General features: G+C 51.0%; 1 long non-coding RNA gene across 1 annotated transcript; it reads right to left on the bottom strand.

Annotated features, from left to right (window-relative positions):
* Positions 1 to 33,754: 33,754 nt before the first annotated feature.
* On the bottom strand, positions 33,755 to 47,739 carry LOC142257826 (uncharacterized). The gene is made up of 4 exons (XR_012727660.1): positions 47,520 to 47,739; positions 45,909 to 45,998; positions 39,949 to 40,000; positions 33,755 to 34,954 (listed from the first exon to the last, which is right to left on the bottom strand). It is a non-coding gene; the product is annotated as an uncharacterized LOC142257826 (long non-coding RNA).
* Between the last annotated feature and the right edge of the window lie 24,350 nt (positions 47,740 to 72,089).

Genomic DNA, 72,089 nt, shown 5'->3' with positions numbered 1-72,089 from the left:
CCTGTGTCCCCTGACCCTAGTGCTGTATATCCTCCAGAACTGTCTGTCTCCTGACCCCAGTGTTGTATACCCCAGAACTGTCTGCCCCCTACCCTAGTACTGTATACCCCCACAACTGTATGTCCCCCCACCCCAGTGCAGTATACACCCCCGGAGCTGTAGGTCCCCCCACTCCAGTGCTGTATACCCCCAGAGCTGTATGTCCCCCCATCCCAGTACTGTTTACCCACCAGAGCTGAATGTCCCCTCCATCCCAGTGCTGTATACCCCCCAGAGCTGAATGTCCCCCTATTGCTGTATGTCCCCAGCCTCTCCTGTGATGTATATACAGCAGTGTCAGTGTGCACTGTGAACGGCCATGTCTGTAAAGGGTGCTTTACACGCTGTGACATCGCTACCAATATATCGTCGGGGTCACGTCATTAGTGACGCACATCCGGTGCAGTTACCGACATCGCAGCGTGTGACACCAATGAGCGATGATCGCAAAATCGTTCAAAAACGATGATCGTTGACATGTCGCTCATTTCCTTAATGTCGTTGCTGTTGCCGGTACGATGTTGTTCGTCGTTCCTGCGGCAGCACACATTGCTATGTGTGACACAGTGGGAGCAACGAACATCTCCTTACCTGCGTCCTGGAAGCAATGCGGAAGGAAGGAGGTGGGCGGGATGTTATGTCCCGCTCATCTCCGCCCCTCCGCTTCTATTGGCCAGCCGCTTAGTGACGTCGCAGTGACATCGCTATGACGCCGAACGCACCTCCCCCTTGAGGGAGGGATTGTTCGGCGGTCACAGCGACGTCACTGACCAGGTATGTGCGTGTGACGCTGCCATATCGATAATGTTCGCTACGGCAGCGAGCACCAAATGTTGCATGTTTGACGGGAGCGGGTGCTATCGTGCTCGACATTGCTAGCAATCGCTAGTGATGTCGCAGCGTGTAAAGCACCCTTTATTCATGGCCACCAATCATTGCAGCACAGCCACATGCCCAGGAGGAGCTGCATGGGCAACAAGTGGGGGAGGTGAGTGAGGCTGCTGCCGGCTTCCCCATATTAAAAATATCTCCAATGCGTCTGTGTGTGTATCTATGACATATATAGCTATGTATGTTACTATACAGTATATGACTGTGTATTTATGTCTATTTAGATGTATTTTTGTGAATTTCTCTTTAAATATGTATATGTGCATATGCCTGTGTATGTATCTGTGCATGTCTATCTGTAGATGGGGCCCACTGAGACTCTTTTACCCGGGGCCCACAGAAACCTGGAGCCGGCCCTAGCTGAATCATATCTGTGTTCCAGGGCATGTAAAGTTTGCTGCTGTTGCAACTACAAATACCAACTGCTGCCTCCAACCATCCAGTCTGGCTGCCCCCACGATATCAGCTGCTGCAACTATCCATCTTGGCTCCTACTGCTGCGACTATCCACACCGGCCACTTCTACAATACTGTCCGATGCTACTGCAACTATCCTGCCCGGCTGCTACTGCTATGTCCACCCATTCCGGCTGAACCTACGATACTGGCTGCTGTTGTTGCTCTGATTATCAAAGATTGTTTGTGTTCTTGTGGCGCCCTGGACAAGCCAGGTCATCACATGTACTGCAACAACACACCCCACACCCCGAGTTAGGCACATCAGCCACACACAAATCCTTGTTGCCTCCCTCCAGGGGCTGATGTCCACACCAGGTGGGGTGGAGCCAGGAGGTTGGCCCCACCCACTGAGGAGTTAACAGTCCTGGAGGTGGGAAAGGAAGTCAGATCAGTTCGGAGTTGAGTAAGGGAGAGTGAAGGAGAAGGAGTGAAGTGGTAGTGGAGGAGCAGACTGACCATGTCCGGGTACGTGGCCCGGGCACCAAGAGCAAGGTTGGCAGACAGTGGTGGCCGTCTGCAGGAGAGGCAGATCAATGCGGAACCGTAGGACCGGGGACGGGCGGTGGCCCGCCGGTACCGAACCGGGGAGCGAAGAGAAGCCAGCACAAACCGGCAGGGCCTGCGGACCCCGACCAGGCTTGGAGTCGCCGTTAAACAGGTCAAATCCGTTAGCGACCGAAACCTCCGGGGTTTCCTAGCAGCAAAGACCCAATTGAAGGCAACCGTCCAAACAGAGAAAGGGAAATACAGCTACCGCCACAGCTAGAGTTGCCAGGGCCAGAGCCTGCGGGCAAAAGGGCTCCTCCGGCACATATCCAAGCCGGGGAGCGGGTTACTGGTGGGAAGCCATTGGGACCGAAGATAGACAACAGGTGCAGGGAAAGGCAGCCACCACCAACCGTCGGGGAGTGACCACAGCAGCCGGCTGCGGGACCCGTCCATCCAGCCGTTTGCTTTACCGGAGACTCTGTATCCCTTCTTGGCTGAGTGAGTACCACCGTGCCATCGGCACCGCGCTACCCCCGCGACCCTGCACCTCACCAACCCTGCCTCCCCCGTCACCTCACCGGGCCCCGGGACCACCAAAACCCCCTACCCACGGAGGGGAGAGAAACATCTCGGCTGCTCCCTGTCATCGCTCCCGGGATCCCCGTCCAGAGCAGCGGTGGTGTCCCAACCTCACCACAAACCGTGGGTGGCGTCACAGACCAACTCCCCAAAACTCAAACTACACCCCTTTCACTCACGGGCGAGGAGCGCCGCTTGAGTCCCCGGATCCGGCCCACCGCTCGAGCCACCGAGAAAATTTCAGAATCCGCCATCTTGGGCGCGAAGATTTTCCAGCTCGAGCGTCTTCTCGAGCAGTGGAGGCGCGAAAGCCGAAGCCCAGCCCCTAAAGAGGAGGTGCTGAGAAAAGACCAAGGGGGGCGGATGGCGTCCGGCCGCATGTAAACAGCGGCTATAAAAGCAGGGACGCCAGGACTCTGCGGCCATATTTGGTTCTTGGAAGATACCGCTGCCAAGATGCACAGTCCGTCCGGTAACATCGCAGTCCCCGCGCCCGCACCTGGTACCGCAGCGTGGGTGGAAATCTGGACCGTCCAGTTGAGCAGCCGCCTGCAGGTCCGAATGCAGCTCCTCCTGGAGGAGTGGGAGGCCGACATGGCGGACGTGGTGGCGGCTATACGAAGACACGAGGTGGAGGAAGATTTGGAGGAGCGGGTGAGCGACCCACGCCCCTGTATTCCCAAGGGATAGGCCGCTGCGGCTGAGGGGCCCGGCCTGCGCCCGCTCACCCTGCTGCCTCCCCCGCTACCCATGTTAGCTGCTACCGCTCCGCCACTAGGCCCGCTACCCGTACAACCGGTAGTGGAACCCTGCCCGTCCGCCCAAGCGGACCGACCTGCAGCTGAAGCCCGTAGCCGCCCTGAACCGCTTCCCTGGAAGTTGCCGAAGACATTGTCCGCTGGCGAAGATGTACCAGTGGCACTTGCGGTGACCGTGCCTAGTTCCGCTCCGGCACCGGCGGTCCGTCCCGTGCAGGAGGAGGCGGAGGTCAAGCGGGAGAGGACCCCTGTACCCATCCCCCAAGCCTCGACTGAGGCTGCGCCGGGTCGTTGCTGTGAGGCAGTGTCACGGGCGGAGGAGGGGACGCTGCGCTCTCCCACTGCTCGGGTCCGGCTGCCGCTGCTGCTGCGGCTGCTGCTGCTCGGTGGTGGCTCGAGCGGTGGGCCGGATCCCGGGGACTCGAGCGGCACTCCTCGCCCGTGAGTGAAAGGGGGTGGTTTGGTTTAGGGATATTGTCCGTGACGCCACCCACGGTTGTGGTGATTTTGGTGACACCACCGCTGCTCTGGACAGGGATCCCGAGAGCGGTGACAGGGAGCAGCTTGGTTGTTAGTTCTCCCCTCCGTGGGTAGGGGGTTGGTTGTCCCGGGGCTCGGTGATGGGGTAGGAATGGATGGCAGGCGGGTTGCGGGGCCTTGTGAGGTGCAGGGTCGCGGGGGCAGCGCTGTGCCGCACGGCATGGTGGTACTCACTCAGCCTTATGATGATGACACAGTTCTCGGTAAAACACTCGGCTGGATGGACGGGTCCCACAGACGGCTGCGGTGTTGCTATTCCCGGCAGGTTGGTGGTAACTGCCTTTCCCTGCACCTAAGTTGTTTGTACACCGGTCCGGTACCGCCGGGCCACCGCCCGTCCACTGTCCTTACGGTAACTCGGATAGGCCACTCCTGCAGACGGTCACCACCGTCTGCCCACCTTGCTGTTCCGCCCGGGCCACACACCCGGACGCTGTCAGTCAGTTGCTCCACTACTATACTTTCCTCCTTCCACTTTCACTGTCAAAAACTAGACTGTCTGTTTTCCCGCCTCCAGGACTGTGAACTCCTCGGTGGGCGGGACCAACCGCCTGGCCCACCCCCTGGTGTGATCATCAGCCCCTGGAGGAAGGCAACAAGGGTTTTGTGTCTGACTTCGGTGTGCCTGCTGGGAGTGTGGGGTGTTGTGGTGTTGTTCTCTGTGGCCCCTGGCTTGTCCAGGGCGCCACATTCCCCCTTAGTTAAATGCAGACCGTCCGCGGGCTGCCCGTCTATCACCAGTTTTATTTTCACCAACTGAAAAAGATAAAAAACGGTAACAGACATACAATCATAATAACTTCTTCCCACATCGGGAGGTACTCTTACTTAAAACGTTGCGTAAACGGTTACGGCTTCCGCTCTCACCCACCCAAGCAACCTGGCCCTGATGTTGCCCCTAAGCAAACAGGCAGCACCCCTTGACCCCAGTCCAGCACAAGTTGCCCGAGCGGGTTCTGTCCTTTTTAGGGGACCCACATCCATGGGGAAAGACTGAAACCCCCAGAGGATCGCCACCGGTTCCGGTGGTGGCTGGGCCCCAGCCTGCTCCACTGCGGGCCCTTCCTCCAATCTGCCTCTCCGGAGGCGGTAACGGTGAAATCCACAACAACATTATTTACAGGCCACAAGTTTGTGGTTGCCTTGCAAGTTCTCAGGCATGTTCATAAGTAGTTTCTTATGTAAAGTGGTGTAAAGTTACCGGCAACGACTGGTTTTAAATCACGGTTGACAATCAGGTGACTTTTTCACGGGGTTCATTTGCTTATCATTTTCAAAACTTTCAAACTTTTAAACACACACTGCTGGTGGTTCCAACGGGGACGGTGACAACGGCACTCCGCTTCCCTTACTCCGACTCTTCGGTGTCTGCTGGGGGAGACGGTGCGGCGGACACCCGGGCTTCCTGGCTACCCCTCAGCTTGGCATCCAGCGCAAACCACCCCCTCTCCCCACAGTGCCGGGTGTACTGCACCAGGTCACCCAGCATCAGGTTACAGCCTGGGTGCTCCTCCGGCAGGTGGGCATTAACATCCCGCCGGGCTATGAATACTTCGGCCTCCAGGCCCGATTCATATATTAAACCATAGCCCCAGCGGACATCAAACCGCCTCACCTGCCCTTCATACAGGGGGCCCCGGACACGGAAGGTCGCTTGTCTCAGGCTCTCCTTCTCCCGGATTGCATGGGCCACCAACTCCGCCTTCTTCCTTTCCCTCTCCTCGATTTCTGGGCCCAACGGTACCGGCTCCCTATCCCAGTACGGTGCTGCTGCGAGCTCCGGCACACGGGTCGGGCCCCGCAAGACCTTTTGGACACTGCCCACTGCTGGTGATCTGGGCGGAAGGTCCCGCGGTGACTTGGCCTTGGACGCCGCCTTGCAGCGGCAACCCGGCGCAACCTCAGCCGAGGTGTGGGGGATGGGCACAGGGGCTTTCCTCTGCTTTGCCTTCGGCACGGAGCGGTCTATCGGCTCCGGCTCGGGGAATCTCTCGGGGGGTGCCTCCGGTTCAGGCTTCGGGGCTTTCCATGGTAGCACCTCCGGTCGGCTACAGGCTCCGGCTACAGGTCGGTCCGCCTGGGCGGACATGCTGGGTATCGCTACCGGTTGCGGGGGTAGCGGGCCTAGTAGCGGGGTCACGGCAGCCGGGACGGGTGGCGAGGGAGGCAGCAGGGCGAGGGGGTTCAGACCGGGTCCCGCAGCCACAATGACAGACCCACTAGGGGTACCGGGGCGTGGGTCACTCACCCTCCCTTCCGCAACTTCCTCCTCACGTCTCCGCACGGTCGCTATGACCTGTGTCATGTCGGTCTCCCACTCCTCCAAGAGGAGCTGCATTTTGATCTGCAGCCGTTGTTGGAGCTACGCGGTCCGGATCTCCACCCACGCCGCGGTTCCAGGCGCGGGGGCTACGGTGCTACGGGACGGCATAAACATCTTGCTGGCGGCCTCTCCCAGGAACAAGATGGCCGCAGAGTCCTGGCGTCCCTGCTTTTATAGCCGCGCTCACATGCGACCAGCTGCCATTTCGTCCCCCTTAGTCTCTTTCCGGCTCCTCCTCTATTTGGGCGGGGTTTAGGCCTTCGCGCCTCCACTACTCGAGGAGACGCTCGAGCGGGAACTCTTCGCGCCCAAGATGGCGGCTTTTCAAATTTTCTGGCCGGACACCTCCGGCGGTCACAGAAGGCGCACTTCCACCAATCGGTAGAACGGTAGGATCCTGTTTGTGACGCCAAGTTGTCGCGGGCGGAGGAGGGGACGCTGCGCTCTCTCAATGCTCGGGTCCGGCTGCCGCTGCTGCTGCGACTGCTGCTGCTCAGTGGTGGCTCGAGCGGTGGGCCGGATCCCGGGGACTCGAGCGGCGCTCCTCGCCCGTGAGTGAAAGGGGGTGGTTTGGTTTAGGGATATTGTCCGTGACGCAACCCACGATTGTGGTGATTTTGGTGACACCACCGCTGCTCTGGACGGGGATCCCGGGAGCGGTGACAGGGAGCAGCTTGGTTGTTAGTTCTCCCCTCCGTGGGTAGGAAGTTGGTTGTCCCGGGGCCCGGTGATGGGGTAGGAATGGATGGCAGGCGGGTTGCGGGGCCTGGTGAGGTGCAGGGTCGCGGGGGCAGCGCTGTGCCGCACAGCACGGTGGTACTCACTCAGCCCAATGATGAAGACACAGTTCTCGGTAAAACACTCGGCTGGGGGTCCCACAGACGGCTACGGTGTTGTTGCTCCCGGCAGGTTGGTGGTAACTGCCTTTCCCTGCACCTAAGTTGTTTGTACAGTTCCAATGGGTTCCCACCGGTAACCCGCTCCCCGGCTTGGATATGGGCCGGAGGAGCCCCTTTTGCCCACAGGCGCTGGCCCTGAGAAACGGTTGCCTTGGCGGTGGCGGTGTCTCCCTCTGTTGGTTGGACTGTTGCCTTCTGTCGGGACTTGACTGTTTGGAAACCCAGGAGGTCCCCTTCACTAACGGATTCGGCAAATACACGGCGACTCCTAGCCTTGCCGGTGTCCGAAAAGCCCCTGCCAGATGGTGCTGGCTTCTCTTTGTGTACCGGTCCGGTACCGCCGGGCCACCGCCCGTCCACGGTCCTTACGGTAACTCGGATAGGCCACTCCTGCAGACGGTCACCACCGTCTGCCAACCTTGCTGTTCCGCCTGGGCCACACACCCGGACGCTGTCAGTCAGTTGCTCCACTATTACACTTTCCTCCTTCCACTTTCACTGTCAAAAACTAGACTGTCTGTTTTCCCGCCTCCAGGACTGTGAACTCCTCGGTGGGTGGGACCAACCGCCTGGCCCACCCCCTGGTGTGATCATCAGCCCCTGGAGGAAGGCAACAAGGGTTTTGTGTCTGACTTCAGTGTGCCTGCTGGGAGTGTAGGGTGTTGTGGTGTTGTTCTCTGTGGCCCCTGGCTTGTCCAGGGCGCCACAGCAGCACCCCAGGCCATGACACCGCGGGATCTTCCACAGAGGACGCCAGTAGTGGGCAGTGTAGTGGAAATCCCGCGGGGCCCTGGACAAGCCAAGTCGTCACAGGTACTGCAACAACACACCCCACACCCAGAGTTAGACACATCAGCCACACAGAAATCCTTGTTGCCTCCCTCCAGGGGCTGATGTCCACACCAGGTGGGGTGGAGCCAGGCGGTTGGCCCCACCCACTGAGGAGTTAACAGTCCTGGAGGCGGGAAAGGAAGTCAGTTAAGTGCGAGTCAGAAGTGAGTAGAGGAGTAAACTGACCGTGTCCGGGTACGTGGCCCGGGCACCGAGAGCAAGGTTGGCAGACGGTGGTGGCCGTCTGCAGGAGAGGCAGATCAACGCGGAACCGTAGGACTGGGGACGGGCGGTGGCCCGCCGGTACCGAACCGGGGAGCGAAGAGAAGCCAGCACAAACCGGCAGGGCCTGCGGACCCCGACCAGGCTTGGAGTCGCCGTTAAACCAGTCAAATCCGTTAGCGACCGGAACCTCCGGGGTTTCCTAACAGCAAAGACCCGATAGAAGGCAACTGTCCAAACATCAGAAAGGGAAATACAGCTACCGCCACAGCTAGAGTTCCCAGGGCCAGAGCCTGCGGGTAAAAGGGCTCCTCCGGCACATATCCAAGCCGGGGAGTGGGTTACCGGTGGGAAGCCATTGGGACCGAAGATACACAACAGGTGCAGGGAAAGACAGCCACCACCAACCGTCCGGGAGTGACCCCAGCAGCCGGCTGTGGGACCCGTCAATCCAGCCATTTGTTTTACCGGAGACTCTGTATCCCTTCTTGGCTGAGTGAGTACCACCGTGCCATCGGCACCGCGCTGCCCCCGCGACCCTGCACCTCACCAACCCTGCCTCCCCCGTCACCTCACCAGGCCCCGGGACCACCAAAACCCCCTACCCACAGAGGGGAGAGAAACATCTCGGCTGCTCCCTGTCATCGCTCCCGGGATCCCCGTCCAGAGCAGCGGTGGTGTCCCAACCTCACCACAAACCGTGGGTGGCGTCACGGACCAACTCCCCAAAACCCAAACTACAACCCTTTCACTCACGGGCGAGGAGCGCTGCTCGAGTCCCCGGACCTGGCCCACCGCTCGAGCCACCAAGCAGCAGCAAGCCAGCAGCAGCGCCCCCTCCCCGCCCGCGACGTTCTTACCCGTGGTGCCACCTGGTGAGGTACCATGATCATCTGGGGCTGCCCTTGTCGGCTCCCTACCAGCACCAGTCTATCTGCACCACCAATGGCTTTAGTGAATACTCGGTAGCCGTTCAGGTACACTTCTCCAAATAAACGATTAGTGCCTTGGTCCAGTGGATCCACTAACCATGTGCTCACCCCATGAGTATTACCCTTCTTGCCACTCTTCCATAAAGGCCAGATTTGTGGCGTATGTCGCGGGCGGCGGGGCGCTGCGCTCGCTAACGCTCCGGTGCGGCGCTGCTGCTGCTGCTCGGTGGCTCGAGCGGTAGGCCGGATCCGGGGACTCGAGCAGCGCTCCTCGCCCGTGAGTGAAAAGGGTGGTTGGTTTGGGGGATTTAGTCCGTGACGCCGCCCACGGGTTGTGGTGAAGATGGGCACCACCGCTGCTGGTAACGGGGATCCCGAGAGCGATGGTAGGGAGCAGCTGGGATGTTGTTCTCCCCATCCGTGGGTAGAGGATGGTGGTCCCGGGGCCCAGTGGTGTGACGGTGAGGCAGGGTTGGTGAGGTGCAGGGCTGCAGGGACAGCGCAGCCCGGTTCCAGATGGCACTGGTGTACTCACTCAGCAACAGATGCACAAAGTCTCCGGTAAACGAAACGGCTGGATGGACGGGTCCCGCAGCCGGCTGCAGTGTCTCTCCCCGGCTAGGTGACGGTTAGAGATGAGCGAACCGGTCGTGGTTCGGCTCGAGTTCGGTTCGTCGAACGAAGGTCTCGTTCGAGTTCAGTTCGTCGAATGTTCGACGAACCGAACTCGAACCACATAGGAAACAATGGCAGGCAATCACAAACACATAAAAACACCTAGAAAACACCCTCAAAGGTGTCCAAAAGGTGTCCAAAAGGTGACACACAACTCACAACACAACACAAACACATGGGAAAGTGACAAGGACATATACTCATGCGAAAACAAAAGAGCAGGACAAGGAAAAAGAAGAGGACACACAGATATAGGCATGGCACGCCCTTCTAAAATCATGTAAAACACCGCAAGCTGACTCCAAGCAGAGTCTCCCTTTTTTCCAAAAATTGGGCCCCACACACACCCACCCATTCAGTGGCAGCAGTTGTGCCCCAGTTGTACACTTCACAGCTAGATTTGCATCAAGCACATTCAAAAATACGCCATTCTTAACCGTCCCCAGGATGACACCGGGGTAGGTAGCTAAGTCTTTCCAGATCCCAGCTCTGTTCATCTTGGATCATTTTTAACAACACTGTAAGCAAGGATTACTCCAAGCGGAGTCTCCCTTTTTTCCAAAAATTAGGCCACACAGACACTCAACCCTTCAGTGGCAGCAGTTGTGCCCCAGTTGTACATTTCACAGGTAGATTTGCATCAAGCACATTCAAAAATACGCCATCCTTAACCGTCCCCAGGATGACACCGGGGTAGGTAGCAAAGTCTTTCCTGATCCCAGCTCTGTGAATCTTGGATAATTTTTAAAAACAATGTAAGCAAGGGTTACTCCAAGCGGAGTCTCCCTTTTTTCCAAAAATTGGGCCACACAGACACCCCATCAGTGGCAGCACTTGTGCCCTAGTTGCAAACAGGATGTTTTGATTTGCATCAAGCACATTCCAAATCCACAAGCATTTACTCTCCCCAGGATGACACAGGGGTAGTAAATTCCTGGTGGATCCATGACTTGTTCATTTTGATGAACGTTAGTCTGTCCACATTGTCACTGGACAGACGCGTGCGCTTATCTGTCAGCACACACCCAGCAGCACTGAAGACACGTTCAGAGACAACGCTGGCAGCTGGACACGACAAAATCTCCAAGGCGTAAGTTGAGAGCTCTGGCCATTTTTCAAGATTTGAAGCCCAAAATGAGCAAGGCTCCATTTGCAAAGTCATGGCATCGATGTTCATTTGGAGATACTCCTGTATCATCCTCTCCAGCCGTTGACTATGTGTCAGACTTGTTCTCTCTGGTGGCCTTGCAAAGGACAGTCTAAAAAAATTATGAAAAGATTCCATAAAATTGCTGTTACCAGCACCAGATACGGTGCTACTGGTACGGGTAGACAGTTGAAGATGACGAGACCGTCCCATGTTTGTCAAGTTACAACTGGGAGATTCACTCCCTGCACCTGCACGGTTGTTTGGTGGAAAAGCCAAGCTAAGATCGAGTAACAGCTTCTGCTGATACTCCTGCATACGTGCGTCCCTTTCTATGGCTGGAATTATGTCACAAAATTTGGACTTGTACCGGGGATCTAATAGTGTGGCAATCCAGTAGTCATCATCACTTCTAATTTTGACAATACAAGGGTCATGTTGGAGGTAGTGCAGCAAGAAGGCGCTCATGTGTCTTGCGCAGCCATGTGGACCAAGTCCACGCTGTGTTTGTGGCATAGAGGTGCTAACCGTTCTTTCTTCCTCTGACATCTCCCCCCAACCTCTTTCAACAGAAATTTGACCAAGGTCTCCCTCATCTGCTCAGTCTTCCATGTCCATGGACAGTTCGTCCTCCATTTCTTCATGTTCTCCTGCACCTTCCTCAACATTTCGCCTGCTACCATGTGCCCTTGTTGATCCCTGTCCCCCATGGTCCCATGCCTGCCGCGTTGGTGATGATGAACGTCTGGACCTTGGTGATGTTGTTGTCCCTTGCGCATATGAATCCTCCTGTAGTTCCTCCCCTTCCTGTTGTCCCACCCCCTGACTCCGAATAGTGTTTAGCGTGTGCTCCAGCATGTAAATGACTGGAATTGTCATGCTGATAATGGCATTGTCAGCGCTAAACATATTCGTCGCCATGTCGAAACTGTGCAGAAGGGTGCATAGGTCCTTGATCTGAGATCACTCCATCAGGGTGATCTGCCCCACCTCTGCATCTCGTTGGCCCAGGCTATACGTCATGACGTATTGCACCAGTGCTCGGCGGTGCTGCCACAGTCGCTGTAACATGTGGAGAGTCGAATTCCAGCGTGTCGGCACATCGCATTTCAGGCGATGAACCGGCAGGCCGAAAGACTTCTGGAGCGATGCAAGTCACTCAGCTGCGGCGGTTGAACGGCGGAAGTGAGCAGACAGTTTTCGTGCCCTGGTCAGAAGGCCATCTAGGCCGGGATAGTGTGTTAAAAATTGCTGGACAACAAGGTTCAACACGTGAGCCATACAAGGTACGTGTGTCACCTTGCCCAGGCGAAGGGCCGCACCCAGGTTTGCAGCATTGTCGCACACGGCCTTACCAGGCTGCAAGTTGAGTGGAGACAACCATTTATTAAACTCAGTCTCCAGAGCTGACCACAACTCAGCCGCTGTGTGACTCCTATTTCCAAGACATGTCAAGCTAAAGACCGCCTGATGCCGTTGCGCTCTGCTGCCAGCATAGTAATGAGGGGTGCGTGATTCCTTCTGTGCAGTGCGAAGTCGTGGGGACGTCAAGACTTGTGCAGCAGACCCTTCACCATCTATCACCATAGTTACCCAGTGCCCAGTCAGCGACATGTAACCTCCCTGTCCATGCTTACTGGTCCAAGTATCGGTGGTGAAATGCACCCGTTCACACACAGAGTTTCTCAAGGAAGCGGTGATGTTGTGTGCGACATGCTGGTGTAGCGCGGGCACACCTTTCTTAGAGAAGTAGTGGCGACTGGGCATCTGGTACTGGGGCACAGCGACAGACATAAGGTCTCTAAAATCCTGTGTGTCCACCAGGCGGAAAGGCAGCATTTCGGTAGCCAAGAGCTTACAGAGGGATAAAGTCAACCTCTTATCTTTGTCATGGGTCGCAGGAAATGGCCTTTTATTTGTCCACATCTGAGGGACAGAGATCTGGCTGCTGTGTGTAGACGGTGTTGACTAGGGTGTCCCTGGAAAAATGCAGCTTTGTGAGGAAAGTGCAGGCGTAGACATGATGTCGCCTTCATCCAACGTTGGTGCTATCGATGTCTGAGAGAGCTGTATACACGTACTTGTTTCCCCTTCCAAACCAACTGACGACCTACCAAGCAAACTGCCTGTTGCGGTTACAGTGGTGGAAGTTGTGCGTGGAAAACCAGGTGTGACAGCTGTCCCCACAGTCCTAGAAGATGAAGAGCGCGCGGATGCACTAGAAGGGGCAGGCAGTGGATGGTTCGCTCCGCTAGGCCTCATTGCAGCACGGTGAGCTTCCCACCGGGACATATGATATTTATTCATGTGACGATTCATGGAAGAAGTTGTCAAACTGCTGAGGTTTTGCCCTCTACTAACAGAATCATGACAAATTTTACAGATCACATAATTTGGGCGATCTTTTGCTATGTCAAAAAAGGACCAGGCTAGGCAAGGCTTAGAGGGCATGCAACCTGCTGATCCACCCCGACTAGTGCTCAGAGGCACAGTGGTGGCTGAGGATGCAGTTGTAGATGTGCTACCAGTACTCCTACTCTGTCCAGGAAGGCGCAAGGTAACTTCGTCGTCAGTTGCATCCTCCTCCACCGTCTCTATTGACCTCCTCGAGGGCCTGACTGTGGGTTGACAGTAGGTGAGATCTAGAACTTCCTCATCAATTGTTGTGTTTGCACTCCCCTCACCCTCAGACCGAGCCTCTTCTTGCCCTGACCGAATATTTAAGTTGTCATCCCAATCTGGTATCTGCGTCTCATCATCATCAGTATGTTCCTCATTGTCTATAACAACAGGTGTTACAGTTTGTGAAAAAGGGTCAACATTATGCTCAGAAACTTGGTCCTCACGGCCTGAATCAGAGTCACAAAGGTTCTGGGCATCACTGCAGACCATTTCCTGGTCTGTACTCACTGTAGCTTGGGAGCAGATCTGATTCCCAGGCTATAGTGTGACTGAACAGCTCTGCAGACTCAGCCATCTCAGTTCCACCATACTGTGCAGGGCGGATGGAGACTTCAGAGCTGGGAGAAAGCAAATTTGATTGGGATGACAACTCAGAGGACTGGTGTTTTTTGGATGCGGTAGTTGAGGTGGCGGAGAGGGCACTTGTTGGACCATTTGAGATCCATTCAAGCATTTTTCTTTTTTGGCCATCATCTACCTTTGTTCCAGTTGTTCGTGTCCGTAAAAAAGGGAGCACATCGGATTGTCCACGGTAAGTAGTAGACATCTTACTTTTGCTGGAAGATGGTCTATCTTCAGCAGATGTTAATGGAGCTTTGCCACCTTCCCCACGGACAAACCCTTTTTTTCCTTTTCCAACACGACTCTTCCCCTTTCCACCAGCATCTGTCATTTTGCCACTCATTTTGATAGCGACAAGATTGTGCACTTAAAATGTGGTAGTTAAAATTGAGAGGTGGTGTAGATTGCAGCGGTGGTCTAGCTTTATTAACAGCAGAATAAACAACAATAACTATCCCTGACAATGCAACTATGGCCCTTAAACTGGCAGCATAGTTTGCTAGTATAATGGCTTAGTAACAATGAGTTTGAGTGTGCAATGCAGGCAGACGTGCTGCAAATATCTTTGCACTAGTGGGACAATACAGAAGTCCAACAGCCACGTTTAGGATGCCACTAAGTTCACTCAGTGTTTGCTAGTATAATGGCTTAGTAACAATGAGTTGGAGTGTGCAAAGGGCAGGAGGGTACAGTGGCAGGGTTGTGGGTCTCTGGGTAGAGGAAAGGAAGCCTGCCTTTCTATCCCTCCTAATGGGGAAATGCAGCAAGGAAATCCCTGACCTTAGCTACACAGACGCTGTCATCTTGTGTAGCTGTTAAACTCTGTTTTCACGGACCTGTCACCTATGGCTCTGACCCTGCCGGTATTAGCCCTTAAAAGGACTGATAGAAAGTGCTATCCCTATTCTGTACAGCGCTGTGTATGGAGCGTACACAGCAGTATCGGCGATAGGAGCTGCGCCAGTGATGACTGACACCAAGACGCAGAAGAGATAATGGCGTCCTGGAGGAAAATGTCCGGTTTTGTAATGCAGGGACATGTGACATGGACATCCTATCACACATGCCGTTGCTTCTCTGGCTAAAAGTCCACTTAGCTGTGTGTGTGTCTGGGATTGGCTGACATGCTGGCCCGCCTCACTACACGCGCGCGCTTAGGGAAGGAAGACAAGGAAAAAAAAATGGCGATCGCCATTATCCATACAGCAGTGATCTGAATGCGCTGTTCCCGCACACTATACACTGAAATTTCGTAATAGTGTGAGCCACAGAGTGACTTACACTATTACAGCGGAAAGCCAGCTAGTAATTAGCTGGTCGTTTTGCTGCTAGAACCGTTCTCGAATGTATCTAGAACTATCGAGCTTTAGCAAAAAAGCTCGAGTTCTAGTTCGATCTAGAACAGCCCCCAAAATCACTCGAGCCGCGAATTGGAGAATCTCGAACCGCGCTCAACTCTAGTGATGGTGGCTGTCTTTCCCTGCACCTTTGTGTACTGTGTTGACTCTGATGGCTTCCGAACGGTAGTCCGCTCTCCGGCGTATAGGTGCCGGAGGAGCCCGTTTTGCCCGCAGGTGCTGGCCCTTGGATCTCTAGCCTGTGGTGGTGGCTGTATATCCTCACGGTGCGGACGGTTGCCTTCTGATGGGACTTGGGTAGTTAGGAAACCCCTGGGGTTCCTGTCACACTCGGATTTGACTATTGTCGGCGGCTTCAAGCCTGGTAGAGGTCCGATGGCCCTGCCTGTGTGTTTAGCTTCACTCTGTTCCCCGGTCCGGTACCGGTGGGCCGACGCCCGACCCCGGTCCTTACGGCTCTGCGGAGTTCCACCAACTCCTGCAGACGGCCACCACTGTCTGCCAACCTTGCTGTCAGTGCCTGGGCTCCAACCCAGACACTCGCAGTCCGTGACCTCTCACTTTCACCTCCTAAACTGATCTGCTCCTTTTTCCCGCTTCCAGGCCTGTGAACTCCTCGGTGGGTGGGACCAACAGCCTGGCTCCGCCCCACCTGGTGTGGACATCAGGCCCTGGAGGGAGGCAACAAGGGTTTTTGTCTGACTAATGTAACTGTCTGGGGGGGGTGGCGGTGTGTGTGTGTTTTGTCTGTGGCTACCTGGCTAGTCCAGGGCGCCACACGTACACCGCTAATAGTTGTCCTGTGTTTCTCCCACCTGAGCTGTGGATTTCAGTAGTTCCTGCAGCGTGACCATGGGCCCTTGAATACTTCTCTAATTAATTCCTAGCTCTTCACGTAACAGCTGTAATTACACTGAGAATAAATCACTCACAATTGTACTCAGTTTACTACAGTAAGCAAAGTCTGGAGGCAACTGGTCACTCAGGATTTTATTTTTTGATATCACACTACAGGGGGCTGAATACAAATGCACATCACAATTTTCAAATGTACACTTTTAAAATATTTAGAAAACCTGGTATCATTTCCTTTACAATTCACAAATTCTTGATACTTTGTATTGGCATATCTTATAAAATGCTAATAAATTACATGTACGTTTGTGGGTGTAACGAGAAAAAATGTGGAAAAGCTCATGGGGTATGAATACTTTTTCAAAGCAGTATAATATAATACCCCTGTTTTAATTTTGTTACTAAAGAAAAATCCTAAAAATCCTTGTGTCAGAGCAAGTGTGTTTCGTGGATGATGAGACAAGCGATGCACATCACAATTAGTTTTATAAATCAGGTATCATTTCCTTTACATGTCACTTCCTACGCTTTGTATCACATAAAATATCAGAAAAATACATTGAAACTTGTGGGTGTAACATGAAAAAAAAATATGGAAAAATTCATGAAGTATGAATACTTTTTTCAAGGCAAAGTGGATTTTAGGTTTGTAAATTGGAAAAGATTCATCTAACAAGAGATTTACCACTAGATGGATCCAGTGATCTGCAAGGTACAAGGAAGAGTGCAGATTCTGTTAGGAAACATCCCCCGCTCAGCTCCTTTACTGACGATCCTCCTCTGTTTTGACCCAAACAAGCACAAATGCAAATAATATGAAAAGCCGGGAAGAAAGACCAGGAATATATACATATTTATGTACTATATATATATTTATATACTATATAAAGAGTAGGGATGATCGAATACCTCAAATATTTGGCTTCACGAATATCCAACAAATAGGTCGCCGCTATGTGAATATTCGATGCGCAATGTAAGTCTATGGGAAACCCGATTAGTTCCAAATAGTTGTTATTCGGGTTTCCCATAGACTTACATTGCACATCGAATATTCGCGAATAGTCGAATAGCGGCGACCTATTCGGCAAATATTCGGGAAGCCGAATATTTGAGGTATTCAATCATCCCTAATAAAGAGCAAAAATATATATATTTTAGATACTGCACTGACGAATGCTGATTCTGATAATGGTAATCGTTGTAATGTGATAACAACTGTATCCCCTAATAATCCAGAATACGCATTATAATTGTAAATTGGCATTTAGTTCTTAAAAGGAAATCTGTCACCCCCAAAACTCGATTGTTCAGTCATACAATGAAATTAGCCCCTGTAAAAATCATACCTTCAGGCAGGGCCGACCTAAAGTCTGGACAAGCTGGGCACACCAATACAGTTACACTCCTCGTCTTAATACCCTTCTAGTCTCCATTCACTGGGAATCCTAATTTGTGGGAGTAATGTGTGGTGGGGCCATGATAATGTGGGGGTGGGTATCCTACTTTGCCTATAGGGATGTGTTGGCATCATTCTATATATATGGTAGCTATAATAAGGTGCTTTTGGATATGGAGTATATAATATCGTGTGGGGGGCTGCAAGTTTATCATACTGTGTGGGGGGCATTGGGGATCATCAGTGTGTGGCGCTCTGTGCTTAGTCGCCACAAATAATAGTTACATGTATTGCCAGCTTTAATGAGATATGGTTTTCTCAGCTGTTCACTACAAAAGACACATTTGCCCACACTCCCTTACTGAGGCTGTTCACTTGAGAAAATACCATAGCTTGAGTGTAAGCCCTAGATTTAGAGAAGGGAGGAGCTTGAGTGTGAGCCCTAGAAGGAAAGAGGGGAGGAGCTTGAGTGTGAGCCCTAGAAGGACAGAGATGAGGAGCTTGAATTGAGCCCTAAAAATAGAGAGGGGAGGAGCTTATGTGTGATCCCTAGAAGGAGAGAAGGGAGGAGCTTGAGTTTGCACCCTAGAAGGACAGAGGTGAGGAGCTTGAGTTGAGCCCTAGAAGGAGAGAGGGGAGGAGCTTGTGTGTGCGCCCTAGAAGGAAAGAGAGGAGGAGCTTGTGTGTGCACCCTAGAAGGAAAAAGGGGAGGAGCTTGTGTGTGCACCCTAGAAGGAAAGAGGGGAGGAGCTTGTGTGTGCACCAAAGGAGAGAGAGGAGGAGCTTGAGTGTGCATCCTAGAAGGGCAGAGGGGAGAAGCTTGAGTGTGCACCCTAGAAGGAGAAAGAGATGAGCTTGAGTGTGCACCCTAGAAGGAGAAAGGGAGGAGCTTGAGTGTGCACCCTAGAAGGAGAGAGGGGAGAAGCTTGAGTGTGAGCCCTAGAAGGAGCGAGGGGAGGAGCTTGAGTGTGCACCCTAGAAGGAGAGAGGGGAGGCGCTTGAGTGTGCACCCTAGAAGGAGAGAGGGGAGGAGCTTGAGTGTGCACCCTAGAAGGAGAGAGGGGAGGAGCTTGTGTGTGCACCCTAGAAGGAGAGAGGGGAGGAGTTTGAGTGTGCACCCTAGAAGGAGAGAGGGGAGAAGCTTGAGTGTGAGCCCTAGAAGGAGAGAGGGGAGGAGCTTGTGTGCACTCCCTAAAAGTAAATAGGGAGGAGTCTAGGTGTGAGGTAAATTTAGTTAACGTTGAAGTCGGTCTGAGGAGAAGTGAGGAGTGTAATATGGAGACGCTCTCGTCCTGAGGTGACTTAAAACTTCTGGTCACATGGGTTTGATGTCACCAGAGATCCTGGTAATGAAAAGTTACATCGATTGTATAAAACTTATTCTAATTCCAACAGGGGGAGGGAATAACTATGAATACCCCCAGATATTATCTGATCCTCAGCTGCTGTCACTCAGTATAAACTTTACTTTCTTGGGTTTCAAAACCTATATGTCCGAGCTGCCCACTACAGGTATGTATAGCATCAGCCTGATAGTGCCAGTATAGCACTGTATGTATAGAATCAGCCCGATAGTGCCAGTATAGCACTGTATGTATAGAATCAGCCTGATAGTGCCAGTATAGCACTGTATGTATAGAATCAGCCTGATAGTGCCAGTATAGCACTGTATGTATAGAATCAGCCTGATAGTGCCAGTATAGCACTGTATGTATAGAATCAGCCTGATAGTGCCAGTATAGCACTGTATGTATAGAATCAGCCTGATAGTGCCAGTATAGCACTGTATGTATAGACTCAGCCTGATAGTGCCAGTATAGCACTGTACAGTTAGGTCCAGAAATATTTGGACAGTGACACAATTTTCGCGAGTTGGGCTCTGCATGCCACCACATTGGATTTGAAATGAAACCTCTACAACAGAATTCAAGTGCAGATTGTAACGTTTAATTTGAAGGTTTGAACAAAAATATCTCATAGAAATTGTAGGAATTGTAACATTTCTTTACAAACACTCCACATTTTAGGAGGTCAAAAGTAATTGGACAAATAAACCAAACCCAAACAAAATATTTTTATTTTCAATATTTTGTTGCGAATCCTTTGGAGGCAATCACTGCCTTAAGTCTGGAACCCATGGACATCACCAAACGCTGGGTTTCCTCCTTCTTAATGCTTTGCCAGGCCTTTACAGCCGCAGCCTTCAGGTCTTGCTTGTTTGTGGGTCTTTCCGTCTTAAGTCTGGATTTGAGCAAGTGAAATGCATGCTCAATTGGGTTAAGATCTGGTGATTGACTCGGCCATTGCAGAATGTTCCACTTTTTTGCACTCATGAACTCCTGGGTAGCTTTGGCTGTATGCTTGGGGTCATTGTCCATCTGTACTTTGAAGCGCCATCCGATCAACTTTGCGGCATTTGGCTGAATCTGGGCTGAAAGTATATCCCGGTACACTTCAGAATTCATCCGGCTACTCTTGTCTGCTGTTATGTCATCAATAAACACAAGTGACCCAGTGCCATTGAAAGCCATGCATGCCCATGCCATCACGTTGCCTCCACCATGTTTTACAGAGGATGTGGTGTGCCTTGGATCATGTGCCGTTCCCTTTCTTCTCCAAACTTTTTTCTTCCCATCATTCTGGTACAGGTTGATCTTTGTCTCATCTGTCCATAGAATACTTTTCCAGAACTGAGCTGGCTTCATGAGGTGTTTTTCAGCAAATTTAACTCTGACCTGTCTATTTTTGGAATTGATGAATGGTTTGCATCTAGATGTGAACCCTTTGTATTTACTTTCATGGAGTCTTCTCTTTACAGTTGACTTAGAGACAGATACACCTACTTCACTGAGAGTGTTCTGGACTTCAGTTGATGTTGTGAACGGGTTCTTCTTCACCAAAGAAAGTATGCGGCGATCATCCACCACTGTTGTCATCCGTGGACGCCCAGGCCTTTTTGAGTTCCCAAGCTCACCAGTCAATTCCTTTTTTCTCAGAATGTACCCGACTGTTGATTTTGCTACTCCAAGCATGTCTGCTATCTCTCTGATGGATTTTTTCTTTTTTTTCAGCCTCAGGATGTTCTGCTTCACCTCAATTGAGAGTTCCTTAGACCGCATGTTGTCTGGTCACAGCAACAGCTTCCAAATGCAAAACCACACACCTGTAATCAACCCCAGACCTTTTAACTACTTCATTGATTACAAGTTAACGAGGGCGACACCTTCAGAGTTAATTGCAGCCCTTAGAGTCCCTTGTCCAATTACTTTTGGTCCCTTGAAAAAGAGGAGGCTATGCATTACAGAGCTATGATTCCTAAACCCTTTCTCCGATTTGGATGTGAAAACTCTCATATTGCAGCTGGGAGTGTGCACTTTCAGCCCATATTATATATATAATTGTATTTCTGAACATGTTTTTGTAAACAGCTAAAATAACAAAACTTGTGTCACTGTCCAAATATTTCTGGACCTAACTGTATGTATAGACTCAGCCTGATAGCGCCAGTATAGCACTGTATGTATAGAATCAGCCTGATAGTGCCAGTATAGCACTGTATGTATAGAATCAGCCTGATAGTGCCAGTATAGCACTGTATGTATAGAATCAGCCTGATACTGCCAGTATAGCACTGTATGTATAGAATCAGCCTGATAGTGCCAGTATAGCACTGTATGTATAGAATCAGCCTGATAGTGCCAGTATAGCACTGTATATATAGAATCAGCCTGATAGTGCCAGTATAGCACTGTATGTATAGAATCAGCCTGATAGTGCCAGTATAGCACTGGATTTAGGTTATATAGGAAAATCCTGGTGATTGGTGCGCTTTAAGACATATATTTACTTAGAAAATTTGATGACGAGTTCAATATTTTCTTTTAGCTGCTCAATGTATTAACCTTTGAACCCAATTTTCCAATGTTATATAGATGTTTACATAAGTTGGGAAACTCTGTAAATTGCATTGCACCTTATGACTATTTCTAGTAGCTTTTTGATAGACATATAACATGTATAAGAAAGAAAAACAAGAAAGATATTCATAGGGCAACACTGGGTTGAGGAAATAAAAATACTCCTTTTGAGTGTGCCAAGATTGTCCCTGCTCCATCAGTATATATCGTGTCTTGTAGATGAAGGTACAATGTAAGGGGCTGCCAGACGCCTTTTCCAGATGCCGTCTGTGGATTGGTGTATGGATCACAGATAGGTGCAAGCAACAATCGCTATTATTGTTGGATGTTATCCTAGGCTAGATAGACTAGGAGTGTCACACACCTGCTACCCTCATGTCTGCGCTCCTCTTCATTCCAATATGGCTGCAGCCCTTTGGTATTCTCAACTTTGGATCTTTCAAGTAGCCTGATGCTCCTCAGTGACATATTCCAAGGCTTGTTAAGCCGCAGATTGAGACTGTAATGGGTTCTGTGTTTGTTCGGAGTTTGCCACCATCCATCTTCTGCTGCAGTCACCTCCTCCAACTCCTGTGATTTCTACAATTAGCACCTACTGCTCTTCATCACTTATTGGTTAACCCATCATTTGCAGTATGCATTAATAACTTAATTTTTGGTGAAGCCATCATTTGCAGTATGCATTAATAATGTGCTTTTTGGGTAACCCATCATTTGCCGTATGCATTAATAATGTGCTTTTTGGTTAACCCATCGTTTGCAGTATGCATTAATAATTTAATTTTTGGTTTGCCCATCGTTTGCAGTATGCATTAATAACTTACTTTTTGATTAACCCATCAGTTGCAGTATGCATTAATAACTTACTTTTTGGTTAACCCATCATTTGCAGTATGCATTAATAACTTACTTTTTGGTTAACCCATCATTTGCAGTATGCATTAATAACTTACTTTTTGGTTAACCCATTGTTTGCAGTATGCTTTACTAAATTACTTTTTGGTTAACCCATTGTAATGTACTTTTTGGTTAACCCATCGTTTGCAGTATACACTTATAACTTACTTTTTGGTTAACCCATTGTTTGCAGTATGCATTACTAACTTACTTTCTGGTTAACCCATCGTTTGTAGTATGCATTAATAATTTACTTTTTAGTTAACCCATCATTTTCAGTATGCATTAATAACTTACTTTTTGGTTAACCCATCATTTGCAGTATGTATTAATAACTGATATTGAGAGACTAATCACTACGCTGCTTTCATCTGTGAAATCTCTTGTGTATTCTAGAAACCATCCAATCTGCTAGTTAACCCCCTTGCTGGCTCTCTGCTCATTACACTATTCTTTGCTGTGAGCATCACAATATGTTATTCTGCCACCTACATCAATGTGCTGCTTTAAAATTGCATGATGAAAATTTTGCATACCAATGAAAATCTTTGATGTCTGAATAAAGGCTTAGGCACATCTTGCTGACACATAAATCTTTTTCTCCAGGTTCATTTATCTGTTGAAATCAGAATTTCCTATTATATCTGTATTATGTGTATGTCACAGCTCAGTGTTTTAGGGTTCGGTTCTATCTCCAATGCTGTCTGCCATTCACATGCTATTACTGTGCAAAATAATGCAAAACCATGGTATAGCATTTCACTGCTATGCTGATGATACACAGTTATACATTCAATCCAGGAGTCACAGACCCATCCCTAGCCATAAATACCTGTTTAGCTATATGACAATAATGGTGGAATGCTGGCTGACACTGAACCACGCCAAACCTTAGGTTCTTTTGGCTGGAGATCAGCACCTAGCAGCAAAATGGCAACTTTTAGCCAAACATTTTCAACTATCATTAAGTCTTTCTCTTGACATATGAGGAACATTGTCAAAATTAAAGGATAGAAGTCAGCAGATTTTTGCTAATTAATTTAAGAGCAGCATGTGGCACTTGCTCAGCAACTTGATGTAGTGTGAATACAATCAGTATTTTATCATAAGGAGATTATCAGGGCAGGACAAGGTGTCCCATGCTTGGAAGTGGAGTTAATCTGTATCCACCACTGATTGGAAGCTTAAGTGTGATGACTGTCACAAGGTGGGGCTAGACACTTACTACTATGCAGTAAATGGACAGGTAGTCACACAGGCCAGGATCATAAACCAGGAAGGTACATTACTACACAGGGGGCAGACAGAGACCAGGTCAAGATGCAAGCTAAAGGTCACGGTTACAGGAGAGTACATACAAAATACAGCTAGCAGGCGGGGACATGATCAGGGGGAAGTCCGAGGTCAGAAGCCGGGAAGTCACAACAGAAACAAGGGCGGACAGGCAGAGACAGGTAAAGAACAGTCCGGACTCAAGAGGCCAAGCTCTGAACACTGAGCACTACGGAAACCAACAGCACAACTGTAACCAGGAGGTACGACTGGCTGCGTCCTGAGCTAACACGCTCCCTAATGAAGCAGAGCTATCACCGGGAATGAGAAGCATCTGCGAGAGTATCTCCCAGGACCAGTGTAAAACCCAGTGCTGTGAAACAACCCGCAGAGCATTCATCCTGCAGAACGCTCTGCACCATAAGCAAATATATACCGGCTCTGCAGGAGACCATAGCAAAACAATACAGAATGTCCTGCACAACAGAATAGTGACATTATGTACACAGAAAGCTGCCAATCAGTGGTGTGGGCGGGGTTTTACATAGCTCAACAATCATAGCACAGCTACATTTACAGCAGAAAAAAACAGAGATTCTATCCAAATTGCAACAAACCGTCCAATAAAACCTGTTCTGTAACACCATAGGATGTCCCTACAGCCCGGAACAGGATAACCAGTAAAATGAGTGTACTTAAGTGCAACTTAAGCTCAGTTATTGTCAAACAACAAAGACAAAGTATTGACAGCACTAATACTACAGATTGGCAGGTAGCAGCTTCAGTGGTCATTAATTCAGTTTAATACAGCGATATATATATATATATATATATATATATATATATATATATATATATATATATATATATATATGTGTGTGTATACACAATCCCTGGTAAGAATTTGGCCTCCCCTGGCTCTGAGGATGTTCATTCAGTTGTTTACTTTTGTTTTAAAAAAAAAAAAACAGATCACAGATGGCACAAAACTAAAGTCATTTCAGATGTCAACTTTCTGGCTTTAAGAAACACTGAAAAAATCCTGAAAACATAATGTGCAGCCAGTAACGGTTACTTTTCAAGACCAAACGGGGAAAAATTATAGAATCACTCTGTAAATTTTCATTCCCAAAACTAACACCTGCATCAAATAAAATCTGCTCGTTAATCTGCATCTAAAATGGAGTGATCACACCTTGGAGAGCTGTTGCACCAACCAAGTGGACTGACATGAATCATGGCTCCGACACGAGAGAAGTCAATTGAAACAAAGGAGAGGATTATCAACCTCTTAAAAGAGAGTAAATCATCACGCAATGTTGCAAAAGATGTTGGTTGTTCATAGCCAGCTGTGTCTAAAATCTGGACCAAATACAAACAACATGGGAAGGTTGTTAAAGGCAAACATACTGGTAGACCAAGGAAGACATCAAAGCGTCAAGACAGTAAACTTAAAGCAATATGTCTCCAAAACAGGTAATGCACAACAAAACAAATGAGGAACAAATGGGAGGAAACTGGAGTGGCAATGAGGCTTTGTGCAGCAAGCAGTGAGGCTCTGTGTGGTGGGCAGTGAGGCTCTGTGTGGCGGGCAGTGAGGCTCTGTGCGGCGGGCAGTGAGGCTCTGTGTGATGGGCAGTGAGGCTCAATGTGGTGGGCAGTCAGGCTCTGTGCAGCGGGTAGTGAAGTTCTGTGTGGCGGGCAGTGAGGCTCTGTGTGGCGGGCAGTGAGGCTCTGTGTGGCAGGCAGTGAAGCTCTGTGCAGCGGGCATTGTGGCTCTGTGCAGCGAGCATTGAGGCACGGGCCATACTGAAGATGTTGGTTGTGAGGGCTTCAAATAATGGCACATGGAGTCTGTGCATGCACAGATAGATCTCTCGGCTCAAACTCTCATCTGCGCACAAGCGGACTCCGGTCCATTTATGTCCCAGCAGTGGACTTAAGGAAAATGGCGCCCAGAGGTGGGGTGTGCGCAGATGTGATCTCGGCTTGTTATTGAGCTGATAACTCAGTCTGCAAATACACCGACTTCGGCCGACATTTCCTTAAAGCCCATAGCACCGACATCTTCAGAATGGCCAGTGCTTCACCATCCGCAGCGAGCACCAGCACAGAGCAGCGCCTTCTGCCCCAGCACAGAGCAGCGTTGACTACCCCAGCACAGTGCAGCAGCCCAGAGTGAGCATGTGGGCCCCCTCTGCACCGCCTGCAGCATGGCGGTACTCCAGCACTGCCCCTGCCTCCTGTGACTCCGCTCCACCACCACCGCTGCCCCTCCCGGTAAGACCCCGCCAGGTTATAAAACAGACCTCATATTTTTTTTACCTTTTTTTTCTAAATTTGGGGTGCATCTTATAATCCGGTGCGTTTTATAAAATGAAAAATACTGTAATTCTGACAATACCAATCTTGCCCAGTTTTTCTATTATTTTAATGGTAAAATAATATTGAAAAATTGTTAACAAAAAAAATCATTGCGTCACCATTTTGCAAGACCTGTAACTTTTTCATTTTTCAGTCGATGTAGCTGTGTGATGGCTTATTTTTCGCAGGATAAGACAATGTTTTTTTTTATACCATGTTTACCAGTCGGGTTAATAACTTTTCTATTTTGATTGATCAGACATTTCTGGACACAGCGATACCATAGATGTGTATTTTTTTTATTATCTTCATTATTAATAGCATAAAAGGGGGAGATTTGAAATGTTTAATTTTTTTCATATTTTTTAAAACTTTATTTACTGTATTTATTAGTTCCCCTTAGGGGGCTTGAAGCTGTGAATTTCTGATCGCTGATGGTACACACGGAAATGCCACAGTATTGCTGCATATAATAAAAATCACAGTCTCCTTTTGTCAGGCTACCACTAGGGGGAGCTGGAGCCCTGCAGGAAAATACACTACACAGAGCTGAATCAGCATGGAGGTGGACACACAGTGTGTGCTGGAGCACTGCCCTGCAGAGTCAGCCAAAATACTGAGGCCACGGGGCGTGCGGGGGATGGTCAGGCAGGCCAGGTCATACACAGTATGGTGAGAATGAAGACTGGAGGAACAAGCAAAAGCGGGATCGAGGTCAGGCCGTGGTCAGTACCAGGGGAAGCAACCGAGTGGGGAGGTAGGAGAAGGGGGAATGACTGGGGCTATTGTGGGAAGGATGAAGTGGGACGGAACACAGACCGAGCACAGGGGAAGGACGGATCAGGAAACACTTACAGGGACCAGCAATCACAGGCAAAGCAGTGCTAAGCTTATAGCCGGTCCTGGTTCACCGGAGATCACAGAATTTAAAGCATCCAAGCTCCAGAAGTGAGGCCCGAGAGAAGACTCTGCCCCCTAGCCATGTGGACGGGGAGGTGGAACCATGACACCTTTTAAGCCCGACACAGGAAGGGTTTCAGAGAAGATACATAATGACAGATATGGAGGTCTTCAATAGACCCCTCCTTGGATGTCATAACTCAGCACCTGCGATTGAAGGTCCTCCATCCACCATATTCTAGAAAACCATTGGCTTAGCGTCAGTACCCTTGGCTGACGCCATAAGTTGGGGAACCATGTCCAGGCTATGATAAATAAGTATTGAATAAATGTCTAAATATTAAGTTAAATCCATTATTTATAATGCTGAGATTTCATTTAGAATTATTTTCCCAAGTATGCCAAGATAAAAAAAATATATTACCTCCGCATCGCTCCTGATTTATTGCTCCACAATGACTATGAGCAAAGGTGAATGGCCGGAGGTAGAGCCACTTTATCGGAAGAACTGACTTTTGGCCGACAGGAACTGCAGGGATATCGAGAAAACAAGTAAACAAGTTCCGTGCATGGACATTAGCTCATCTGTTTCCGGCTATTGCTGCCTTATGTAAGGGATATCTAGAAACATTTATGCTCAGATTAGGTTTTATTATTTCTATTTCCTTAACCCATGTTCAATAATTACAATAAAAGTAATTAGCCTGTTTTGTGGACTCCTCGAATGGTACGCTCACGTTACTTAGGGGTGCTTCACACACAGCGAGATCGCTGCCGAGATCGCTGCTGAGTCACGCTTTTTGTGACGCAGCAGTGACCTCATTAGCGATCTCGCTGTGTGTGACACTGAGCAGCGATCTGGCCCCTGCTGCGAGATCGCTGCTCGTTACACACAGCCCTGGTTCGTTTTCTTCAAAGCCGCTCTCCTGCTGTGACACACAGATCGCTGTGTGTGACAGCGAGAGAGCGACAAATGAAGCGAGCAGGGAGCAGGAGCCGGCGTCTGACAGCTGCGGTAAGCTTGTAACCAAGATAAACATCGGGTAACCAAGGTGGATACCCGATATTTACCTTAGTTACCAGCCTCCGCAGCTCTCAGGCTGCCTGTGCTGCCGGCTCCGGCTCTCTGCACATGTAGCTGCATTACACATCGGGTTAATTAACCCGATGTGTACTGTAGCTAGGAGAGCAAAGCTAAGCGGTGTGCGCTGGTAACTAATGTAAACATCGGGTAACCATACCCCATGTTTACCTTAGTTACCAGTGTCCGCAGCTTCCAGACGCCGGCTCCGTGCAAGCGCAGGGTCGCTTGCACGTCGCTGCTGGCTGGGGGCTGGTCACTGGTCGCTGGTGAGATCTGCCTGTTTGACAGCTCACCAGCGACCATGTAGTGATGCAGCAGCGATCCTGACCAGGTCAGATCGCTGGTCGGATCGCTGCTGCATCGCTAAAGTGTGAAGGTACCCTTACATGTAAATCAGACGCGGGCCATCACAGCAGCTAGGTAAACACATCTTTATACATAAAGTGCAGACAACCTTTCACAGAGAATCATAAAATCATGGTTTATGTAAACAGAAGCTGGTGATACAGGGTTTCCCCGAAAACAAGACACTGTCTAATATTATTTTTATAAAAATGTGATAGGGCTTATTTTCAGGGAAACACTGATTTAGGGTAATTTTACCCCACAAAAAAGGCAGAACACCCCCCATCAGGAGACTCATACTTATCAGACCCTGGACGTCTATGTTGCTCCCAGGTCCTCCTACAATCCTTGGCAAACACTCCCAGCAGGTGTGCTCCTCAGCGGTCCTCCCTGGCACTCACACACATCAGATCACGCATGCACACACACATCAGATCACGCATGCACACACACACACACATCAGATCACGCATGTGTCGCGCCTCTGAGGCTTCCGTCGCCATAGAGACATTGCACCTCAGCCAGAGGTGTGATGTCCCATCCTGGGTAAGGACAAGGGTACATACCAGTACACAGGCAAATTCACACTACACCTATTGTCAGGCATATTTTGGGACCGGAGATAGTGGCAGCTACCCCCATGCTGTAGTCAAGGGGGCCGTAAGACCCATCTCTTCTCCCATAGGGTGGGGCCGAGCAACTGGGAAAGTGGGAGCAGCCAACAGAAAGTGAGAGTAGAAACAGGAAGTTCAAGTTTAGTCTAGTTGGTGAGAGGGTGAAGGAGAGGGAGGTAGTTACCTCAGGAGAGTGAAGAGAAAGTGACAGAGGGAGAAGTTTCCTGGTGGAGTTCCTGTGGCCCAGCTAGGCCCAGGTGACACCACAGACAGAGAATAAAGGATTCCAGGGTCACGGAAGGCTTTCAAGCTCGTGGCCTGTTCCACTAGAACATCGGGTGGAGGGATCAGGCTGCAATCGGGGACAGTCCCCAGACAGAGGGAAGAAAGACAGTTCCTCAGAAAGTGACACCGAGGCCCAGGGTGGTTGCAAGCGCCACGGGCCCACAACCTGCTGTAGATCCCCTGGGAAGAGGGCAAGATTCCAGCCAGGCGAGCCTTCTTGACCAGACTCTATGGTGGAGGCCAAGACAAGTTTATCTATAAAGGTCAAGGCTCTGAAGTCAGTCGAGGGAGGAGACACAACTAAGGGTGCACCAGCATTTACCTTAAGAACTAATTTCAGCAATCCAAAGGCAACCAGTTTGCTGCAGCCCTGGAAACAGTGAGTAAAAACCTTGAAACTGCACCCTCTGGTGTTGCTTCCTTTATTGCGCCCTGCACTGCACCATTTCCAAGCACCATAGACTTTAATAAGCACCAACGGCTGCCCCGGGGTACTGCTCCACCTGTGGGGAGCAGAACCATCTCAGTTACTAATCCATCAGCCCCGGAGGTCCCATCCAGCAGCGGTGGCTCCATAGCCGCAATCCACAGGTGGCATCACGAATATTTCCACAAACTGTAATTAAAGTTACCACCCCCACAACTGCCATATTAGTTGACCCCACCAGGGTCACAGAGTCGAGCCCCGCCACCACTGACTACCCCCGGACAAGTCCGGCCCGACACCGGGTGTCCCAAAGCCCTGGGGTGGGCAAGTCACATGCACACACACACACATCAGATCACGCATGCACACACACACATCAGATCACACATGCACACACACACATCAGATCACACATGCACACACACACACATCAGTTCACACGCGCACACATCAGTTCACATGCGCACACACATCAGATCATGCGTGCACTCACATAAGATCACGAGCGCACAAACATCAGATCACACGTGCACACACACATACACACACACACATCGATCACTCACACACGCACACATCAGATCACACGCGTGCACAAACACATTATATCACATGTGCACACACACATCAGATCACACGGGCACACACACCAGATAAGGCATGCATGCACACATCAGATGACGCACACACACATCAGATCACACGGGCACACACACCAGATAAGGCATGCATGCACACATCAGATGACGCACACACACACGTCAGATCACATGTGCACACACAGATCATGTGTGCACACACACATCAGATCACGTGTGCACACACATCAGATCACATGTGCACACACACACATCAGATCACGTGCGCACACACACATCAGATCATGTGCGCACACATATACACACACACCAGATAACACACGCACACACACATCAGATTATATGCACATGGGACATCCTGGACTAGTCAGGTCATCCCAGGTAGTCCCATGTACACACACACACCCTCCCTAGAAACGTGACAGCAGCCAACCTAGAAACCCTTGTCACCACCCTCCAGGTTTGAGGTCCACACAAGGGGGGCGGAGCCAGTCGGTTGGCTCCACCCACCGAGGAGTTCACAGGCCTGGAGGTGGGAAAAAGACAGAAGTTCTAGTACACAGTGGAGAGTAGTCTTGACAGTGAAGACTCACAGAGGTTGAGTTAAAGGGCAGACCTGTGACCAGGCCTGCCAATAGTCTACTCAGGTGGCTGGGTCGGAGCCCAGTCACCTCTGGCAAGGAGGGATTACAGCCGGTGGAACCGTAGGGTCCGGGGTCGGGCGGTGGCCCGCCGGTACCGAATCGGGGAACCGATTGGAAACCGGAGCACCAGGAGGGATACTCAGACCCAGTACAAACCCCGAACCGACAGGGCCAAGTCAAATCAACTGATTGAGGACTGGACTTAAGGACCTATCCCACACAAGACCCGTTAGAAGACAACAGCCCAACCATACAGGGTAAAGCCACTGTCAAGGCATAGAGACCCAAAGGGCCAGCGTCTGCGGGCAAACGGGCTCTTCCGACAACCAGCAAGCCAGGGAGCAGACTACCGTTGCTTAGGCATAGGAGTCAAACATTCATACAAAAAGTTGCAGGAGAAAGGCGGAAACCACCAGCCTGACAAGGGAGAAGCTGCAGCCGGCTGCGGGCCCCGTTCATCATCCCGTTTGGTTTACCAGAGACTCCAGTGTATTGTGTCATAGTGAGTACACCAGTGCCTTCGGGCCGCACACCGCGCTGCACCGCACCAGCATACGCCCGCACCTGCTCCCTCGCCTCAGGACCTCCCTCGGGCCCCCGGGACCATCACTCCGCTACCCACGGAGGGGTCAACACCAAGCTGCGCAACACCGTCCCCGGGAGGCCTAGTTAACGGCAGCGGTGGTGTCCATCCATTCACCACAACCCGTGGGTGGCGTCACGAATTTACATCCCTTCCAAACCACCGCGGCTCCGGCCGTGGAACTCCCCACCGAAGTCCCTGTGTGTAGCGCCAACCCCCTTGCAGAGCGACGTGACCCCCGGGTCCGTGAGGAGCTCGAGCCACCACCCACCGTACGAGCACGGATACGAGCGGCTCAGCGGCCGCAGCCGAGCCCGCAGGGCGGTACACACACATCAGATCATACACACACATGCACACACACATCAGATCACATGCGTGCACACACACACACACACACACACACACACCATCTGGTAATATTATATTGCTTCCGGCCAGCAGGGGGAAATGGGACGCAGTGCAGGGGAGCTCGAGGACCTCTGGTGGAACGCATCAATGTGTTCCACTGTAGGTCCGCAATGCATTCCACCACAGGTCCTCGACTCCTCGCTATCCACTGCAACCTAGATCGTCAGAGCAGTATGGTATCTGTGTGTGTGTTCCATCACAGGTCCTTGATGCCTTCCAGCGCAGGACCTCCCATTCAGGGTCTGGTGAGTACGATTGTGGGGTCTGCTGGCTTCTTTCTTCTCTCTTTTGGGGGTGTCTGCTTTCCATAATGAAGTGTCCTGCAGTATCTTTAACTATTTTACCTGCATGGGCACTTCATTATTGAACTGCTAGGGCATATTTTCAGGGTAGGGCTTATATTTAAGCCTTGCTCCAAGAATGCTGAAAATTCCTGCTAGGGCTTATTTTCAAGGTAGGGCTTATTTTCAGAGAAATGTACCATTGCACCATACAGTAAAGGATATGTTCAACCAAAAGAAAATAATTTCTCCTTTTGCAGAAATAAGAAGGGAGCTCTGCTCATCTACCCACTCTCTACTGTGAGCCTAAAGGGCCATTTACACACTGCGACATCGCTAACGATATATCGTCGGGGTCACGGTGTTTGTGACGCACATCCGGCATTGTTAGCGACATCGCAGCGTGTGATAGGCTGGAGCGACCTTAAATGATTGCAAAAGAGACAAAAATCGCTTGTCTGAGAGATGTTTATTTATGAAAAATCGTTGTCTGGTGAGTAGCGATGTTGTTCGTCGTTCCTGCGGCAGCATACATCGCTATGTGTGACACCGCAGGAGCGAGGAACATCTCCGTCCTTACCTGCCTCCACCGGCAATGAGGAAGGAAGGAGTTGGGCAGCATGTTCCGGCCGCTCATCTCCGCCCCTCCTCTGCTATTGGACGGCTGCCATGTGACATCACTGTGACGCCGCACGAACCGCCCCCTTAGAAATGAGGCGGATCGCTGGCCAGAGCGACGTCGCAGGGAAGGTAAGTCCGTGTGATGGGTGTTAGCGATGTTGTGTGCCACGGACAGCTTTTTGCCTGTGACGCACAACCGACAAGGGCGGATACGCTCGCTAGCGATCTCGGTACCGATATCGCAGCGTGTAAAGTACCCTTGAGACTGTTTATGCACAGTGTACCGAGTGGGCCAAATGGAAGCAAAAAGCGGCTAAGAGGTATATATGTTAGAAACATTGGAGAGTGCTTTTAAACGACTATGTTCAGTCTTTCTGAATATTTAGTATGAAATTGAATCATTGAATAACGCCTTCATGGTCCACGCTGAGCCATTTAGCGCTATACAGAATCATGTCAAGCTTTTTCCCAAGGTGAGTAATGCAAAATTACCGAATGAATTACGACTTAGAGGAAATAGGACGACAGCGCAGAAGTCAGCTGGTAACTCAAGAAACTAAATAAAATTCCCATTATACAAGCAACAATATTTTCTTATCTTCATCTCGTGAGTCATATTGTCAACTTCATCAATGTGATTGTGGAGGATTGTAACAAGGTGATTGCCAGGAATTGTCTGGCTCCACAATGGATTCCTTTCATTATGACTTGTAAGAAACAATTTGCCTTCTTCCATGAAGTGTGTTTGCCAGAAGAATATCCATTCACAATATTAGTCATATACAGTAGTATAGTAACAGTTCCAAATTACATGTTATCCCCTTGGCAACCATGGATGTAGCGGTATGTCAGGGTCAGCACATGTGGAGCAGGATCAGGAGCTGAGCCCGCTATAAATTTTAGATGATGTCTAAGATGCAATCACGTGCTGACATTGGGCAAGTATTGACGTCCCCATTAGCTGCCATCTTGGTACTCCTGTGTAACTATGGACTGGGCTTCACAAGAGACCATAAACTACAAAACTACAAATGTATGACTGGAGAAAAGGGAGATGAGGCAACAATTGTATATAAAGAATTCCATTTTATTCATTAAAATACATTTTAATTGATACAAAATTGCATAAATTAGAAAAGGTCAAACAATTGAGCAGGAAAAACAGTAGGGGAAGTGTAATGTGTGGGGACAAGGCCTTGCCACACAGAACCAACCAATTACATGGAAAGTATATTACAACCAGGTACGTGTGGATATCTTATAATGTAGCTGCAGCGGGTTGACAGCCCCAAGGGGACATGGAAATGCAGACTATAATTGCAGGCGGGTGGTGTAATGCATGAAAAGCCCCTCAGGGACCCACATAGCAGTGGCGCAATCCGGCCCCAAAACTGCGCAGAGCCACAGGCGTGGACCAACAGGTACCAGAAAATGACCGGCATCAGTGTGCACACAATAGGTCCAAGCCTGGTGCCCGCGCAGCCAGATGGGGCCTGAGGGCGGCGCGGACAGAGGGTTCCAACAGTGGAACTGCAAAATGAAAGTGACCCAGGGAGAGGCTATATAATGTTATGCATGCATATACTTGAGTGGGTGTCCCCAAGCCAGCACTGACAGTATGTAAATACCCCCTGGGACTCACCCCGATCGCAGACCAGGGCTAATCTGACACTGCACGGGGCCGCAAGGACCAGACTGGAAAGAAACAATTTTATCCAACATCAGTGTGCTTACAAAACATCACAGTCTGGAGCGGCGTGCAGCCAGAGAAAGACCCCAAGTTGTGAAAGTGGGGCAAAGAACAGTACCTGTGGTTGGTTCTGGGGGCAAGGAAACAGACTCCTGACAGCTGTTTCGCAGCGTGCTTTTTCGAAGGAGGTGAAAATGTGAGGTGCATGTCAGACTTTTATTGGTAATGAACCTGGTGTGAGGAATCAGCCCTAATTGCGGTCGTATGTTTGCGCGTATAACGGTACCCGAGTACGGGAAGCGGGAGGGAGCAGAAACCACCGCCGTGCACGGCGCACGTGCGGGACCGTGGGACTCGTCACTATGGTTCCCGTGCGCGCGCACCAACGGGCTCACTCCCCGCCACTGCCCGCAGTCAGCGTACCGGAGGACGCGCCAGACCACAGAAGAGTAAGTAGAACCAGCATATAAACATGCGATCTGTATATAGAGAGGCTCATTAAAGGGCCATATAATAAAGAGAACAACAGTGGGACTGCGGATTCAGCAGAGAGCCAATGGAGAAGTGTTCATATCCCAATAACAATATATGAAGAAGAACCTAAAAAATAAGAAGAAGAAGGAAAAAAATATAACACAATGTTAAAATTTATAAGACATACACAGGTTAAAAGCCCCGCAGGACCACTACTGCAGAAATGTACATATGGCAGAAATTCTGTCAGAAGGACCCAAAGCAAGGTACAGGGAGAGGCCATAAGGAGAAGACAAAGGGGAGTTTTTAAAAAATTCATGATTAGATGAAGGATGGACTTTGCATAAAGGGAAATATTAATTTCAACCTGACCAAAATAGGGGGGAATGTCGGCTAATACATTTACAGGAAAGGGGCATAACTGACCACCTCGTTTAACCCGAAGGGCACAAGTGTGTTCAGGGAGACGATCCACTTGAACTCCCGCTGAGCGAGAATCTACCGTAGATCGCCCCCCGGACACCCCCGTTGATAACGTCGATGCCCCTAACCTGTAATGATTTAGGGCTGCAATTGTGAGCAGCCCTAAAATGGCGGGGCAATGTTTTCAGAAGGGTGACATCTTCCACTGAGGCGGCAGCAATGATATCTCTCACGTGCTCCCTGACTCTAATGCGGAGCTCACGTGAAGTGAGCCCCACATAAACCAGGGAGCACGAGCATGTAGCGTAATATACTACGTGTGTAGTGCTGCAAGTAATATATTTATTAATGGAAAATGTTTTTTTGCCATCAGAGGAAGTAAAAGATGACACCCTAATGATATTAGCACACGCGGCACAATGGCCGCATGGAAAACAGCCCCGAAGAGGACCCCTAGAACCGAAAAGGTTCTGTCTGGGGGGGACATAGTGACTATTGACGAGAAGATCCCCCAGGTTCCTTGCCCGCCTAGCCGACATGAGAGGTCTCCTGGGAAGCACTGCAGCCAGGGTAGGCTTGGTAAAAAGTACCGACCAGTGCTTCTCCAGGATTCCCCTCATCGTGTCCCACTCGTGATTGAAAGTCCCAATAAAATGGATCTGGCTGTCCATGGCTGGCCGACGCTGTTTATATTGGAGAAGGTTTTCCCTGGGGGTATTTTTTGCACTTAGATAGCCTCCTTTAATGCATTTATTGCTATACCCCCTCGCTCTAAACCTGCATTGGAGATCGGACGACTGGGTTTCAAAGGTGGAAGAGGTGGAGCAGATCCGCTTCATCCTCAAAAACTGTCCGGTCGGGATGGCGTGTATGGTTGACATGGTATGACCCGAGGATGCGTGTAGGAGGGCATTGACCGACGTGTCCTTGCGGAAGACGTCGGTCTGAATGCCCCCCGCCGCATCCACATAAATGTTAACATCAAGGAAGTCCAAGCTGGTATTACTGGATCTGTAGGTCAACTTGATGTTAAGAGAATTAGAATTAAGGCCATCCATGAATTGATCGAGCTGCCCGACTGTGCCCTGCCAGATGACAAAAACATCATCAATATAGCAGAGCCAGCACTGCACATGGGAGCTCCCCACAGCACCATCGTCGCCAAACACCAACCACTCCCAGTATCCCAGGAAGAGGTTGGCGTAGGCAGGTGCGCAGGAAGCGCCCATTGCAGTGCCGTGCAATAAATAAAATAAATCTTTAAAAATGAAAAAATTATGAGTCAGGGCAAAGTCGAGCAGCTCCATAACTAATGAGACCATGGCGCCATCGAGACCGGAGGTTGAGAGGTAGAAGCGGACTGCCTCCAGACCGTCAGTGTGTCAGATGCAGGTATAGAGCGACTCCACGTCAGCACAAACCATGAGCATGTCCGGATCCATAAAGATGCCGTCAAGACACCTCAGGACGTCCGTGGTGTCCTTGACATAGGAGGGTAGATTTTCAACTAAAGGTTTTAAATAAAAATCAACAAATCTACAAATCGGTTCACATAACCCTCCTATGCCGGACACGATCGGACGACCCGGGGGGTTGAGGGCATGTTTATGGATCTTGGGTAACAGATAGAAAGTGGGGACACGTGGGCAGCTGGTGAGCAAACCCTGGAGCATCTTCTCGTCAATAATTCCCTGATGGTGACCCTGAGTTAGAATTTTCCTCAAATCAAGGGAGAAGGAGGTCGTGGGATTATGGGTGAGGCGTGAATAAGTTGTCTTATCCCTAAGTTGCCTTAGTGCCTCTTTCTCATATTTATCTTTCGGCCAGATCACTATGTTCCCCCCCTTGTCCGCTGCCTTGATCACGATATCATCATAACTTTGTAACAAGGTAACCGCTGACCTCTGACGGTGAGTTAGATTGTCATATTTCCGTCTTGTTGGTACTTTTTTGAGGTCGTCGGTCACTAGTCTGAGAAAAATATCAATGGCCGGGCAGAGGGACAAGGGAGGGAAACACGTGGATCTAGGCCGTAAAAAATCGGGTGTCCTACCTGGAGTAGAAATTTGTTTCTCCAGAAGATCTGTGGAGCAGGATCAGCAGCTGAGCCCGCTATAAATTTTAGATGATGTCTAAGATGCAATCACGTGCTGATATTGGGCACTTGGGCAAGTATTGACGTCCCCATTAGCTGCCATCTTGGTACTCATGTGTAACTATGGACTGGGCTTCACAAGAGACCATAATTTAAACTACAAAACTACAAATGTCTAGAAACTACAGATATTCTTCATATGTATTAGTTATTTGAGCTTTTATATATATATATATATATATATATATATATATATATATATCTATATCTATATATATATATATATACACACACACAAACACACACACAGTATTTTTCGTTTTATAAGACGCACTGGATTATAAGACGCACCCCAAATTTAGAGATAAAAAAGGTAAAAAAAAATGGGGTCTGTCTTATACTCCGATGTAAGTTTTACCAGAGGGGGGTAGCAGCGGTGGTGGAATGGGGTCACAGGAGGCAGCGGCGATGAGGCAGTGCTGGCGGCAGCGGCGGGTCAGTGCTGGCAGAGGCTGTGGGTCAGTGCTGGCAGCGGCGGGTTCGTGCTGGCAGCAGCAGCGGTGCTCGGTCTGTGCTGGCAGCGGAAGCTGCGGTGGCTGTGTGGTGGAGCAGGCCGGTGCAGTAAGTGTCCCAGATGCTGTGTTGGTGGTCCAGGCTTCAAAGAAATGGTACCCGAAGTAGCGCGTGCGCAGATGGAGCTATCATCCAAGAACTCTATCTGCACACGTGCTGACTCCGGGCGCCATCACTTGAAGCCATCTGGGACACCTGCCACACAGCCACCGCAGCTTCTGCTGCCAGCACAGCCACTGCAGTCCGCACAGAGAGGCAGCCGGCCGCCACCACAGAGAGGCAGCCACCCGCAAGCATCGACAGGCACCTGGCCATCTCGCACAGACAGGCACTCAGCCGCCCGCACATAGAGCCGCACAGACAGCCCCCCGCCAATTCTCCACCTCCGGGTAAGCTATATTCGCATATTGCACCCTTCACTTTCTTCCCAAATTTTTGGGAGTAAAAGTGTGTGTTATAATCCGAAAAATACGGTGTGTATATATATATATACATTCAAAGAGTTTTCTTTATTTTCATGACTCTGAAAATTGTAGATTCACATTGAAGGCATCAAAACTATGAATTATCACATGTGGAATGATATACTTAACAAAAAAGTGTGAAACAACTGAAAATATGTCTTATATTCTAGGTTCTTCAATGTAGCCGCCTTTTGCTTTGATTATTGCTTTGCACACTCTTGGCATTCTCATGATGAGCTTCAAGAGGTAGTCACCGGAAATGGTTTTCCAACAGTCTTGAAGGAGTTCCCAGAGATGCTTAGCACTTGTTGGCCCTTTTGCCTTCACTCTGCGGTCCAGCTCACCCCAAACCATCTCGATTGGGTTCAGGTCTGGTGACTGTGTAGACCAGGTCATCTGGCGTAGCACCCCATCACTCTCCTTCTTAGTCAAATAGCCCTTACACAGCCTGGAGGTGTGTTTGGGGTCATTGTCCTGTGGAAAAATAAATGATGGTCCAACTAAACGAAAACCGGATGGAATAGAATACCACTGCAAGATGCTGTGGTAGCCATGCTGGTTCTGTATCTCTTCAATTTTGAATAAATCCCCAACAGTGTCACCAGCAAAGCACCCCCACACCATCACACCTCCTCCTCCATGCTTCATGGTGGGAACCAGGCATGTAGAGTCCATCCGTTCACCTTTTCTGCGTCGCACAAAGACACGGTGGTTGGATCCAAAGATCTCAAATTTTGACTCATCAGACCAAAGCACAGATTTCCACTAGTCTAATGTCCACTCCTTGTGTTCTTTAGCTCAAACAAGTCTCTTCTGCTTGTTGCCTGTCCTTAGCAGTGGTTTCCTAGCAGCTATTTTACCATGAAGGCTGCTGCACAAAGTCTCCTCTTAACAGTTGTTCTAGAGATGTGTCTGCTGCTAGAACTCTGTGTGGCATTGACCTGGTCTCTAATCTGAGCTGATGTCAACCTGCAATTTCTGAGGCTGGTGACTCGGATAAACTTATCCTCCGCAGCAGAGGTGACTCTTGGTCTTCCTTTCCTGGGGCGGTCCTAATGTGAGCCAGTTTCTTTGTAGCGTTTGATGTTTTTTGTCACTGTACTTGGGGACACTTTCAAAAGTTTTCCCATTTTTTCGGACTGACTGTCCTTCATTTCTTAAAGTAATGATGGTCATTCGGTTTTCTTTACTTAGCTGCTTTTTTCTTGCCACAATACAAATTCTAACAATCTATTCAGTAGGACTATCAGCTGTGTATCCACCAGACTTCTGCACAACACAACTGATGGTCCCAACCCCATTTATAAGGCAAGAAATCCCACTTATTAAACCTAAAAGGGCACACCTGTGCAGTGAAGACCATTTCCGGTGACTACGTCTTGAAACTCATCAAGAGAATGCCAAGAGTGTGCAAATCAGTAATCAAAGCAAAAGGTGGCGACTGTGAAGAACCTAGAATATAAGACATATTTTCAATTGTTTCACACTTTTTTGTTAAGTATTTCATTCCACATGTTTTGAATGAGAAGGTGTGTCCAAACATTTGGTCTGTACTGTATACTTACACATCAATCCATCACACGGGTCCATTTTGTTAAAAATTAAAGTTATGGGTCTCTAAAGCAGATGAAAAAAAAGAGTAAAAGAATATTTTACTTTACAAAATTCACATTTTTTTAAAGCATTGATATACAGTGTATATATATATATATATATATATTTTTTTTTTTATTATTTTTTTATATATTCATTTGTTTTTTTGCATGCCATTTTAAAACAGAGGGGAGAGTTGATTTAAACTTTCAAGTATTATTTGAAAAAAAAAAATCACTATATTCATAAGAGCCTGAAGAATCATGTTGACAGGTTATTTTTACCATACAATAAAAGTGTAAAAATAAAAAAAAAAAAGACTACAAAGAGTTACATTTCTTTTTACCACTGCATCCTACTTGGAACTTTTTAATGTTTTTCAGTAGATTTTATTATATTTTATGGTAAAATAAATATCACTCAAAATTACAACTCAAACTGCAAAAGCAAACCCTTATATGACCAGGGGCGGACTTGGGTGTCTGGGGCCCACCAGGAGACTTGACTCCAGGGGCCCACCCTACAGCTAAATATAAACACCCATTAGCGTTATCCCCATTATTGTGTCGTTTTGACTGTATACACAGGCGGCTCCTGCACATCTATATTGTGCACCATATCTGCGATGTACAATTATAGTCGTTTGTAGTAATGGGGTCTTTGGTGAAAACAAGTTATCACCGATCCACAGGGTAGGTTGGTGATAACTTATTGATCGGTGGAACCAGACCAGTGGAAACCGCAGCGATCGGAAGATTGGGGAACTTTTTGCAGCAGGTGGGGTGTGTGACCGCAGCTCCATTCATCCTCTGTGGGGTGGGATGTGTGACCGCAGCTCCATTCATCCTCTGTGGGGTGGGGTGTGTGACCGCAGCTCCATTCATCCTCTGTGGGGTGGGATGTGTGACCGCAGCTCCATTCATCCTCTGTGGGGTGGGATGTGTGACCACAGTTCCATTCATCCTCTGTAGGGTGGGATGTGTAACAGCAGCTCCATTCATCCTCTGTGGGGTGGGATGTGTGACCGCAGCTCCATTCATCCTCTGTGGGGTGGGATGTGTGACCGCAGCTCCATTCATCCTCTGTGGGGTGGGATGTGTGACCGCAGCTCCATTCATCCTCTGTGGGGTGGGATGTGTGACCGCAGCTCCATTCATCCTCTGTGGTGCAGCCAGATAATAACAAGCGCAGCGCTCGCAGCCACTGAGGGAATGAATGGATCAGGGGTCGAGTCGGACACGAGCTCCAGTGTAATGGGGGATAAAAGTTGCACGATCGGTGCAGGTCCCAGCAATCGGTCCACACAAATGAATAAGTTATCACTTATCTTTAGTTCACATACTTTTTCTCTGATTTTACTGTTCCTGGTTTTGGCTTCAAATACTGAGGTAAAAAACTTACTGAATACTCAGTGTGTGCACGTGGCCTTAGTAAAGGTGATTATTTGTTTTCACTGGAGAACCTCTGTAAGCAGTGGCGTAACTAGAGTTGGATGGGCCCCGGTGCAAAGTTTAGACCTGGGCCCCCCCTCCACATACACAGATACTTGGGGTAAGGCATACCTCCCAACTTTTAAAGAAGGAAAAGAAGGACAAAGTTTGCGGCGCGCGTAGCGTGCCGCGGCAAAATTTTAGGCCACGCCCCCTAACCACACCCATTTCACAGTCACGCCCATATCCACTCCCCATCCACACCCATTCAGCATGGACACGCAGGCAGCCGGCGGGCCTCCAGCATGGACACGCAGGCAGCCGGCGGGCCTCCAGCATGGACACGCAGGCAGCCGGCGGGCCTCCAGCATGGACACGCAGGCAGCCGGCGGGCCTCCAGCATGGACACGCAGGGAGCCACAGTGAGGCGGCCGGTCGCCCACACAGTGAGGTGGCCGGTCGCCTTCACAGACAGGCGGCAAGGGGGCGCCCGCACAGACAGGCGGCAGGGGGGCGCCCGCACAGACAGGCGGCAGGGGGGCGCCCGCACAGACAGGCGGCCGGGGGGCGCCCGCACAGACAGGCGGCCGGGGGGCGCCCGCACAGACAGGCAGCCGGGGGGCGCCCGCACAGAAAGGCGGCCGGCCGACCGCACAGACAGGCGGCCGGCCGACCACACAGAGAGGCTCCGGCCGGGGGTGAGGGGGGGGGGAGGGAGGGAAATCAGCGCTGGGGAGATTTTACTGTACCAGCAGCAGCACAGGCAGCGCTCCTCTCTGTTATGCCACGTCTACTGGGATGGTAGGAGGGAAAAGCAGGGATGCGGAGAGAGAGTGGGTGGGCGGAGCCCGGGAGCCGGCCGTCCCGATCGTGGCAATGGGACAAACAACGTAAAGCGTGAAAGTCCCGCTGTATCCGGGACGGTTGGGAGGTATGGGGTAAGGGATAATGACACTGACACTCGGGGTACAGGATAATGACGCTGACACTTGGCTCTCACCCACAGCACCCTGAAATCCCTCTATCAGCACCCAGCTTTCCTATGTTCTGATATTTATCTTGTCCTCAGCACCCAGCTTTCCCATATCAGAGCATGAGAAAGCTGGGTGCTGAGAGATGTATATCAGAACATGGGAAAGCTGGGTGCTGAGAGATGTATATCAGAACATGGGAAAGCTGGGTGCTGAGAGATGTATAGCAGAGCATGGGAAAGCTGGGTACTGAGAGATGTACAGCAGAGCATGGGAAAGCTGGGTGCTGAGAGATGTATAGCAGAGCATGGGAAAGCTGGGTGCTGAGAGATGTACAGCAGAGCATGGGAAAGCTGGGTGCTGAGAGATGTATATCAGAACATGGGAAAGCTGGGTGCTGAGAGATGTATAGCAGAGCATGGGAAAGCTGGGTGCTGAGAGATGTATATCAGAACATGGGAAAGCTGGGTGCTGAGAGATGTATAGCAGAGCATGGGAAAGCTGGGTGCTGAGAGATGTATAGCAGAACATGGGAAAGCTGGGTGCTGAGAGATGTATATCAGAACATGGGAAAGCTGGGTGCTGAGAGATGTATAGCAGGGCATGGGAAAGAGCCTTTTTCCCTCAGCACAAAACATTTCCATCCCATACTTGTATCTTTGTCCCCCCTGTATAAAGTTCTCAAAATACTATAACAGCCCCCACATAGCCTTCCAAATAATTGTATAAAGGGTCTCACATAACCCTTCATATATTAGAATGCAGATACATAGCCCTCCATATATTATAATGCACCCCCATAATCCTCCATGTATAAAGTAGCCCTTCAATTATAATGCATTTCCCATAGTTCTCCATGTATTAAAATTCACCCCATAGTTCTCCATATATTATACTGCACCACACAGTCCTCCATGTTTTATAATGCACCCCCATAGTCCATGTATAAGGTAGCCTCCATAGTCCTCCATATATTATAATGCAGCCCCCATAGTCCTATATGTATTATAATGCAGCCCCATAAAACTTCAGATGGTATTATGCAGCCCCATACTCCTCCATGTATAATTCACCCCTATATTCCATGTATAAGGTGTCCCTTCATTTTGTATTATACAGCCCCCCCCCCGACCTCCATTTTAATGCAGCCCTATAGACCTCCAGTATAATGCAGCCTCATAGACCTCTATGTATATTACACCTCTATATTCAATGTATAAGGTGTCCTTCATGTTTATTATGCAGCCTCACCAGGCCTCCATATATAATAATGCAGCCAACCTCTCCAGGCCTCCATGTATAATATAGCAGCCAGCCTCCCAGGCCTCCATGTATAATATAGCAGCCAGCCTCCCAGGCCTCCATGTATAATATAGCAGCCAGCCTCCCCAGGCCTCCATGTATAATAATGCAGCCAGCCTCCCCAGGCCTCCATGTATAATAATGCAGCCAGCCTCCCCAGGCCTCCATGTATAATAATGCAGCCAGCCTCCCCAGGCCTCCATGTATAATAATGCAGCCAGCCTCCCCAGGCCTCATGTATAATAATGCAGCCAGCCTCCCCAGGCCTCCATGTATAATAATGCAGCCAGCCTCCCCAGGCCTCCATGTATAATAATGCAGCCAGCCTCCCCAGACCTCCATGTATAATAATGCAGCCAGCCTCCCCAGGCCTCCATGTATAATAATGCAGCCAGCCTCCCCAGGCCTCCATGTATAATAATGCTGCCAGCCTCCCCAGGCCTCCATGTACAGTATAATGGAGTCTCCCCAGGCCTCCATGTACAGTATAATGCAGCCTCCCCAGGCCTCCATGCACAGTATCATGCAGCCTCCCCACCCCAGGCCTCCTTGTACAGTATCAGGCAGCCTCCCCACCCCAGGCCTCCATGTACAGTATCATGCAGCCTCCCCACCCCAGGCCTCCATGTACAGTATCAGGCAGCCTCCCCACCCCAGGCCTCCATGTACAGTATCAGGCAGCCTCCCCACCCCAGGCCTCCTTGTACAGTATCAGGCAGCCTCCCCACCCCAGGCCTCCATGTACAGTATCATGCAGCCTCCCCACCCCAGGCCTCCATGTACAGTATCAGGCAGCCTCCCCACCCCAGGCCTCCATGTACAGTATCATGCAGCCTCCCCACCCCAGGCCTCCTTGTACAGTATCATGCAGCCTCCCCACCCCAGGCCTCCTTGTACAGTATCAGGCAGCCTCCCCACCCCAGGCCTCCTTGTACAGTATCAGGCAGCCTCCCCACCCCAGGCCTCCATGTACAGATGCAGCCTCCCCACCCCAGGCCTCCATGCACAGTATAATGCAGCCTCCCCACTCCAGGCCTCTGACCACCGTGTACTCATATATATATAAAAAAAAAACCAAGTACTCACCGCTCTCCTCCTTCCACTGCTGCTCTGTCCTGACGTCTCCTAGTTCCACTGCTGCTGTACTCCCGAGTCCCTGCTCTCCTCCTTCCACTGCTGCTCGTCCTCCCGGTGCTGCGGTCGGTGGCGTCCTCCCTCCCTGCGCTCTGTGCACTCAGCACAGCAGTCGCACAGGAGTGATGTCACCGCACAGGCACAGGGGCAGAATGATGATGCAGAGCGGCGCCGGCCGCTCTTTGCTTCATTATTACTGTGCGCGGTGACGGGGGAGGGGGGCCCCGGTGCCGCCGCTGACTTCGGGCAGGAGGGCCCGGTGTCGGGGGCGGCAGCGGGTCATATAGTGGGCGCGTGCACTGTGATAGATCAGCGCAGCTTCTCTCTCACTGAGAGGAGCTGGCTGCTGATCTGCCGGGTCCCCGCGGGCCCCAAACCGCCCGGGCCCGGTCGCGATCGCGACCGCTGCGACCGCGGTAGTTACGCCACTGTCTGTAAGTGCATATTTACTGCAGTGTAATAGTCACAGGACAGGGCAGGACAGGGAGGGGAGGGGTTAAATGTTTAAGTATTTAATTTCTACTGGAAATAATCTCCCCCTTATAGAGAGAAAAAGTGACCTCCATACACAACACAATCCACTATACCAAAACCAATAATACCATATACAAGGGTGAAATACCGCCACACCGCGACCAGACAACATATTACCACCACATAGTGACCAAATACAACCACATACAAGGGATAAATACCGCCACACAGTGATCAGACAACATATTACCACCAAACAGTGAACAAATACAGCCACATACAAGGGAGAAATACCACCACACCGTGACCAGACCACAAAGTGACCGAATAATACCACATACAAGGGAGAAATACCGTGACACTATGACCAGATAACATACTACCAACACATAGTGATCAAAAGCAACCACATACCAGAGAGTAATACCACCACATCATAATTAGACCACACAGTAACCGACTATTACCACATACAAGGGAGAAATACCGCAACACTATAACCACACCACATAATGACAGACTATAACTACATACAAGAAAGTAATACCGCCACACCATAATCAGACCACATAGTGACCGAATACAACCACATACAAGGGAGAAATACCGTGACTGACTTACCAGTGACGTCTCTAGCTGACTTTATTCATCTTCGCTTTTTCTCTTCATCCGGCGCTGACCGCCATCACTTCTTCCTGCCATGACGCGACTCTGCAGAAAATAACAGTCACCTATAGCCGATCACTCCCAGAGCATATTCCTCACTATTTCCCCAATTTCTACACCACATCAGACTCTTGATCCCCCATTGGAGACAATATCCTCAAAATTAACTTATATTTCCTCAGTAATAATGTCCCCTAATTTGCCCCTACAGTAATTATGCCCCACGTGCCACCATAAACCAATCATGTATGGCCCTCATTCTGGCCCCATATAGTAATTATGTCGCTCATCCTGACCCCTTTTATTTAATAATGACTGGGGAAACAAGTGGAATGAGAAGGGGTTGTTAATTGCTTCCTGCACAAAATATCACCCCACAATCCTGCTCTCCAAAATAGCCCCACAAAGTTCCCCTCTCCAAAATGTCCCCCCAAAAATTGCCCTTTCTATAATATCTCCCCCAACTACATCCCTGTATAAATCCCCCCTCCTCATTATACTATGCTGCCTTCCAAAATCTTTGATGCCTCATAATGTCCCCCATTGCCCTATAATGTTCCAATTTCTTTCATAACGTCCCCCACTGACCTATAATGGCCCCAATTTGCTTCATAATCGCCCCCATTACCCTATAATGTCCTTCCACTGCCCTATAATGTCCCCCACTGCCTTATGTCCCCCACTGCCCTATAATGTCCCCCGCTGCCCTATAATGTCCCCCACTGCCCTATAATGTCCCTCACTGCCCTATAATGTCCCCCACTGCCCTATAATGTCCCCCACTGCACTATAATGTCCCCCACTGCACTATTATGCCTCCCACTGCCTAATTATGTCCCCCACTGGCCCATTATGTCCCCCACTGCCCTATTATGTCCCCCACTGCCCTATTATGTCCCCCACTGCCCTATTATGTCCCTCACTGCCCTATAATGTCCCCACTGCCCTATAATGTCCTCCACTGCCCTATAATGTCCCCCACTGCACTATTATGCCTCCCACTGCCCTATTATGTCCCCCACTGCCCTATTATGTCCCTCACTGCCCTATAATGTCCCCCGCTGCCCTATAATGTCCCCCGCTGCCCTATAATGTCCCCCACTGCCCTATAATGTCCTCCACTGCCCTATAATGTCCCCCACTGCACTATTATGCCTCCCACTGCCCTATTATGTCCCCCACTGGCCCATTATGTCCCCCACTGCCCTATTATGTCCCCCACTGCCCTAATATGTCCCCCACTGCCCTATAATGTCCCCCACTGCCCTATAATGTCCCCCACTGCCCTATAATGTCCCCCACTGCACTATTATGTCCCCCACTGCCCTATTATGTCCCTCACTGCCCTATAATATCCCCACTGCCCTATAATGTCCCCACTGTCCTATAATGTCCCCCACTGCCCTATTATGCCCCCCACTGCCCTATTATGTCCCCCACTGACCCATAATATGCTCCATAAAGTCCCCCACCGCTTCTTAATGCCACTTGTAAAATAACACTGCTCCTCCCCCACCCGCAGCCCCTCATATAAATGTACATCTTCGGCTCCTCTGGAGCGCTTACCTGTGCCTGCGTGTCCTCCTCTTCATTCCTGCAGCTGCGGCCCGGTGATGATGATGTCGGTGCAGGACTGAGGCGCGCTTCTCTGCAGCCCTGGCGATGATGGTACGTTGCGGGGCTGAGCAGAGCTGCTCTCCCTCCTGTCACCGGCCGCACTGTACAAATGTATTGCACGCCTGAAAGACGCGCATACATCTGAATACCGGCACGGTCGGTGCAGGCCTGGGGACTCCCGCAGTGCACCGCTAGGACCTTTGGTGAGTCACATGACACATGTGATGTCACTAAAGGTCCTGCAACTGCGAAAACTTCAGTGATCGTACAGAACTTGTACGATCACTGAAGTTTACGATTGAAAGGCTGGGTGCCGGGGCCCACTCAGGCCTGTGCATGGGCGTACCCAGGATCAAAACTAGGTAGGGGCAAGCCATGGTCGTTCACGTTGTAAAATATTAGAACGGAAAAGGTGAATGAAACGAAAATTTTGAGAATTAAATGTAATTATAGCTCGATTAATGACTCCGCGCCCCTCTCCACACACACACACACACACACACACACACACACACACAATACAATACATCCCCCCATCACCCACTACATACACACACACACAAATACCATGCACTCCCATTACCATCTCCCCTCGCACACAATAAAATGCACCCCCCCATCACCCCCTCCAAACACACACACACACACACACACACACACAATACAATGCACCCCCCCACACACAATACAATGCACCCCCATCACCCCCTACACACACACAATGCACCCCCCATCACCCCCTACACACACACACACACAATACAATGCACCCCCCATCACCTCCTACACACACACACACACACACACACACACACACTATAATGCACCCCATTACCCCCACACACACACACACACAATACACGCTCCATTACCCCCCCACACACACAATACATCCCCGCATCACCCGCTACACACACACAAATACAATGCACCCCCCATCACCTCCTACACACACACACACACACACACACACACTATAATGCACCCCATTACCCACACACACACACACACAATACACGCTCCATTACCCCCCCACACACACAATACATCCCCGCATCACCCGCTATACACACACAAATACAATGCACCCCCCATCACCCCCTACACACACACACCCACAATACAATGCACCCCCACTACTCCCTACACACACACACACACACACAATGCACCCCCATTACTCCCTACACACACACACACACACACACACACAATGCACCGTCCATCAGCCCCTACACACACACAATGCACCCCGCATCACCCCCCCACACACACACACATATAATGTACCCTCCATCACCCCCTACACACACAATGCACCCTCCATCACCCCCTACACAAACAATGCACCCCCATTACTCCCCACACACACACACACAATGCACCCTCCATCACCCCCTACACACACACACACACAATGCACCCCTCCATCACCCCCTACACAAACACACACACACACACAATACAATGCATCCCTCATCACACCCTACACACACACACACACACAATGCACCCCCCATCACCCCCTACATACACACACACACACACACAGACACAATACAATGCATCACCCCCTACACACACACACACACTACATCCCCCCATCACCCACTACACACACACACACACACACTACGATGCATCACCCCCTACACACACACACACACACACACACACAATACATCCCCCCATCACCCACTACATACACACACACACAATACCATGCACCCCCCATTACCATCTCCCCACGCACACAATACAATGCACCCTCCATCACCCCCTACACACACACACAATGCACCCCTCCATCACCCCCTACACAAACACACACACAATACAATGCATCCCTCATCACACCCTACACACACACACACAATGCACCCCCCATCACCCCCTACATACACACACACACACACACAGACACAATACAATGCATCACCCCCTACACACACACACACACTACATCCCCCCATCACCCACTACACACACACACACTACGATGCATCACCCCCTACACACACACACACACACACACAATACATCCCCCCATCACCCACTACATACACACACACACACACAATACCATGCACCCCCCATTACCATCTCCCCACGCACACAATACAATGCACCCCCCCATCACCCCCTCCACACACACACACACACACACAATACAATGCATCCCCCATCACCTCCTACACACACACACACACACACACACAAATACAATGCACCCCCATCACCCCCTACACACACAATGCACCCCTCCATCACCCCCTACATACATACACACACACACAATACAATGCATCCCCCATCACACCCTACACACACACACAATACAATGCATCCCCCATCACACCCTACACACACAATGCACCCCCCATCACCCTCTACACACACACACACACACACATGTGGCGCCCCAGGACCTGGTCGCCACAACAGCATTGCCCCTCCAAAGGGTTAATGCTGAGCCTGGAGGTAATTGGGAGGTCTATTGGCCAGTAAGTGTAACATCCAACGCAGTTCTCCCTCAGATCAGCAGGGGGAGCTCTGAACCTGGACTTCCAGGGAGCATTCCTTAAGTCTGGCCTGAGGGAGGAGTTAGTAGTCAGTCTGTAGAGAGAAGTGATAGCAAGCAGACGCAGAGTAGTGCTGTCCTGTGGAACTGGGGCCTAGAGCTGGAGCAGCTTGGCCCAGTGAGGCAGGAGGAGCAGAGAAGCAAAGAAGAGACTCGGACATCGGAGTCTGTGGCCACCAGGGCCTAAAATACTCCCTGGTAGCCGAATCCGAAGGGCAGGGGAGCTGCAAGCACCTGGCCCATAAACAGCCCGAAGGTACAGCTGCATCATCAGGGCCCGGGGTGGACTCCAGCAGAGAAGCACCAGAGAGGGCCTGCGCAGCCTACCACAGAGGGAAAGGGACGTACCACCGGTCCCAGCAGCAAGAGGGCCATTGCTAAATCCAGAGAGCAGGGTCCTATCACAGCAAGGAAAAGAACAGGAGTAGGCCTCATACTCAACTGGCCAAAACGACAGCTCAGTTACTTCCAGGCCGGCCGGAGCCCTCTACCACCTGTGACGGTCTCCCTGGACAACACTGTTGCCAAGTAAAAGAGGAGAAGGTAAAGAGACTACTGTTTGTGCCTGTTTCTTTCATTGCCTGTCGGCCCTGCACCGTGGTTTCCACACAACACCATAGACTCTCACGAGCACCAACTGTGCCCCGGGGCACCGCTCCACCTGTGGGGAGCAGTACCACCATTGCTGCCATTACATCACCCTGGAAGCCTCACACAGCAGCGGCGGCTTAATAGCCGCAGACCACAGGTGGCGTCACGAACACAAACTTTATTAACCAAGCCACATATTTAACTGACACCCACCAGGGCCACGGAGTCGGGCCCCGCCACCACTGACAACCCCCGGACTAGTCCGGCCCGGCACCGGGTGTCCCATAGCCCTGGGGTGGGCGAGTCAACTTTGGCGTCACGAACAGGATTTCGTGCCCGGTTCCACCGGGTACTGTGCGCCTGCAGAAACTGTGCCTAAAAGACTGTGTTGCTGTTTGAAAACTGCTGCCGCCATTAGCCTCGCTGAGCGCAGGAAGAAGGGGGGCGTGCCTGAAAAGAGCGCGAAGGGAGCGCGCCATCAGAGCAGAGGGTCGTTAACCCCGCGCTACCCGGAAGAGATTTTGAAAAGTGAACGGAGCCTGGTGAGGTTCACTAAGGGGGAGGAATATGTCCGACACAGAGGGAGAGCAGGTAGCTGTGGTAGCTCAGGACGCAGCAGCACCGGCCGATGTAATCCCAGTCGCCGTCGCCCCAGCCCCCGCTGTAGCGCCGGTAATGCCGATCACAATGCCGTACATCCCGGGAGCAGAATGGCTGCCGCAGTACTCCGGGGACTTCTTTGGGTGCAAACAACGGGCCACAGACAGCATACGGGACTATGCCTTAAACCTGCAGGAGGCCCTGAGAGCAATTAAACAGGTGGACAGAGAGTGTACGTGAAGAAGACAAACTCCTAACTGAGCAGTTCATAGAGGGGCTCCTGTCAGATGCCCACAGGACCCAGCTGCGTATCATGGTCCTGCAGAACCCTGCTCTGGACTTTGCAAAGTTTAAGGACCAGGCCATCCGGGTACTGAGAGAATCTACACTGACTGACCCAGTACCCCTCCGGCCTCTTGCTATCACGTACCCAGGGGTAGTGCCTGCAACACGAGCCGCTGCAGGGGCTGAGGCGCAGTCCCTGGATAAGGATCCCGCTGCAGAGCTCAGACAGCAGGTCCAGGAGCTGACCAAGACTGTAGCTGCCCTTGCCAAGACCGTGCAGTCTCTACAAGTGACCCCATCGCCTGCAAGAATCGAGTTGGCCTCCAGCCCAGATGACGTCCCATGGATGCGACAGAGGAGGATACCGCCGACCCGAGGAAAAGACACAGACCGGTATGATTCAACTGGACAACCGATCTGCCGCCGCTGCAGCCAGGCGGGCCACATTGCAAGACACTGTCCTTTAAATGGGCCGAGCCTGGGGCCAGCAGCCAACCCCCAGGTGTAAGGAAGCCCGGCTCAAACCCCAGCCGCAGCAAGTATGTGGGAGGACGCCCGGTCCTTCCTATTGTGCTGGATGGGATCCCTTTGAATGCCCTCCTGGATACGGGGTCCCAGGTAACAACCATCCCTTATAAACTGTACAAAAGATATTGGGCTGATTCAGACATTGACCATGGCCCAGATGATTTAACAATTGTGGCCAGTAATGGTCAGCCCTTGCCTCAAATTGGGTATAAGGAAGTAACCATTAAAGTGGGGCGGGTAGAATTGCCATGTCAGGGGATGATAATTGTAGATATTGATCGCAAAGTATCTAACCCACTGCTAACCATTGGTACAAATGTGGTGGAAAATTGTCTTGCCGAAGTGATAATTTTGTTGCAGCAGGCGTCTGAAGGTGCCAGCTCCGGGCAGCAGCGTGCCCTACAGAGGGAGATCAGAGCCCTGATGAGGAGGCAGCAGGTAGAGCTGGCCGGAGGAGAAATTGGCAGTGTGAGGGTAAGTGACCCCCTCCCCATTGCAATACCCCCTAAAAGTGAAATGTTGATATGGTGTCGGGCAGCAATAGGCCTCAAGGGTCAAGATTACCAGGCCCTGGTAGAACCTGTGTATTCAGAAAGTAGGCCTGGAGTCCTGATAGCCAGAGGGGTAGCAGACGTCCGTAAGGGAAGAGTGCCCGTCCGCGTCCTGAATTGTGGGGAGGAGGAAGCCAAATTGCCCCGGTACGCCACGGTAGCAAAACTGTACACTGTCAGTAACAATACCATCAAAGCAGTGGAACCCTTGATCCCGTCCGACCAGGCGGAAGACAATGGCTCCAAGGGACAGTTGGAAGACTGGTGCCAAAAATTACATGTGGGCACCGACTCCACCCCCTCACACCAAAAGCATGGGGTCTATCGGGTGGTACAGGAGTACGAGCGGGTCTTCAGCAAACACCCCCTAGATTTTGGGCAGGTAAAAGGGGTCAAACATCAAATCCCCACTGGTGACCATCATCCCATTAAAGAGAGATACCACCCTGTACCCCCAGCACAGTATCAGCGTGCCAAAGAAATGTTACGGGAAATGAAGGAGGCTGGGGTTATCAGAGATAGTTGTAGCCCCTGGGCAGCTCCACTAGTGCTCGTAAAGAAAAAAGATGGTACAATGAGAATGTGCGTAGATTACAGGCAAATTAACCGCATTACACATAAAGATGCTTATCCACTACCCAGAATAGAGGAGTCACTAACAGCCTTAGGGTATGTGCGCACGTTGCTTTTTACCTGCTTTTTACCTGCTTTTTTGCTGCTTTTTCTTCTGCGCTGTTTAATGCCAAAATGGATGTGTTCTTCTATTCAAGCAAAGTCTATGGGAATTTGGGTTTCTTGTTCACACTATGTTGTTCAAAATGCTGCCTTTTTGTGGCAGAACTTTGGTCAAAAACTCAGCTTTGCAGTGCAAAACCCAAATGGCAAAAACAATTGACATGTTGCTTCTTTGAAAAGCTGAGTTTTTGACCAAAGTTCTGCCACAAAAAGGCAGCATTTTGAATAACATAGTGTGAACAAGAAACCCAAATTCCCATAGACTTTGCTTGAATAGAAGAACACATCCATTTTGGCATTAAACAGCGCAGAAGAAAAAGCAGCAAAAAAGCAGGTAAAAAGCAGGTAAAAAGCAACGTGCGCACATACCCTTAAAGTCAGCTAACTATTTCTCCACCTTGGATCTCACCAGTGGGTATTGGCAGGTTCCCGTGGCAGAGGCGGACAAGGAGAAGACTGCATTCACGACACCAATGGGCCTCTGCGAGTTCAACTGTATGCTATTCGGGTTCTGCAACGCTCCAGGGACATTCCAAAGGTTGATGGAGTGCTGCTTGGGCCACCACAACTTTGAAACCGTGCTGTTGTACCTGGATGACGTCATAGTCTACTCCAAGACTTATGAAGACCACCTGAGGCACTTAGCAGAAGTGTTTGAGTCCTTGTCGGAGTATGGCCTGAAGATAAAGCCGTCCAAATGTCACCTCTTGAAGCCAAAGGTACAGTGCCTGGGTCATGTGGTCAGCGCAGAAGGTGTGGCACCTGATCCGGAGAAAGTCACCGTAATCAAGGACTGGCCAAGACCCACCACGGTAAAGGAGGTGCGGCAGTTCCTTGGGCTGGTGGGCTACTACCGAAGGTTCATTGATGGTTTCACCAAGATAGCAGCGCCTCTTCAAGATCTCCTAGTGGGCCAGCCAAAGCAGGCTAAGAAGCAAAGCCCTCCATTTGAATGGAACAGCCAAATAGAAACATCTTTTGTCCGGCTGAAAGGGGCTCTCATGGGAGAAGAAATTCTGGCCTACCCTGACTACAGCTAGCCGTTTGTACTGTACACAGACGCCAGCAACGTGGGACTGGGAGCAGTTCTGTCCCAGGTGCAGGGAGGCAGAGAGAAGGTAATAGCTTACGCCAGTAGGAAGCTTCGTCCCACAGAAAGGAATCCAGAAAACTACAGTTCCTTCAAGCTGGAGGTCCTCGCTATTGTTTGGGCAGTGACTGAATGCTTCAAGCACTATCTGGCGTCGGCCAAGTTCACCATCTTCACGGACAACAATCCGTTGACACATCTGGCAACAGCCAAGCTAGGTGCATTGGAACAGCGATGGATGGCCCGGCTGTCTAACTTTGACTTTACCATCAAGTACCGAGCTGGCAAGAAGAATAACAATGCTGATGCGCTGTCCAGAATGCCTCACTTACCCGAGTCTGGAGAAGACCTGGATGAACTCGAAGAGATAGAGTTACCGGCTTTCCATCACCAAGGTGTTTCCCAGTGTGAGCATGCTGTAGGAGAGAAGCGCTTGAGCCAGCACGAGGTCTCGGTCAACCCATTACTCCACCATAATTGGGAAGAGACACAGAACGGTGACCCGGCCGTGCGATTGGTCAAAGAAAAGCTAGCACAAGCTGAGACCCATCTTGGCCCAGATGCTCCAGAAGAAGCCCAGCAGCTGTGGAAGGAGAGGGGACGATTGTTCACCTACCAAGGCAAGCTATGCAAGAGATATGTCAACTGGCGAACGAATGAACTCGTCTGGCAGATAGTGGTCCCACAGAGGGATGCTCCAATGGTCCTAGCAGCTTACCATGATAAAGCAGGACACTTCGGGTGGAAGAAGTTGGAGACCCTACTCCGTGATCGGTTCTACTGGGTGCACATGAGAAAGACAGTCGAGAAGTGGTGCCGAGACTGTGGTCCGTGTAACCTGAGGCGGAAAGATGGTGCCAGCCAGAGGTCTCCCCTACAGCCAATTGTCACGAAGCAGCCCCTAGAGTTGGTGGCCCTGGACCACGTGAAGTTAACACCGAGCCAGTCAGGCTATGTTTACGCCCTCACCATTGTGGACCATTACTCTCGTTTCCTGGTAGTAGTGCCTGTGAAAGACCAGACAGCCAGAACAGCAGCTAGAGCATTTCAGGCATACTTTTGTCGACCTCACGGTTACCCTGAAAGGGTACTGACTGATCAAGGTCCTGCATTCGAGGCAGAAGTGTTCCAAGAGTTCTGTAACATGTACGGTTGTAAGAAAATCAGAACAACACCGTACCACCCCCAAACCAATGGATTGTGCGAGAAGATGAACCATGTGGTTATTGATATGCTCAAGACTCTGCCTCTGGAAGAAAGAAACCAATGGCCAGAGAAGTTACCAGATCTGGTAGACGTGTATAACCATATCCCAGTAAATTCGACCAACTGCAGCCCTGCTTACCTGATGCGAGCAAGACCTGGCAAGTTACCTGTAGACTTGGAGATGGGAACTGTGTCACCTGAAGCGGTTCAGGAGATAGAAGATTGGGATACAGAGCGACAACAGCAGTACCGCAAAGTTCAGGAATGCGTAGAAAGGAGCCTGTCCCAAGCAAGAACGAGACAAGAACAGAACTACAATCAAACGGCCCCAGCAACTCCCTTAGCACCTGGAGAGCAGGTCCTCAAGAAAAAGCGGAGGGCGCATAAATTAGATGATCAGTGGGAGAATGAACCCTACACCATTATTCCCTCCAATTTTGACAATAGTAAGGTATGCCTCATAAGCAAGGATGAAGTCAAGACCTATCAAACAGTTTCTAGAGACCGCCTGAAAGCGTGCCCTGAGGGGTGCAAAATCCAAAAAGAAGTACAAGAAAGTCCCCAAATTCAAGAAAAGGAGGAAGAGATGATCCAAACAATCCTCGGAAAATTCCCCAAAACTTGGACCCGAATCAATAACGCCATAGTGGTACCAGTCTTGACGTTCCCGCAGTTGGTCGAGCCGGAGACAGAAGAGGTTCCAGATCCACCAAAGGAACTGTCCATCCCAACACAAGATGACACGCCAGCAGTGGAACAGGAGAATCAACCCCCTGCCAGTGGTGAACCTGTCCTACCCTTGGCGAATCTGAGATCCTGTAGGCAACCATCACGTATACCTGTCAGGGTTAGGCCTACCAGTAACACGGAGGGGGCAGACACTCCAAGTAGTCAGGGACAAATCCCAGAGCTACGCCGGTCCCAACGTAGCACTCGGGGACAGCCCCCTCCAAGGTATAGAGAGTAAAAAGAAAAAGTACCTATTAGAATGTATATAGTTATGTGAAAATGTCTTGTATGTAATGTTTTGTTTTAGGTGATTAAGTAAATGGACAATTGGGCCACTGGACTATGGGTGGCCAACACTCTAATTGTACATAGTTAGCACCAGTGTGCTCAACACCCCTGAAGAAAAACCCATCCGGCGTGCATAGAGTGGGGTCATCAATGCTCTGACGCACACGCCCAGAGCCTACGTTGGGGGTTTTATCACGGCGGGTCCCCCATGGAGCAGTGTAATGGACACCCGGCAGGGAGCCACACTGGACTCTTTAGTATTGTTTAAGTTGTAACGTTTAAGTAATGTGCCTCCCATAATGGGATGAAATGTTCTAACCTGTTATGTTTTGTTTCTTCAGTCCGGGAGTACTGAGTTTAACTAAGGGGGAGTGTGGCGCCCCAGGACCTGGTCGCCACAACAGCATTGCCCCTCCAAAGGGTTAATGCTGAGCCTGGAGGTAATTGGGAGGTCTATTGGCCAGTAAGTGTAACATCCAACGCAGTTCTCCCTCAGATCAGCAGGGGGAGCTCTGAACCTGGACTTCCAGGGAGCATTCCTTAAGTCTGGCCTGAGGGAGGAGTTAGTAGTCAGTCTGTAGAGAGAAGTGATAGCAAGCAGACGCAGAGTAGTGCTGTCCTGTGGAACTTGGGCCTAGAGCTGGAGCAGCTTGGCCCAGTGAGGCAGGAGGAGCAGAGAGGCAAAGAAGAGACTCGCTCATCGGAGTCTGTGGCCACCAGGGCCTAAAATACTCCCTGGTAGCTGAATCCGAAGGGCAGGGGAGCTGCAAGCACCTGGCCCATAAACAGACCGAAGGTACAGCTGCATCATCAGGGCCCGGTGTGGACTTCAGCAGAGAAGCACCAGAGAGGGCCTGAGTAGCCTACCACAGAGGGAAAGGGATGTACCACCGGTCCCAGCAGCAAGAGGGCCATTGCTAAATCCAGAGAGCAGGGTCCTATCACAGTAAGGAAAAGAACAGGAGTAGGCCTCATACTCAACTGGCCAAAACGACAGCTCAGTTACTTCCAGGCCGGCCGGAGCCCTCTACCACCTGTGACGGTCTCCCTGGACAACACTGTTGCCAAGTAAAAGAGGAGAAGGTAAAGAGACTGTTGTTTGTGCCTGTTTCTTTCATTGCCTGTCGGCCCTGCACCGTGGTTTCCACACAACACCATAGACTCTCACGAGCACCAACTATGCCCCGGGGCACCGCTCCACCTGTGGGGAGCAGTACCATCATTGCTGCCATTACATCACCCCGGAGGCCTCACACAGCAGCGGCGGCTTAATAGCCGCATACCACAGGTGGCGTCACAAACACAAACTTTATTAACCAAGCCACATATTTAACTGACACCCACCAGGGCCACGAAGTCGGGCCCCGCCACCACTGACAACCCCCGGACTAGTCCGGCCCGGCACCGGGTGTCCCATAGCCCTGGGGTGGGCGAGTCACACACACACACACAATGCATCACCCCCTACACACACACACACACACACACACAATACAATGCATCCCCCATCACCCCCTACACACACACACACACACACACACACACACTACAATGTACCCCCCATCACTCCCCACACACACACACAATACAGTGCACCCTCCATTACCCCTCCCCCACATACAATACAATGCACCCTCCATTACCCCCTTCCCAGACATAATACATTGCAACCCCCATCACCCCCTGCAGACACAAATTACACTACCCCATCACTACACACTCCTGCCTCCCCCCCCTCCCTCGGAATACAGTACTCCCCCTCTGCCTGTCACAAAGCTGTGTCTCCTTCACAAATGTTCCCCGTTATGTGTCCTCAGCCTCTCCCCACTCATCCCCATTAATTACACCTGTCACTTCGGCTCCTCCATGGAGCGCTTACCGCTGCCTGATGAATCCAGTGTCACGCCCGCCGCACTGTGATGACGTCAGCAATGTGCTGATCTCATCACGTCGCTGCACGTCGGGGGCGGGGCCCAGTCCCGGTGCGCTGTTCAAATGTATTTACGTCTGAAAGACGCAAATACATTTGAATAGGAAGAAGCTACGGTCACCGGCACCGGCGCGCTCCTCTGCACTGTGTGCATGGCGAGCACACAGCACACAGCCGGGACTGGAACAGCACAGCGCGCTGCCTCCTGCTCCTGCTAGTGTGCCCGGCATGCACACACTGATGAGGAACGCGCCGCTGGCTGCAGATACAGGCAGGTGACTGGTAAGAAGAAGAGCTTCCCCCCCGCACATACCCCCGGGGCCCCTGCACGCTCCCCTGGGCCCCCGCACACCCCCCCGGGCCCCGCACACGTCCCCGCACCCACCCTTCCCCCCGGGGCCCCTGCTTGCTCCCCTGGGCCCCCGCACACACCCCCGCCTTCTATACTCACGCGCGTCGCGCTGCTGCTCCTACAGCCTGGCCTGGGGCGACGCTCACTCTGAGACTGCCTCCTCCTGCAGTGTCGCTGGCTGCGCAGATGAGTCAGAGCCGCGCGGCACTGACAGTGACAGCAGGCAGAGCAGGGAGATCGCTCTCCCTGCTTGCCGCTGCAGAGGAAATGGGATTGTCACTAATCATATCGGCAATGTACCTATATGATTAGTGAAATTACCGACCGGGGGGGCCTCTCACACATATCCATAGGGGCCCAGGGGGGGTAGGGGGCGTGGCCATCAATAGCAGGGGCCCACCGGGGGTTCTCCCGACCTCCTGGTGGGCCAGTCCGCCCCTGTATATGACTATGCTCATTGAAAACTAAAAAGGTATGGCTCTTGGATAGAGGCAAGGACAAAACGAAAGCACAAAATTGAAAAATCACCTGGTCCTGAAAGGGAATCTCTCACTACGTTTTTGCTATGTAGCCTGAGAATCGCATGATGTAGGAGCTAAGTCCCTGATTCCTGTGATGTGTCACTTACTGGTCAGCATGCTTTTCTTATGAAATCACTCTTTTCTTTGTTGCTCCACCCACACCACTGATTAGCAGCTCTTTGTGTAAACTGTACTGTGTATGGACCGAAATCCGCTAATCAGTGATGGGGGTCAGTTTACACAGAACAATTGATCAAGAAGCAGGAGTCACCTAGTCCTGTAGAGATAATCATCTGATAAAACCCTGGTTTTATTGAAACAACAACAACACACTAGTAATTCATACATCGTTGTAATCAGTGTCTGAGCCCTAATCCATGCTTCTCTCAGATTACATAAAAACCTACCTACAGATTTCCTTCAAGGCATTAAAAATGCTCAAGATATTAAAATATCTGAACACATGCCCAGGATAATATTTTTAGACAATTTGAAAACCTTTCTTGGAATAGTAAAGTGAATGTGGATACTATTTAGTCCATTCACGACATTAGGGCCCTTACTCAGTATTAGTGACACTGATATTTGACCTCCCCTTACTCATATGGCAGGAGATTATTAGTGATCTGAAAGTGGATATCTGGCTCTACATATTCTATTGTTATCCGCGCCATGTAGCCAGGACCCTGATAGTCTGAGCTTTTTGGTCAATGACATAATCAGCAGATATTTTGGGGTAGGTCTGTGATGCCCTGGCAAAACCAGGTAGTCACAGTTAGGCCCCTGCACAACACCGTTCCCTCATTAGGAAACACACAGCCAACCAGAAACTCCTAGTCACCCCCCCTTAGGGAAAGATAGACACACCAGTGGGCGTGACCAGGCCATTGGGACGTGCCCACCCAGGGATTTAGACAGCCCAGGGCGGGAAAAGCAGCAGATAAGCTTAGGGTTCAGTTTGGAGAGGAGTGTGGGCTGGAGCTAAGTGTAGTTCCAGCAGGAGAGTTCAAGTTGAACGGTACCAGTTTAGGAGCCCTGGTGCCACTGGCTAGGAAGCAGACGGTGGTCTCCGTCAGTAGGAGATGGGAAGACGGCTCGGTGGTGGAACCGAGGTGGACCGGGACAAGGTTGTAGTCCGCCGGTACCGACACGGGGAACCGACCCGGAAACTGGAGCACAAAGGTGGGTACTCGGACCCTGAAGCCAGGACCAGAACCAACTGGAGCTGGTTAATTAACCGATTGAGGCCAGGACTAGAGGTCCTGTCCCGCCCAAAGTCCCTCATAGAAGACAACAGCCCACTGATTAAGGATAAGAGGTCACCGCCCATATATCCCACATGGCAGCATCTGTGGGCTTGGTTCCTTGCTCCTTAGGCCACATCCAGCCGGGAGCGGACTCCTGAGTTTCACACTAGGAAAATGCACCTTACACACAGCAGTGCAGGAAAAGGATAGAGACCACCAGCCGGGTGGGGGACCATAACGCAATTGGCCGCGGCACCGGCCACCATGACCTTGGTTTACCAGAGACTTATGTGTTTTACTCTGAGGTCGCCATCCCATGCACACGCCAACCGGGTCCACCATCCCTGCCCACGGAGGGGTTAACAACTTGCTGCACAACATCTTCCCTGGGTGCCCCGTAACGGCAGCGGTGGTGTCCTACCTCACCCCATACCGTGGGTGGCGTCACGAACTTAATACGGCCCGGCCTGTACATATACGTCCCCCCTTTTTTCGGCGTGTCTGCGAGACCCCCGGGTCCGGAGACCCTCGAGCCACCACCCCTGAAGGCCCGGATCCGAGCAGCGCCAGCTGCTGGCATGGGGGTGACTCGCCCACCCCAGGGCTATGGGACACCCGGTGCCGGGCCGGACTAGTCCGGTGGTAGTCAGTGGTGGCTGGGCCCGGCTCCGTGGCCCTGGTGGGTGTCAGAAGAATATGTGGCTGATGACTTTAAGTTTGTGTTCGTGACGCCACCTGTGGTCTGCGGCTATTAAGCCGCCACTGCTGTGTAAGGCCTCCGGGGTGATGAAGTGGCAGCAATGGTGGTACTGCTCCCCACAGGTGGAGCGGTGCCCCGGGACACAGTTGGTGCTTGTGGAAGTCTATGGTGTTGTGTGACTAACACGGTGCAGGGCCGACAAGCAATGAAAGAAACAGGCACAAACAGTAGTCTCTTTACCTTCTCCTCTTTTACTCGGCAGAAGTTCAGTCCAGGGAGACCGTCACAGATGGTAAAGATGGTCCGGCCGGCCTGGAAGTGCCTGGGGTGATCTTTGGCCAGTTGAGTATGAGGCCTACTCCCTAATCTTTCTTTGCTGTTTTAGGACACTGCACTTTGGGTTAGCAATTGCCCTCTTGCTGCTGGGACTGGTGGTTCGTCCCTTTTTCTGTGTGGTAGACTGCGCAGGCCCTCTCTGGTGCTTCTCTGCTGGAGTCCACACCGGGCCCTTGGAATGCAGCTATACCTTCAGATTACTTCTGGGCCAGGGGGCTTGCAGCTCTCCTGCCCTCCGGATTCAGCTACCAGGGATGGATTTTATGCCCTGGCAACCACAGACTCCGATGTCCGAGTCTCTTCTGTGCCTCTCTGCACCTCTTGCTTCACTGGGCCAAGCTATTCCAGCTCTAGGCCCCAGTTCTACAAGGCAGCACTACTCTCCGTCTGTCCTCTTTCACTCCTGTCTACAGACTAACTACTACTTCCTCCCTCCAGCCAGACTTAAGGAATCCTCCCTGAAATTCCAGGTTCAGAGCTCCCTCTGCTGTCCGGAGGGAGAACTGTGTTGGGTGTTAACTTACTGGCCAATAGATCTCCCAATTACCTCCAGGCTCAGCATTAACCCTTTGGGAGGGCAATGCTGTTGTGGCGACCAGGTCCTGGGGCGCCACACTCCCCCTTAGTTAAATTCAGTACTCCCGAACTGTAGAAACAAACATGACATGTTAGAACATTTCATCCCATTATGGGAGGCGCATTACTTGAACGTTACAAACTTAAACATTACTATAAGAGTCCAGTGTGGCTCCCTGCCGGGCGTCCATTACAGTGCTCCATGGGGGACCCGCCGCGATCAAACCCCCAACGTAGGCTCTGGGCGTGCGTCAGAGCATTGATGACCCCACTCTATGCACGCCGGACGGGTTTTTCTTCAGGGGTGTTGAGCACACTGGTGCTAACTATGAACAATTTAGGTGTTGGCCACCCATAGTCCAGTGGCCCAGTTGTCCATTTTCGCAATCAAAGAAAAAGAAAAACATTTTGGTACACAACATTACAGACATTTTGCATAACTATTTACATTCTAATAAGTACTCTTTCTTTTTCCCTTATACAGTTGACTCTCTATACCTTGGAGGGGGTTGTCCCCGAGTGCTGCGTTGAGACCTGCGTAGCTCTGGTGTTTGCCCCTGACTACTTGGTGTGTCTTCTACCTCAGCACTACAGGTAGGCCTAGCCCCGATAGGTAAGCGTGATGATTGCCTATGTGGTCTAAGAGTCGCCAAGGGTATGACAGGTTCACCACTGACAGGGGGTTGATCCTCCTGTTCCACTGCTGGCGTGTCATCTCGTGTTAGAGCGGACGGTTCTTTAGGTGGATCCGGAACCTCTTCTGTTTCTGGCTCGACCAACTGCGGAAACGTCAAAACTGGTACCACTATGGCATTGTTTATTCGGGTCCAAGTTTTGGGGAATTTTCCAAGGATTGTTTGGATCATCTCCCTCTCTTTCTCTTGACTTTGGGGACTTCCTTGTACTTCTTCCATTTCTCTTTGGATTCTGCACCGTTCAGGGCACGCTTTCAGGCGGTCTCGAGATTGTAATGCTGCTCTTGTCTCGTTCTTGCTTGAGACAGGGCCCTCTCTACGCATTCCTGGACCTTACGGTACCGCTGCTGCCGCTCTGTATCCCAATCTTCCATTTCCTGAACCGCCTCAGGTGACACAGTCCCCATCTCAAAGTCTACAGGTAACTTGCCAGGTCTGGCTCGCATCAGGTAAGCAGGGCTGCAGTTGGTCGAATTTACCGGGATATGGTTGTACAAGTCTACCAGATCTGGTAACTTTTCTGGCCATTGGTTTCTTTCTTCCAAAGGTAGAGTCTTGAGCATGTCAATAACCACATGGTTCATCTTCTCGCACAATCCATTGGTTTGGGGGTGGTACGGTGTGGTTCTGATTTTCTTACAACCGTACAGGTTACAGAACTCTTGGAACACTTCTGCCTCGAATGCAGGACCCTGATCAGTCAGTACCCTTTCAGGGTAACCGTGAGGTCGACAAAAGTAGGCCTGAAATGCTCTCGCTGCTGTTCTGGCTGTCTGATCCTTCACGGGCACTACTACCAGGAAACGAGAGTAATGGTCCACAATGGTGAGGGCGTACACATAACCTGACCGGCTTGGTGTTAACTTCACGTGGTCCAGAGCCACCAACTCCAGGGGCTGCTTCGTGACAATTGGCTGTAGGGGAGACCTCTGGCTAGCATCATCTTTCCGCCTCAGGTTACACGGACCACAGTCTCGGCACCACTTCTCGACTGTCTTTCTCATGTGCACCCAGTAGAACCGATCACGGAGTAGGGTCTCCAACTTCTTCCACCCGAAGTGTCCTGCATTATCATGATAAGCTGCTAGGACCATTGGAGCATCCCTCTGCGGAACCACTATCTGCCAGACGAGTTCATTCGTTCGCCAGTTGACATATCTCTTACAGAGCTTGCCTTGATAGGTGAACAGCCGTCCCCTCTCCTTCCACAACTGCTGGGTTTCTTCTGGAGCATCTGGGCCAAGATGAGTCTCTGCTTGTGCTAGCTTTTCTTTGACCAATCGCACGGCCGGGTCACCGTTCTGCGTCTCTTCCCAATTATGGTGGAGTAATGGGTTGACCGAGACTTCGTGCTGGCTCGAGCGCTTCACTCCTACAGCATGCTCACACTGGGACACACCTTGGTGATGGAAAGCCGGTAACTCTATCTCTTCGAGTTCATCCAGGTCTTCTCCAGACTCGGGTAAGTGAGGCATTCTGGACAGCGCATCAGCATTGTTATTCTTCTTGCCAGCCCGATACTTGATGGTAAAGTCAAAGTTAGACAGCCGGGCCATCCATCGCTGTTCCAACGCACCTAACTTGGCTGTTGCCAGGTGTGTCAACGGATTGTTGTCCGTGAAGATGGTGAACTTAGCCGATGCCAGATAGTGCTTGAAGCGTTCAGTCACTGCCCAAACAATAGCGGGGAACTCCAGCTTGAAGGAACTGTAGTTTTCTGGATTCCTTTCTGTGGGCCGTAGCTTCCTACTGGCGTACGCTATCACCCTCTCTCTACCTCCCTGCACCTGGGACAGAACTGCTCCCAGTCCCACATTGCTGGCGTCTGTATACAGTACAAACAGCTGGCTGTAGTCAGGGTAGGCCAGAATCTCTTCTCCCGTGAGAGCCCCTTTCAGCCGGACAAAGGATGTTTCTAGTTGGCTGCTCCATTCAAATGGAGGGCTCTGCTTCTTAGCCTGCTTTGGCTGGCCCACCAGGAGATCTTGAAGGGGCGCTGCTATCTTGGTGAAACCATCAATGAACCTTCGGTAGTAGCCCACCAGCCCAAGGAACTGCCGCACCTCCTTTACCGTGGTGGGTCTTGGCCAGTCCTTGATTACGGTGACTTTCTCCGGATCAGGTGCCACACCTTCCGCGCTGACCACATGACCCAGGTACTGTACCTTTGGCTTCAAGAGGTGACATTTGGACGGCTTTATCTTCAGGCCATATTTCGACAAGGACTCAAACACCTCTGCTAAGTGCCTCAGGTGGTCTTCATAAGTCTTGGAGTAGACTATGACGTCATCCAGGTACAACAGCACGGTTTCAAAGTTGTGGTGGCCCAAGCAGCACTCCATCAACCTTTGGAATGTCCCTGGAGCGTTGCAGAGCCCGAATGGCATACAGTTGAACTCACAGAGGCCCATTGGTGTCGTGAATGCAGTCTTCTCCTTGTCCGCCTCTGCCACGGGAACCTGCCAATACCCACTGGTGAGATCCAAGGTGGAGAAATAGTTAGCTGACTTTAAGGCTGTTAGTGACTCCTCTATTCTGGGCAGTGGATAAGCATCTTTATGTGTAATGCGGTTAATTTGCCTGTAATCTACGCACATTCTCATTGTACCATCTTTTTTCTTTACGAGCACTAGTGGAGCTGCCCAGGGGCTACAACTATCTCTGATAACCCCAGCCTCCTTCATTTCCCGTAACATCTCTTTGGCACGCTGATACTGTGCGGGGGGTACAGGGCGGTATCTCTCTTTAATGGGATGATGATCACCCGTGGGGATTTGATGTTTAACTCCTTTCACCTGCCCAAAATTTAGGGGGTGTTTGCTGAAGACCCGCTCGTACTCCTGTACCACCCGGTAAACCCCATGCTTTTGGTGTGAGGGGGTGGAGTCGGTGCCCACATGTAATTTTTGGCACCAGTCTTCCAGCTGCCCCTTGGAGCCATTGTCTTCTGCCTGGTCGGACGGGATCAAGGGTTCCACTGCTTTGATGGTATTGTTGCTGACAGTGTACAGTTTTGCTACAGTGGCGTACCGGGGCAATTTGGCCTCCTCCTCCCCACAATTCAGGACACGGACAGGCACTCTCCCCTTGCGGACTTCTGCTACCCCTCTGGCTACCAGGACTCCCGGCCTACTGTCTGAATACACCGGTTCTACCAAGGCATGGTAATCCTGACCCTTGAGGCCTATTGCTGCCCGACACCATATCAACATTTCACTTCTTGGGGGTATTGCAATGGGGAGGGGGTCACTTACCCTCACACTGCCAATTTCTCCTCCGGCCAGCTCTACCTGCTGCCTCCTCATCAGGGCTCTGATCTCCCTCTGTAGGGTACGCTGCTGCCCGGAGCTGGCAGTTTCAGACGCCTGTTGCAACAAAATTATCACTTCGGCAATACAATTTTCTATCACATTTGTACCAATGGTTAGCAGTAGGTCAGATTCTTTGCGATCAATATCTACAATTATCATCCCCTGACATGGCAATTCTACCCGCCCCACTTTAATGGTTACTTCTTTGTACCCAATTTGAGGTAAGGGCTGACCATTACTGGCCACAATTGTTAAATCATCATCTGGGCCATGGTCAATGTCTGAATCAGCCCAATATCTTTTGTACAGTTTGTAGGGGATGGTTGTCACCTGGGACCCCGTATCCAGGAGGGCATTCAAAGGGATCCCATCCAGCACAATAGGAAGGACCGGTCGTCCTCCCACATACTTGCTGCGGCTGGGGTGTGAGCCCATTTAAAGGACAGCGTCGTGCAATGTGGCCCGCCTGGCTGCAGCGGCGGCAGATCGGTTGTCCTGTTGAATCATACCGGTCTGTGTCTTTTCCTCGGGTCGGCGGAATCCTCCTCTGTCGCATCCATGGGACGTCATCTGGGCTGGAGGCCAATTCGATTCTTGCAGACGATGGGGTCACTTGTAGAGACTGCACGGTCTTGGCAAGGGCAGCTACAGTCTTGGTCAGCTCCTGGACCTGCTGTCTGAGCTCTGCAGTGGGATCCTTATCCAGGGACTGCGCCTCAGCCCCTGCAGCAGCTCGTGTTGCAGGCACCACCCCGGGGTACGTGATAGCAAGAGGCCGGAGGGGTACCGGGTCATTCGGTGTAGATTCTCTCAGTACCCGGATGGCCTGGTCCTTAAACTTTGCAAAGTCCAGAGCAGGGTTCTGCAGGACCATGATACGCAGCTGGGTCCTGTGGGCATCTGACCGGAGCCCCTCTATGAACTGCTCAGTTAGGAGTTTGTGTTCTTCACGTACACTCTCTGGGTCCACCTGTTTAACTGCTTTCAGGGCCTCCTGCAAGTTTAAGGCATAGTCCCTTATGCTGTCTGTGGCCCGCTGCTTGCACCCAAAGAATCTCATCTTTATTTCTGCTGCGGTGCGGGTGTCAAAAGTACTCTTTAGCTTGGCCAATATCTGGGTTACTGTCCCTTTATCTGTATCAGGCCAGGACTTCACTTCACGCTGGGCTGCGCCGGCTAGCTGCCCCATTAATATGCCCACCTTCTGGCTCTCAGTCAGAGGATACACCCGGAACAAGCTGTGCAGGCTTTCTCTGAAGTCGCTCAAGGTATGGGACTCCCCGGAGTACTGCGGCAGCCATTCTGCTCCCGGGATGTACGGCATTGTGATCGGCATTACCGGCGCTACAGCGGGGGCTGGGGCGACGGCGACCGGGATTGCTTCGGCCGGTGCTGCGGCGCCTTGGGCGATGGCAGCCACCTGCTCTCCCTCTGAGTCGGACATCTTCCTCCCCCTTAGTGAACCTTACCAGGCTCCGTTCACTTTTCAAATTTCCTTCTGGGTCGCGCGGGGTTAACAGCGCTCTGCTCTGATGGCGCACTCCCTTCGCGCTCTTTGTCAGGCACGCCCCCCTTCTTCCTGCGCTCGGCGAGGCTAATGGCGGTGGCAGTTTGCAGACAGTAACACAGTCTTTTAAGCACAATTCCTGCAGGCGCACAGTACCCGGTGGGACCGGGCACGAAATCCTGTTCGTGACGCCAAATTTGACTCGCCCACCCCAGGGCTATGGGACACCCGGTGCCGGGCCGGACTAGTCCGGTGGTAGTCAGTGGTGGCTGGGCCCGGCTCCGTGGCCCTGGTGGGTGTCAGAAGAATATGTGGCTGATGACTTTAAGTTTGTGTTCGTGACGCCACCTGTGGTATGCGGCTATTAAGCCGCTGCTGCTGTGTAAGGCCTCCGGGGTGATGAAGTGGCAGCAATGGTGGTACTGCTCCCCACAGGTGGAGCGGTGCCCCGGGACACAGTTGGTGCTTGTGGAAGTCTATGGTGTTGTGTGACTAACACGGTGCAGGGCCGACAAGCAATGAAAGAAACAGGCACAAACAGTAGTCTCTTTACCTTCTCCTCTTTTACTCGGCAGAAGTTCAGTCCAGGGAGACCGTCACAGGTGGTAAAGATGGTCCGGACGGCCTGGAAGTGCCTGGGGTGATCTTTGGCCAGTTGAGTATGAGGCCTACTCCCTAATCTTTCTTTGCTGTTTTAGGACACTGCACTTTGGGTTAGCAATGGCCCTCTTGCTGCTGGGACTGGTTGTTCGTCCCTTTTTTCTGTGTGGTAGACTACGCAGGCCCTCTCTGGTGCTTCTCTGCTGGAGTCCACACCGGGCCCTTGGAATGCAGCTATACCTTCAGATTACTTCTGGGCCAGGGGGCTTGCAGCTCTCCTGCCCTCCGGATTCAGCTACCAGGGATGGATTTTATGCCCTGGCAACCACAGACTCCGATGTCCGAGTCTCTTCTGTGCCTCTCTGCAACTCTTGCTTCACTGGGCCAAGCTATTCCAGCTCTAGGCCCCAGTTCTACAAGGCAGCACTACTCTCCGTCTGTCCTCTTTCACTCCTGTCTACAGACTAACTACTACTTCCTCCCTCCAGCCAGACTTAAGGAATCCTCCCTGAAATTCCAGGTTCAGAGCTCCCTCTGCTGTCCGGAGGGAGAACTGTGTTGGGTGTTAACTTACTGGCCAATAGATCTCCCAATTACCTCCAGGCTCAGCATTAACCCTTTGGGAGGGCAATGCTGTTGTGGCGACCAGGTCCTGGAGCGCCACAGGGGCGGCATAGGTCCTCTTCCAAACATCTTCAAAAGTTTACTTGCTTTTTCATTTGACTTTTCAGAATAAGCAATGATGGGCCCCAATTCACAGTTGCAAAATGTTGGCATAGAGTTGTACAAAATGTTTGGTGTTGTCAAGCCAGTTTCTTCCAGTTTGTCCAATATGCTCTTATTATCTTCCAACTGGACTATTGATCCATCCTTGCTCTGTGGCCTCCCTTCAAACTTTCTTGCACCCCTACAATCTATTCTAAACTCTGCTGCCCGACTAATCCACCTGTCCCCCAATCCTTTCACTGGCTTCCCATTGTCCACACTGACTGTGTTGATCCCAGGCGCCAGTTCAAAACACTAACCATGACATCCACATCCTGTCTCCTCCCTACATCTGTGACCTAGTCTCCCGATACTTACCCGCACGTAACCTCCAATCCTCACAAGATCTCCTTTTCTACTTCCCTCTTCCCACCACCGCATCCAAGATTTCTCCCGTGCCTCCCCCATACTCTGGAATGCTCTGCCCCAACACATCAGACTCTCACCTACCTTGACAAGCTTCAAAAGGAACCTGAAGACCCACTTCTTCAGACAAGCCTACAACCTGCTGTAACCCTCAGTCCACTATACCGCCGCATGACAAGCTCTGCACTCACCTACTGTAACCTCACCCATCCGTTGTAGACTGTGAGTCCTCACAGGCAGGGTCCTCTCTCCTCCTGTAGACTGTGAGGCCTCACGGGCAGGGTCCTCTCTCCTCCTGTAGACTGTGAGCCCTCGTGGGCAGGGTCATCTCTCCTCCTGTAGACTGTGAGCCCTCGGGGGCAGGGTCCTCTCTCTCCTGTAGATTGTGAGTCCTCAGGGCAGGGTGCTCTCTCCTCCTGTAGACTTTGAGCCCTCAGAACAGGGTCCTCTGTCCTGCTGTAGACTGTGAGCCCTCAGGACAGGGTCCTCTCTCCTGCTGTAGACTGTGAGCCCTCGTGGGCAGGGTCCTCTCTCCTCCTGTAGACTGTGAGCCCTCGTGGGCAGTGTCATCTCTCCTCCTGTAGACTGTGAGGCCTCGCGGGCAGGGTCCATCTCCTCCTGTAAACTGTGAGGCCTCGCGGGCAGCATCATCTCTCCTCCTGTAGACTGTGAAGCCTCGCGGGCAGGGTCCTTTCTCCTCCTGTAGACTGTGAGCCCTCGTGGGCAGGGTCATCTCTCCTACTGTAGACTGTGAGCCCTCGGGGCTGGGTCCTCTCTCCTCCTGTAGACTGTGAGCCCTCGTGGGCAGGGTCATCTCTCTCCTGTAGACTGTGAGTCCTCAGTGCAGGGTCCTCTCTCCTCCTGTAGACTGTCAGCCCTCGTGGGCAGTGTCATCTCTCCTCCTGTAGACTGTGAGGCCTCGCGGGCAGGGTCCATCTCCTCCTGTAAACTGTGAGGCCTCGCGGGCAGCATCATCTCTCCTCCTGTAGACTGTGAAGCCTCGCGGGCAGGGTCATCTCTCCTCCTGTAAACTATGAGCCCTCGGGGGCAAGGTCCTCTCTCTCCTGTAGACTGTGAGTCCTCAGGGCAGGGTCCTCTCTCCTCCTGTAGACTGTGAGCCCTCGTGGGCATGGTCATCTCTCCTCCTGTAGACTGTGAGCCCTTGTGGGCAGGGTCATCTCTCCTCCTGTAGACTGTGAGGCCTCGCGGGCAGGGTCCTCTCTTCTCCTGTAGACTGTGAGCCCTCGTGGGCAGGGTCCTTTCTCCTCCTGTAGACTGTGAGCCCTCGTGGGCAGGGTCATCTCTCTTCTGTAGACTGTGAGTCCTCAGGGCAGGGTCCTCTCTCCTCCTGTAGACTGTTAGCCCTCATGTGCAGGGTCATCTCTCCTCCTGTAGACTGTGAGGCCTCACGGGCAGGGTCCTCTCTCCTCCTGCAGACTGTGAGCCCTCATGGGCAGGGTCATCTCTCCTCCTGTAGACAGTGAGCCCTCGGAGGCAGGGTAATCTCTCTCCTGTAGACTGTGAGTCCTCAGGGCAGGGTCCTCTCTTCTCCTGTAGACTGTGAGCCCTCATGACAGGGTCCTCTCTCCTCCTGTAGACTTTGAGCCCTCGTCGGCACGGTCATCTCTCCTCTAGTAGACTGGGAGCCCTCGTGGACAGGGTCATCTCTCCTCCCATACCTTTCTGTGCCTTGATTATTGTATTTATCCATACCATGTGTACCCCTTTTCACATGTAAAATGCCATGGAATGAATGGCGCTATAATTATTATTAATAATAATAATAAGAATAAGAATAATATGGGTGGAACTGTGGCTGGATGGTGGCACAACAGGGCATAAAACCATAACATATTAATTCGTTATGAGCTCCTCACGCTAGAAATTTGATTGCCGTAAGGGACTGGAGTAAGGTTTTATTGCGCGGTGTAGGGAGGTGCATAGTCTCGCGCCTCTTAATGAATCAGGAGCATCTGACTTCTACACGCCCCCTCAGCAAGACCTGCGAGAAAAACAATGGTCTTGATAAATCGGGGACATGGACGTTTCCTGAGTTATAACACTGTTCTTCACCATTATATGACCCATCTTTTGCATTTGTCTGCCTGTGTTGATCCCAGACATCAGGGAATCCATCGGGAGGATTGTCAGAATCTGCAATTTGAATAGCGCCCAACGCCGCCATGACAGTTAGCAAAGTTTGTGCAATACTCTGTGTGACACTTGGAAGCATACAATAGTAGCAGAGTCCCTGATTCTACTAGTGTCATTTACTCAGCTTCTTGCTGTATCTTTACTTAAATCACTGTTTTATCTGCTGCATCTTCTGTCTTTGTCCTCTCAATAAGGAGGTCTAACTCCTCCAGCACATTTAGTGGGGAGCTTTCTGACTACACAGTGTAAAGACATACAACTGCCAATCACAGGTT

This window comes from Anomaloglossus baeobatrachus, chromosome 12, assembly GCF_048569485.1.
Source record: "Anomaloglossus baeobatrachus isolate aAnoBae1 chromosome 12, aAnoBae1.hap1, whole genome shotgun sequence".
In the NCBI taxonomy this organism is placed as follows: Eukaryota; Metazoa; Chordata; class Amphibia; order Anura; family Aromobatidae; genus Anomaloglossus; species Anomaloglossus baeobatrachus.
This window is presented reverse-complemented; position numbering and strand designations above follow the sequence as displayed.